The sequence below is a fragment of the Neoarius graeffei genome, chromosome 5 (genome assembly GCF_027579695.1).
Source record: "Neoarius graeffei isolate fNeoGra1 chromosome 5, fNeoGra1.pri, whole genome shotgun sequence".
In the NCBI taxonomy this organism is placed as follows: Eukaryota; Metazoa; Chordata; class Actinopteri; order Siluriformes; family Ariidae; genus Neoarius; species Neoarius graeffei.
This window is the reverse complement of record NC_083573.1, coordinates 91,375,084-91,444,934: the sequence shown is the minus strand read 5'-3', so window position 1 is coordinate 91,444,934 and position 69,851 is coordinate 91,375,084. Positions and strand designations below refer to the sequence as shown.

The 69,851-nt window shown below is 46.0% G+C and overlaps 23 non-coding genes across 23 annotated transcripts; all 23 read left to right on the top strand.

Annotated features, from left to right (window-relative positions):
• Positions 1-25,504: 25,504 nt before the first annotated feature.
• On the top strand, positions 25,505-25,577 carry trnar-ccu (transfer RNA arginine (anticodon CCU)). Its single transcript has one exon. It is a non-coding gene; the product is annotated as a tRNA-Arg (tRNA).
• Positions 25,578-26,897: 1,320 nt separating this feature from the next.
• Positions 26,898-26,970, top strand: trnar-ccu (transfer RNA arginine (anticodon CCU)). The gene has a single exon. It is a non-coding gene; the product is annotated as a tRNA-Arg (tRNA).
• Positions 26,971-28,290: 1,320 nt separating this feature from the next.
• On the top strand, positions 28,291-28,363 carry trnar-ccu (transfer RNA arginine (anticodon CCU)). The gene has a single exon. It is a non-coding gene; the product is annotated as a tRNA-Arg (tRNA).
• A 1,320-nt stretch (positions 28,364-29,683) lies between these two features.
• trnar-ccu (transfer RNA arginine (anticodon CCU)) lies at positions 29,684-29,756 on the top strand. The gene has a single exon. It is a non-coding gene; the product is annotated as a tRNA-Arg (tRNA).
• A 1,320-nt stretch (positions 29,757-31,076) lies between these two features.
• On the top strand, positions 31,077-31,149 carry trnar-ccu (transfer RNA arginine (anticodon CCU)). Its single transcript has one exon. It is a non-coding gene; the product is annotated as a tRNA-Arg (tRNA).
• A 2,713-nt stretch (positions 31,150-33,862) lies between these two features.
• trnar-ccu (transfer RNA arginine (anticodon CCU)) lies at positions 33,863-33,935 on the top strand. The gene has a single exon. It is a non-coding gene; the product is annotated as a tRNA-Arg (tRNA).
• A 1,320-nt stretch (positions 33,936-35,255) lies between these two features.
• On the top strand, positions 35,256-35,328 carry trnar-ccu (transfer RNA arginine (anticodon CCU)). The gene has a single exon. It is a non-coding gene; the product is annotated as a tRNA-Arg (tRNA).
• A 1,319-nt stretch (positions 35,329-36,647) lies between these two features.
• On the top strand, positions 36,648-36,720 carry trnar-ccu (transfer RNA arginine (anticodon CCU)). Its single transcript has one exon. It is a non-coding gene; the product is annotated as a tRNA-Arg (tRNA).
• A 1,320-nt stretch (positions 36,721-38,040) lies between these two features.
• trnar-ccu (transfer RNA arginine (anticodon CCU)) lies at positions 38,041-38,113 on the top strand. Its single transcript has one exon. It is a non-coding gene; the product is annotated as a tRNA-Arg (tRNA).
• A 1,320-nt stretch (positions 38,114-39,433) lies between these two features.
• Positions 39,434-39,506, top strand: trnar-ccu (transfer RNA arginine (anticodon CCU)). Its single transcript has one exon. It is a non-coding gene; the product is annotated as a tRNA-Arg (tRNA).
• A 1,320-nt stretch (positions 39,507-40,826) lies between these two features.
• trnar-ccu (transfer RNA arginine (anticodon CCU)) lies at positions 40,827-40,899 on the top strand. The gene has a single exon. It is a non-coding gene; the product is annotated as a tRNA-Arg (tRNA).
• A 1,320-nt stretch (positions 40,900-42,219) lies between these two features.
• trnar-ccu (transfer RNA arginine (anticodon CCU)) lies at positions 42,220-42,292 on the top strand. Its single transcript has one exon. It is a non-coding gene; the product is annotated as a tRNA-Arg (tRNA).
• A 1,320-nt stretch (positions 42,293-43,612) lies between these two features.
• Positions 43,613-43,685, top strand: trnar-ccu (transfer RNA arginine (anticodon CCU)). The gene has a single exon. It is a non-coding gene; the product is annotated as a tRNA-Arg (tRNA).
• A 1,320-nt stretch (positions 43,686-45,005) lies between these two features.
• trnar-ccu (transfer RNA arginine (anticodon CCU)) lies at positions 45,006-45,078 on the top strand. The gene has a single exon. It is a non-coding gene; the product is annotated as a tRNA-Arg (tRNA).
• A 1,357-nt stretch (positions 45,079-46,435) lies between these two features.
• On the top strand, positions 46,436-46,508 carry trnar-ccu (transfer RNA arginine (anticodon CCU)). Its single transcript has one exon. It is a non-coding gene; the product is annotated as a tRNA-Arg (tRNA).
• Positions 46,509-47,828: 1,320 nt separating this feature from the next.
• On the top strand, positions 47,829-47,901 carry trnar-ccu (transfer RNA arginine (anticodon CCU)). The gene has a single exon. It is a non-coding gene; the product is annotated as a tRNA-Arg (tRNA).
• Positions 47,902-49,184: 1,283 nt separating this feature from the next.
• Positions 49,185-49,257, top strand: trnar-ccu (transfer RNA arginine (anticodon CCU)). The gene has a single exon. It is a non-coding gene; the product is annotated as a tRNA-Arg (tRNA).
• Positions 49,258-50,577: 1,320 nt separating this feature from the next.
• Positions 50,578-50,650, top strand: trnar-ccu (transfer RNA arginine (anticodon CCU)). Its single transcript has one exon. It is a non-coding gene; the product is annotated as a tRNA-Arg (tRNA).
• Positions 50,651-51,970: 1,320 nt separating this feature from the next.
• trnar-ccu (transfer RNA arginine (anticodon CCU)) lies at positions 51,971-52,043 on the top strand. The gene has a single exon. It is a non-coding gene; the product is annotated as a tRNA-Arg (tRNA).
• Positions 52,044-53,363: 1,320 nt separating this feature from the next.
• On the top strand, positions 53,364-53,436 carry trnar-ccu (transfer RNA arginine (anticodon CCU)). The gene has a single exon. It is a non-coding gene; the product is annotated as a tRNA-Arg (tRNA).
• Positions 53,437-54,756: 1,320 nt separating this feature from the next.
• trnar-ccu (transfer RNA arginine (anticodon CCU)) lies at positions 54,757-54,829 on the top strand. Its single transcript has one exon. It is a non-coding gene; the product is annotated as a tRNA-Arg (tRNA).
• Positions 54,830-56,149: 1,320 nt separating this feature from the next.
• trnar-ccu (transfer RNA arginine (anticodon CCU)) lies at positions 56,150-56,222 on the top strand. The gene has a single exon. It is a non-coding gene; the product is annotated as a tRNA-Arg (tRNA).
• A 1,320-nt stretch (positions 56,223-57,542) lies between these two features.
• On the top strand, positions 57,543-57,616 carry trnar-ccu (transfer RNA arginine (anticodon CCU)). Its single transcript has one exon. It is a non-coding gene; the product is annotated as a tRNA-Arg (tRNA).
• The last annotated feature ends 12,235 nt before the right edge of the window (positions 57,617-69,851 follow it).

Here is a 69,851-nt window from a genome sequence, read left to right as displayed (position 1 = left end):
GTGCCCCAAAACGATATTTTTTGAAGTCGTCTGGATGAGTAGAATGGATTTGTTTACGATGACGTCACAACCACATGACTAGAACAAGCAGCACTCTCGCGCGCATCATTCGTAACAACAACAGCAACAATGGCAGACCCCAGGAGTAACTCGCAGGAGTAACTCCACCTCGTCATCGGTCCAGACAAGAGAGTCAGTTTTTCCTCACGTAGTCACAGCCATCTTCTTCTTCTTGTTGTGTGTTTGTTCCTGTGAGTGCTTCACGCCGGGTAGAAGAAGGGGTTTATGCGCATGCGTCCTACTTCTTCTATTGTTCTGGTGTCTCTGATGGGACCGTCTTACAGCCCACGTAGAGGTGTGGCATGTGTATTGCATCGTTTTCAGCAAGCATTGCGTTGCCATATGTACCTGATATTTTACTGATCCGTTGCCCATGTGGACGCGATATTTTTTTTACCCGCTAAAAAAAAAATCTCGTTGCCGTTGTCGTGTGGATGTAGCCTCAGACCACCTCTTCTGTTCAGTGATGGTTGTTCCAGGTTGACGAAGATGGCTTCTTTTACTTGTCTTTCAAACCATCAGTCTTCTCTGGCTAAAATGTGTACATAGCAGTCCTAAAACGAGTGTCCTTTGTTATTAAGATGACAATGGACTGCAGAGTCCTGGCCTGAGGAACTGGCTCTCCTGTGTTGAGCCATGCACTTGTGAAGCAGTTGTTTCATTTCCCCAATGTACAGGTCTGTGCATTCCTCACTGCATTGAATTGTGTACACTACGTTGTCCTGTTTGTGTCTGGGTACTCTGCCTCAGAGTATTACTGGGTCTGAAATGTACAGGAATGTTGTGTTTGTAGAAGATCCTCCTGAGTTTCTCAGATAGTCCAGAAATATAGGGAATGACAATGTTCTTGTGTTTGTTGCTGTTTTCTTCCCTGTCCATTATGTTTCTTTTTCTGGTCTTGACAAAAGCCCAGTTGGGATACCTGCACTTCTGAAGTGCTTCCTTGATGTGTTTTTTCTCCTTCTCCTTTCCCTCTACCATTGTAGGAATGTTCTGAGCCCTGTGATGTAAGGTCCCAATGACCCCCACTTTGTGTTCCAATGGGTGGTGAGAGTCAAACAGTAGGTACTGGTCGGTGTTTGGGGGTTTCTGGTAGACCTCGATGCTAAGGCTTGTTTGATGTGCATGCCGCAGTCCAAAAAGGCTAGGTTGTTTCCACTGACGTCCTCCCAAGTGAACTTGATGTTTACTATGAAGGCTGATGTTTACAGTTTACAATGATCTGGATGACTGAGAACCTTCACAGACATATACCCACTGTTCAGGGTGTTTTATCAGAGAGAAGAAATTTGTATTAAAGATACCAGCCTGAGTAAATTATATTTCTCTTATGAGCTGTTTTAAGGGTTTTAACAGACATCACTTTCAGATAGCAGTTTCAGAGCTTGAGATTCTCTACAGAAGATGGAAAATAGTGGATGTGATGAAGGAAAATAGATTGTTTACACTTTATTTTAGCAATTTTATTATTTACAATTTTCATGTACTTTGAGCTGTATTACTCTGATTTAAATAATAAATATCACAACGTTTGATCAAACCATTTCCAGGTATGCAATCAGACACATCTCCCAGCCAACCAATAAGCATATGCCTGACACACAGCCCCAAAAAGATACTCGTGGGAGGACTGCACACTATCACGTCTCTGCATGCTGTGTTTACCCATGATCCCCCTCTCTGCATTGTGTTGCAAAGATGCAAAAATAAAAAAGATGTGTTAATGCACAAGTATAAATCAGCCTTCAGTGTCTGTTCTGTAACTCACGCCACCTACAGGGTTTGTTTTATTAATTGTTTCCCTCTTGATACTGTTGTCATTGGTTTCTATGAAGACAGAAAGCATAGAAATTTACATATAAAGGAGAGTGTTTTAAGAGGCTGTATTGCAGTCTCAGTCTGTGTCCGAGACCTCAAAGTCCGACTGATCTTGCGTACCTGTTGGCTGCACAGTGAAATGGAAAGATGAGCGAAAGTGAAAACCATCTCGTTTTATTTAACCCTGCTTACCTGATGCGATAGGAGGCCTGCCTGTGTGACAATGATAACTGAGAGCTGAGCATGACATATAGCTTGACAAAAGGCGTGTGTGTGTGTGTGTGTTCATTCAGGTGTGTATGCACTCCTGTTTTTGTGAAGATAAGACCCATCAGTCTTTTGAGAGATGGAAAGCAGATAAAAAGAGACAGTCTTCACATTTTCCCTGTGTGACTGTTCCTGCTAAAGACTTAAAGACGTCCTCTTTTTCTGGCTACTAGAACTCACTTTGGTCATTAATTATAGATGCTTAGCTTTGCAGGCTAATTTTTTTTCCCATCCCATTTAGCATTTCAAAGCCTAAATCATTCCAGTATCTTATGAGGCATTTCAAATTGCACATGCACTCTTTAAAGGTTTAGCGGCAGCCTTAAAAGTGTGTTTAGCAGCGATAAAATTATAAGGATTATGACAGGTAATCGGTCGAAATATCACAATCATGACACAGTCGAAATATCACAATCATGACCTCACTGATGTCATCTACCGCACCGTACAAGGCCTAATTGTACCTTTGTACTTTGCAAACACCTTCAAGAAAAAGAGCTATCATCTATCATTAATCATTTTTCACAGTATGCTTGGTACATTAGCACATAAAATATTAGAGATCAAAGCTGATGCATCCGCAACGGAACCGAACCACGTCATCTGAGCTATTATTTATAATATCAACATTTTAAAGTCATTAGCTTTCATCAGAGTGGATCTAAACTCTGAATTCCTAAACCTTCATCTTTCTGTGACTGTTCTGCTGTAGTTACTGCTTTCTGAATTTCAAAATGTAGTCAGAACGTACAAATACTTTTCACTTTAATTTCCTTCTTTTGACTGAGATTAAAGGACACAGCACTACATCTTTATCACCTTCCAGGTTATGCAATAATTTAGCTATGAATTAAAACACATTCCACACAGGACAAATGACATCGTAAAAAAAGATATCTTAAATAAAGGAAAAGAAGGTTCTAAACTTTATCTAATATTTATTATTATGAGATTATTATATAACAAATATAAGATAATTAAACTTATTTCTTGACATTTACTAGGGATAACATGAAACCACTTTTTCTTTTCTGATATCAACACCTATCTGATATTGTTTTCTTTACAAACTATTGAATTTGAAAATATTTTTAACTGACCATCTTAAGAAAGGGGAAAAAACAAACACAAAATGACAGCTTTTACATAAAAAATCACTCACATTGCAAATATATTAAAGTATAAACTATAAATATAAAAAGACAATCTTAACCAAAAAAAAATACAATTAGTTATTTTTGAGGTAAACATTCACAGTTAAAATTTATTCAGATGCCAAATCCAATCATTTCCATTTGTTCTGGTCAGATTTTTTGTTTTCTTTCTGTGATATCTGATCCACCATTGTTCCTGGTTTTGACCCAATATTGATCTTGGGTATCAGATAAGAGCCATTTAGAAGATTTACTCTTTTCTTATTTGATTGTCAGATATCTTTGTCCTTTCCAGAAATAAATGTTTGAAAGAAGCACTGAAATTTAATAAAATAAATTTTAAGTTTGATATGGTTATGAGTAAAAAATATCTAGACCTAGACTTAGTCATCTTATATTTGTTTTAAAATAATCAAATTGCAAGAAATATTAGTTGAATTTGCCTAGATTCATGTTATTTCTACTTGTTCAGATATATCTTCATTATTATTATTATTATTATTATTATTATTATTATTATTATTATTAAAAGTTTTTCATTAAGACTCAAAACTCCCATTCTGATAAACATTAACAGGATCTATGTTTTATTAAGTTCAGAATTTAGACATTGTCTCATCTCATCTCATTGTACTGCAAAAAAAAAATTTTAATAAAAATAAATAAATAAATAAATAAATAAATAAGTCTGAGTAAGTATGCTTATTATCTTGAATAAATATTAGAATTGATATTATAATATTAATTATTTTACTTTAATAAGCTAAATATATAATCATTAAATACATTTGTAGACATATATATATATATATATATATATATATATATATATATATATATATATATATATATATATATATAATTTTAACTGTATTGGCATAAAATTTAATTTTTTTCTAGAAATAAATGCTATAAATTAGCAAAAATATGTTTGATTATATATTTGGTTTATTGTATTTTCATAACAGGAAACACTCAATATATGTGGCCATATTCAACATATTTTCACTGAATGCATTTTTTTTTTCTTGCAGCATGAGTACTGACTTCATTGTAATCATAACACTGCTATGTTTGGTGTAAGGTTTTAACTTAGAAATCTTCCAGTTGCACCGTACTCACACAAGGCTGCTTATTTTCTTTCACTCTATTGCAGGATTGTCAGATTATTAAACCTGTGATGCTTCCTGAAACAGACTGGATTTTTGATGTTATTCCCATTGAAGCCATTTTTAATTTAACCTGACATTCTGGCGAAATAAAAAAGGCACCATTCCTTCTCTCTTATCAGTTTCTCAAAAAAAACCCTTTCCTCAATCCATCATTTTTAACTCCTTTCCTTTGCCGCTGCCTGTTGCTAAGGCTTCAAGGCAGTTTTACTTGAATCTGTCATTCTTTGCTTAATTCTATTTTCTGATGTTTCATCTCTCTCTCTCTCTCTCTCTCTCTCTCTCTCTCTGGATCTTTAGGAAGCAGTTGATTACAACTGTAAATTACTCATTTTTAGAAATGCCTTGAGCGACTGAACTGTTTTTTCTTCCTTCTTTATCACTGTCTTCTGTCTTGCTGATTCTCTTCCAGGAGTGTGTCTGATGCTGAGATGCCATGATTAGATCTCTGTGGTCTTTTAGCTCCTGCAACAGTTACCAAAATGGAAAAAAAGAAAAAGAAAAGGGGGGGAAGGGTTCTTTGTACAGTAGAAATCTGCATCTGCATCATTCACCAAATAAGTAAAACTGGCTATCCAAAGATGAGCGTCCATTGCAGGTAATGGTCAAAGCCGGCGTGCTTCCTCTAATGTATAATCTATTTGTTTGTGCTGTTCAGCATCAGATTTATGGAACTATTTTTCTGCATTATGAGTGTCTTGACTTAACCTTTTTCCCCACACAAACAATTATAAATGAAATTCACACTCAATAACGCCCCCAGAGTGAATTTGATTAAGCTTTACACAATCCCTGGTGCTTTTTAATTATTGTGGAATTTAGCCTTTTATTTCCACATATGTGAGAGATTAAATGTTTTATTGCCTCTTCTACAAGTAAGTTAGTGCAGTTCCCAATGAAATTTCTACTGAGTGCCCCCTTAATAACCAAAACACTTACATTGAAAATAATATTGAAAAGGAATTTAAAATAGTGTTTCATTTGAATTTCAGGATACAAATAATTGTCACTCCATCCTCATGAAGAACATTTCAGCACTCAAAATCTACAGTTTTCTGATCACTGGCTCTGCCCCTCATCTCCTGTTTCAGGTTCACGAGTAATCAAGGACTCGGTATAAAACACAGTTGCTTGACCTTTTGTAATTTCACCCTGTATTTCTCACTGCCTATTGATTGTTTGTGTTCGAGTTCATTTTAGTGTTTAGATTTGTTTGTTTGAATTTATTTGGACTGGTCCTGGTTCCTATATGCTTTCCCAGCCCATTTCCTGGTTTTCACATGACTGCCTGTTCACTGTTTATTATTAAAGTCACCATTTGCATTCATATCCTGTGTGCTCTTATCACAACTAGTTCAGATGTACAATTCATATATCTAATTCATCATACAAACCCCATTTCCAGAAAAGTTGGGATATTTTCCCAAATGCAATAAAAACAAAAACATGTGATTTGTTAATTCACACAAACCTTTATTTCACTGACAAAAGTACAAAGAAAAGATTTTCAATAGTTTTACTGAAAAACTTAATTGTGTTTTATAAATTTAAACAAAGTTAGAATTTGATGCCTGATGTACATATACTATACCAGGGGTTCTCAACCTTTTCTGCTTTGAGGCCTACCTATTCATATTTGCAATGAGTTGGGGCTCATTAAAAAAAGATCCCCAACTATTTTGGCTCATCTATTTTATTAGAATCTAATAATCTATTGTAATATGTATTAATGGGATGCAAAATCACTCCCTGTTACAGATGGGAGCCCAGGAAGTAAATAAATGCAATAAAAACAAGCTGGCTTTAATTGTAGATATTGTATTTAAAACTGTATGGATGTGCCAGAAACCAAACCATGTATGCAGGGCATTCTCAGTCAAAAAGGCATTAATGATCCAAAAGTGGAGTCTGGTCCATTAACACAAGAACTTGTTGACATGTTTGTGTACAGCAAGCAAGCAAGTTATTAAAACCAAGAAGTACGGTATACTCAAGAGAAGTGGAGATAGAAACCACTTGGTGGCATTAGAGCCTTACACGCTAACAAAGAAGGATTTTTCCTATAAAAGAAAAATGTATTAGCTAAATTTGACATTAGTAGAATAAATTTTGATCCTATTGTAGCTGGAACTAAATACAAAGACAATAGTTATGCATAATATTAATTAACTTAATATGAAGATAATTAACAGATAATCAACAGATTTAAAGGTTTTTTTTAAGATAGTGTTTATTTTTAGTCTTTTGTATTTGTAATTATTTGTATATGTACAAGCATGACCCCACCATCTTTGCTGATCAACTTATTGTGTTTAAATAAAGTCATTCATTCATTATGAGTTGGAAAATTTTCCATCCATTGAGTTCCCTGACGTCTCAAACTACCTGGTGCTGCAGACATCGTTCTACACGGACAAAGAGATGAAAACCTGGAAAAGCATAGAGGAGTACAACTTTTTATACGTGGCTGGGGTTAAAGATCTGGGGATCAAAACACTACAAGATAAATCCTGTATTGTTTTTGCCCAGGTAAGAAGGAACTTCTGGGTTTTGTACATGTCTTTGCAATGGTTGCTAGGATGCTAGAAGTTTTAGTATTGGGTGTAAACAAACCACAGCCACTCGATTATCAATCCTCCCTGCTCTTCTCTTCCAGCAGATCCATAAAATGTACCCACAAAGGTATTTATTCATTCTGTCCACTACACGTGCGTGCTTTGTGTGTGTGTGTGTGTGTGTGTGTGTGCATGCATGTGTGCAAAGAAGGAACATGGCAATAATAAAGACTTGTTCTTCTTAATTTACCCACAAATGTATTTATTCCACTTGAAAGCTGTACGTCAAACCAGCTACCGGATTTGGGACCCTACTACGACATCCTGAACTATTTAGTATTTGGCTTCAAGCTTGAAAAAATTATTCACGGCCCACTAGATGGCGCTTCTGCTCTACAGTGTAGAAAATAATCAAAATACAGAAAAAACTATGAATGAGTAGGGGTGTACAAATTTTTGACTGGTAATGTGTATTGGGGAGTTTAGGTGCTTTATTTGTTTTCAATTTGAGGTTTATTTTGGTGAATATTTTGGTAAGAAACCAACAGGCTGGGTTAGATATTTGTCTTATTGTCATCAATTTAAATTTAAATAGTCCAGCTGACAGAAGTTGCTGAGCTTATATCCAGCCTTCTACTTTCCTTAATGTTTATTTCATTTGTCCCTCTTGGGAAACTCTGAAATGTTCTAAATGGAACAACAGGTTCTTCATTCAACAGCTAGAATTGTTAACCACCCAAAGAATGTTTGAGAAACTCTGTTTTGTGTGGTCCAAATACACAACATGAGTTATAAGCCAGGCAGAGGACATGACATGCGGATAATATGTAATCAATATATAGGCAAACATTAAAAAAATAAAAATGTAACTTTGGAAAATCGTAAATCACAATACTTAGGAACACCTGAAAAACAAATCAGGAGACAACATAGTACATGTGAACACATTCACTGAAACAAATTAGTGATGTCATGGGGTGGAGACAAGACCAATACAGGAAGTAATTTAAAAAAAAAAACAGCACTTGCTGGATAGAGTCATGAAGTGATACAGGCAGTACTAGATCATGACAAATTAAAAGATAAGTCTAAGTGCAGAACTGGCCTCATACTTTTAAAATATGTCAGCAGGAAGGATTACATTATCCACTCAGATTAATGATTCTTATGAAACAGGGTCACCAGCTGGATTTCATGAGAGTCATTTTATTTCAATAAAAGATGGTAACTAGTGACAGCCTAAAAGAGTGCCATAGCAATCACACAGAGGAAAACTAAGCTCATACTGTTGTTTAATGACTGCTGATGACCAGCCGGCTGTTTAATTCTCTGAGTCTTTGATTTTGCAATGAGTAAATATTTAAAGTGATTATAGTAGGCTGTGGCTAACTTTAGAAACTAGCCTCAAAAGTTAACTAATGACTGACTAATGTAGAGTATTTTGCAGACAGAATGGCTTTGTTTAGTTTTGTCAGGTTCCCATATTTTATGGTTGCAGAAAACATTTGAAGAAGGTTTGTATGTAACATAGATACAAATATCTACTCATTCATGCAGTTATCCCATCAGTCAATCATATGGCAGCAGCAATCTTGTTGATCTTGCAGATACAGGTCAAGAGTTTCATGTAAAAATGTAACATGCATAAAGGAAACAATTTACAATCATTAATTCAGTATATAAATCTTAAGAATTATTTCTGTCTCATTCTTTCCATATGGTTTATTGCAATACAACCTGCATCACGGAAGTCTCATTATTCATTATTATACCAACTTTATGGCTCATACAGTCATGCTGTGTACCTTGGGACCCACTTCAGCACGTCTCTCAGAGTGTGTGCATAAAATGCCATAACCATACAGAGGAAATGCTATTTATATGAACTGTCGATGTATCTCAAATAGACTTTTGGGGTAGCCTGGGACTTGAGCGGAAATAGAATATACTCTTGACTCTACCAAAATGCTGAAAGGTTACAGTTATGTTGACTGACATCAAAGCAAATTGCTAATGTGCCACCTGACAATTCACAAAATCACAAAAAATAGCACAAGGAAATAATGCAGTGGGGTACCACTGGAGTCCTGACAGCTCGCTGATGCTAAGAATAAATAGCATTGCTATTAATGTACAGTAGCATGAAGGATCACAATATTCTGTAGAAATAAATGTTCGGGGGAATGGCATGGTGGTGTAGTGGTTAGCACTGTTGCCTCATGGCAAGAAGGTCCTGGATTCGAGCCTAGCTGTTGACAAGGGCCTTACTGTGTGGAGTTTGCATGTTCTCCCTGTGTCTGTGTGGGGATCCTCTGCTTTCCCCCACAGTCCAAAGACATGCAGGTTAGGTTAATTGGTGGCTCTAAATTGAATGTGAATGGTTGTCTGTCTCTATGTGTCAGCCCTGTGATGACCTGGCGACTTGTCCAGGGTGTACCCCGCCTCTCACCCATAGTCAGCTGGGATAGGCTCCAGCTTGCCTGCTACCCTACACAGGATAAGGAGCTACAGATAATGGATGGAAGGATAAATGTTCTGGTAAGTTATTTACATTGGAGAGATAGATACTGAAGATGCATTGTTATCCTTACCTTTTTTGGTAAAATATCTGAAAGACTTACAACAAACAGTAAATTTTGCAGTATATATATATATATATATATATATATATATGGGGCGGCACGGTGGTGTAGTGGTTAGCGCTGTCGCCTCACAGCAAGAAGGTCTGGGTTCGAGCCCCGTGGCTGGCGAGGGCCTTCCTGTGCAGAGTTTGCATGTTCTCCCCGTGTCCGTGTGGGTTTCCTCCAGGTGCTCCAGTTTCCCTCACATTCCAAAGACATGCAGGTTAGGTTAACTGGTGACTCTAAATTAACCGTAGGTGTGAATGGTTGTCTGTGTCTACAGTATGTGTCAGCCCTGTGATGACCTGGCAACTTGTCCAGGGTGTACCCCGCCTTTTGCCTGTAGTCAGCTGGGATAGGCTCCAGCTTGCCTGCAACCCTGTAGAACAGGATAAAGTGGCTACAGATGATGAGATTATATCTATCTATCTATCTATATATATATATATATATATATACAGTGGGGCAAAAAAGTATTTAGTCAGTCACCAATTGTGCAAGTTCTCCCACTTAAAAAGATGAGAGAGGCCTGTAATTTTCATCATAGGTACACTTCAACTATGAGAGACAGAATGGGGGGAAAGAATCCAGAAAATCACATTGTCTGATTTTTAAAGAATTTATTTGCAAATTATGGTGGATAATAAGTATTTGGTCAATAACAAAAGTTCATTTCAATACTTTGTTATATACCCTTTGTTGGCAATGACAGAGGTCAAACGTTTTCTGTAAGTCTTCACAAGGTTTTCACACACTGTTGCTGGTATTTTGGCCCATTCCTCCATGCAGATCTCCTCTAGAGCAGTGATGCTTTGGGGCTGTCGCTGGGCAACACGGACTTTCAACTCCCTCCAAAGATTTTCTATGGGGTTGAGATCTGGAGACTGGCTAGGCCACTCCAGGACCTTGAAATGCTTCTTATGAAGCCACTCCTTCGTTGCCCGGGTGGTGTGTTTGGGATCATTGTCATGCTGAAAGACCCAGCCATGTTTCATCTTCAATGCCCTTGCTGATGGAAGGAGGTTTTCACTCAAAATCTCACGATACATGGCCCCGTTCATTCTTTCCTTTACACGGATCAGTCGTCCTGGTCCCTTTGCAGAAAAACAGCCCCAAAGCATGATGTTTACACCCCTATGCTTCACAGTAGGTATGGTGTTCTTTGGATGCAACTCAGCATTTTTTCTCCTCCAAACACGACAAGTTGAGTTTTTACCAAAAAGTTCTATTTTGGTTTCATCTGATCATATGACATTCTCCCAATCCTCTTCTGGATCATCCAAATGCTCTCTAGCAAACTTCAGACGGGCCTGGACATGTACTGGCTTAAGCAGGGGGACACGTCTGGCACTGCAGGATTTGAGTCTCTGGCGGCGTAGTGTGTTACTGATGGTAGCCTTTGTTACTTTGGTCCCAGCTCTCTGCAGGTCATTCACTAGGTTCCAGGATTTTTGCTCACCGTTCTTGTGATCATTTTGACCCCACGGGGTGAGATCTTGTGTGGAGCCCCAGATCGAAGGAGATTATCAGTGGTCTTGTATGTCTTCCATTTTCTAATAATTGCTCCCACAGTTGATTTCTTCACACCAAGCTGCTTACCTATTGCAGATTCAGTCTTCCCAGCCTGGTGCAGGTCTACAATTTTGTTTCTGGTTTCCTTTTACAGCTCTTTGGTCTTGGCCATAATGGAGTTTGGACTGTGACTGTTTGAGGTTGTGGACAGGTGTCTTTGATACTGATAACGAGTTCAAACAGGTGCCATTAATACAGGTAACGAGTGGAGGACAGAGGAGCCTCTTAAAGAAGTTGTTACAGGTCTGTGAGAGCCAGAAATCTTGCTTGTTTGTCGGTGACCAAATACTTATTTTACTGAGGAATTTACCAATTAATTCATTAAAAATCCTACAATGTGATTTCCTGGATTCTTTCCCCCCATTCTGTCTCTCATAGTTGAAGTGTACCTATGATGAAAATTACAGGCCTCACTCATCTTTTTAAGTGGGAGAACTTGCACAATTGGTGGCTGACTAAATACTTTTTTGCCCCACTGTATAGTGAAGCAGTCAGTGGTGGGGTAAAGTAAAACTACACCAGATGAAGATTTGGGTCATCTACATCTCCTCAACCATTCAGCACTGACAGTACAATAAATCTGGTGATCCACAATAATTTGCGAACAGATATTAGGCCTTTTTTTTCTTTTTTATGAGAAGGTTATTTTTTTCCTTTTCCTCTGGGCAGAAATGTGAGTCTCTAGATATCTTATGTCAAATATTTATATTAACTATCTTGCTTTTTAACATTATGCTAGAAATATTGGTTGAAAAATCTAGATGAATATACACCGCTAGTCAAAAGCTTTTACAATGTTGTCAATACCTGCTGTATTACATTAGAGTTTACTTACTGTTAGCAATTAAAAGCTTTGACAGTGTTTGTTCGGGTTTTACTGTGTTTCTAGTCAGTACTGTTTGTTTGCTTGTTTTAGAAGCACAGACTGATTTTTTTACTCACATGAGAATTATCTGATTGTGCTGGGCATTTACACACTGGGAAGAGTGAAGAGGCATTTGTGGTGTCTATCTTTAATCTTTAATCAAAATACTCCTAAAATAGTGAATACTATACTAGGAGAACTATATGACAAAGATTTATACACATACACACATACAGTATATATATAGAGAGAGGGAGGGTGGGCAGGCAGGCAGATGGACGGACGGCACGGTGGTGTAGTGGTTAGCGCTGTCGTCTCACAGCAAGAAGGTCCAGGTTCAAGCCCCATGGCTGGAGAGGGCCTTTCTGTGTGGAGTTTGCATGTTTTGCCTGTGTGGGTTTCCTCCGGGTGCTCTGGTTTCCCCCACAGTCCAAAGACATGCAGGTTAGGTTAGCTGGTGACTCTAAATTGACTGTAGGTGTGAGTGTGAATGGTTGTCTGTGTCTATGTGTCAGCCCTGTGATGACCTGGTGACTTGATCAGGGTGTACCCCGCCTTTCGCCTGTAGTCAGCCGAGATAGGCTCTAGCTTGCCTGCGACCCTGTAAAACAGGATAAAGTGGCTAGAGATGATGAGATGACTAGTTGATATTAGACACTTTTAAAGTTGATATGTTTTGTGCAACAAGTGTTTAATCTAGTGATCTAGATTTGTCTTTTCCAGTTTCATGTACAGTGCCTTGCAAAAGTATTCATCCCCCTTAGTGTTTGTCCTGTTTTGTTGCATTACAAGCTGGAATTAAAATGGGTTTTTGGAGGGTTAGCACCATTTGATTTACACCACATGCCTACCACTTTGAAGGTGCACATTTTTTTTTTATTGTGACACAAACAATAATTAAGATGAAAAAACAGAAATCTGGAGTGTGCATAGGTATTCACCCCCCTCAAATTCAATACTTTGTAGAGCCACCTTTTGCTACAATTACAGCTGCAAGTCTCTTGGGATATGTCTCTATTAGCTTCGTACATCTAGCCACTGGGATTTTTGCCCATTCCTCAAGGCAAAACTGCTCCAACTCCTTCAAGTTAGATGGGTTGTGTTGGTGTACAGCAATCTTCAAGTTATGCCACAGATTCTCAGTTGGATTGAGGTTTAGGCTTTGATTAGGCCATTCCAAGACATTTAAATCTTTGCCTTTAAACCACTCCAGTGTCACACTTGCAGTATGTTTAGGGTCATTGTTCTGCTGGAATGTGAACCTTCATCCCAGTCTGAAACCTCTGGCTGACTCAAACAGGTTTTTCTCCAGAATTGCCCTGCATTTAGTGCCATCCATCTATCTTTCCTTCAGTCCTGACCAGCTTTCCTGTCCCTGCAGATGAAAAACATCCCCACAGCATGATGCTGCCACCACCATGCTTCATTGTAGGGATGGTGTTCTCAGGGTCTTGGGTTTGCGCCACAAGTGACTAAAAAGTTCAATTTTTGTCTCATTTGACCAGAGAATCTTCTTCCATGTGTTTGGGGAGTCTGTCACATGCTGTTGGGCAAACTCCAAACATGTTTTCTTCAGCAATTACTTTTTTTTGGCCACTTTTCCATAAAGCCCCACTCTGTCAGGTGTACAGCTTAAAGTGGTCCTATGGACAAATACTCCCATCTCCACTGTGGATCTCTGCAGCTCCTTCAGTGTTATCTTTGATGTCCTTGTTGCATCTCTGATTAACACCCTCTTTGCCTGGTCTGTGAGTTTTGGTGGGTGGCCTTTTCTTGTCAGGTTTGTAGTGGTGCCATGTTCTTTCCATTTTGCTATAATGGATTTAATGGTGCTCCCTAGGATATTCAAAGTTTGGGATAATTTTTATAACTCAACCCTGAGCTATACTTCTCCACAATTTTGTCTCTGGCCAGTTTGGAGTGCTCCTTGGTTCTCATGTTGCTTGCTTAGTAGTATTGCAGAGTCAGGGTCCTTCCAGACCAGGTTGCTTTACACATACATCATGTGACACTTCGATTGCACACAGGTGGATCTTAGTCAACTAATTCTGTGACTTATGAAGTGAATTGATTGGACTAGCTCTTATTTAGGGGTTTCATATGAAAGGGGATGAATACCTATGCACACTCCAGATTTCTGTTTTTTTCATCTTAATTATTGTTTGTGTCACAATTTAAAAAAAAAAGCAATGTGCACCTTTAAAGTAGTAGGCATGTTGTGTAAATCAAATGGTGCTAACCCCCCAAAAATCCATTTTAATTCCAGCTTGTAATGCGACAAAACAGGACAAACACCAAGGGGGATGAATACTTTTGCAAGGCACTGTATATCCCTCCATCCATCCAGGTCACAGGGAGCCAATACCTGCTGACTTCAGGTTGGCAACCTGGGCAGTTTGCCAATCTATTTCAGGGTTATAGATGAACAACCATTCACACCTCTGGGCAATTTAGAGTAGTCAATTAACCTAATTTCGTATGTCTTTGGACTATAAGAGTAAACCACAGCAGGCATGGCGAGTTTGCCTTATGCAACCTCAACACAGAAAAGCCCCAGTCACCCATGAGGTTTGAACCCAAAACTTTCTTGCTGTGAGGTGACAGTGCGAATCATTACCGATTTTTTTCACAATTAATAAAAATATACACTTTTTTCAGTTTGCTTATACCCATTTCTTACTTATATTCTCTAATTCTAGCAAGTTTCCCTTTGATTTCACTTTATTTTTAATTTGCAGTTTAATGAGAAGGGAAAATAAAAAATATCAAAGGGAAAATAAACTGCATGAAATTAATCTACATTAAATCCCAGTTTTCCTCACAGGGACAAAAATGTGCATTGATCTATCTTAGTATAAATTTATTAGCTGAAGGTAGCTTGTTGGACAAGAGACTAACTACAGAGCTACAGACTTTATATCTGATAAGGGAGAATTTTCAGACACTTTCCTTTTTTTAAATAGTATTTATCCTCTATGGTAAAAAGTAGTTATGTAAAGTGTTATATATATATATATATATATATATATATATATATATGCGGCACGGTGGTGTAGTGGTTAGCGCTGTCGCCTCACAGCAAGAAGGTCCGGGTTCGAGCCCCATGGCCGGCAAGGGTCTTTCTGTGTGGAGTTTGCATGTTCTCCCCGTGTCCGCGTGGGTTTCCTCCGGGTGCTCCGGTTTCCCCCACAGTCCAAAGACATGCAGGTTAGGTTAACTGGCGACTCTAAATTGACCGTAGGTGTGAGTGTGAATGGTTGTCTGTGTCTATGTGTCAGCCCTGTGATGACCTGGCGACTTGTCTAGGGTGTACCCCGCCTTTCGCCCGTAGTCAGCTGGGATAGGCTCCAGCTTGCCTGCGACCCTGTAGAAGGATAAAGCGGCTAGAGATAATGAGATGAGATGAGATATATATATATATATATATATACAGAGGTGGAAAGTAACGAATTACATTACTCGCGTTACTGTACTTGAGTAGCTTTTTTGTGTACTTATACTTTTTCAAGTAATTTTTAAAGAGTGTACTTTTACTTTTACTTAAGTATGTTTTCTTTTAAGTAGTGTACTTCGGTACATTTTACATCACAACCGTTACTGAGTAAAAAAAAATAAAAATAAATAAAAAATAAAAAAAAGGCTAAAACGGAGAAGGGGAAATGCATGGGCGTCGCCACCATTGAATGTGAAGGGGGCGTGTCCCCCTCACATTTCATAATTCTTCGTTTGGACCCCCCCACATTTAACATAAAATATTAGTTCACCCAGCGCCGTTTCTATTGCTTCGTGAAAGAATCCATTCCACTTGATCGATAAGAGAATACACAGAGCACTGAAAATCCACTCCGGGTTTTCCGGGCGCTCCCTACAACAGCTCACCGCGCGCGAGTGAAGTCAGCGCGAGCACAGAAATGTTGGTGCAGCTGCTGGAAAGTGGAGGAGGTGACGTCATCCCCATTGCAACCTCACAATGTCTAGCTTTTGCTAAAACCTTATTCTTTTGTTATGTGCCCTCAAAATTAACCGTTAAATTAATATTCAACTAAACAGTGAAATAAGCTTAGCCTAATGGGGTATTCTTGATTGATGATGAATTGTTTGCAGTATTTGCTCCTCCCCAGACACAATGGACATAAGGACATTATTTACAAAGCAGCGGAAAGTCAGTCAAAATTTCCCCACAGGACAGGGTTTTTTTGTCCCAATGGAAATGTTAGTGCAGTTAGCTGGCTAGTCAATGTTAGGAGATGTATCAGCTAGCTTAACGTTAGCTATCATTTAATTCAAACCCAGTAGGCCTGCCTTACTGTAATGCCAAGAATGAGGTCAAGTCTGCTCTGATGATATTTATTGATTCCTTGTTTTGTCTGGTCTTTGGCAGTTTTCTGGAAAGTAAGATGGGAAATCAGTGTATGGGGAAGGAATAGTAGAGAGGAAAGCGATGGAGAGAGATGGATGTTATTCCAGGTGGATTGTGAAGGAAAGGGGGATAAAAGTTATGAAGTGGTAGAAATTGTGGTGGCACCAATATAAGAAGGAGTTATATCTATAAATCTATTTGTTATACTAATCTGTAAATGCTACTGTAGTACCACCATTGCATGTAGGTTGACAAAACTGCACTTGTTCATTGTGTGAAGTTCTCTTTTATTTGTCATTGCTTGACACAGTGTGATTTTGTGTTATGAAGACTGCATGATGCCATGCCATTTTTGTTATGAGTATCGCTAAATCGGAAAAAAGTAAAATGCACCCACTAAAGTCACTGTTGGTGGTGAACAAAATTGCACCTGTTCATTGTGTGAAGTTATTTTTTATGTGTCACTGTTGCTTGACACAGTGTGATTTTGTGTTATGAAGTTTGCATGATGCCATGTCATGCCTGTTCATTGTGTGAGATTATGAATATTCTTATTTTTAAACATACAGTTGAGTGTCACTATTGCTTGGCCCAGTGGCATGTTGTGTTACATCTAAAACTAAATAGAAAACACAAAATAAAAAGTAAAATGCACCCATAAAGTCATTGTTGGTGATAAATTGTGTCACATTCATCTCATTATCTTAGGTGTAGCGGTGGGTTTAAAAACAGGCTGATGAATATATGGACTAGTTGAATGAGGACTTCTCATCTCATCTCATTATCTCTAGCCGCTTTATCCTTCTACAGGGTCGCAGGCAAGCTGGAGCCTATCCCAGCTGACTACGGGCGAAAGGCGGGGTACACCCTGGACAAGTCGCCAGGTCATCACAGGGCTGACACATAGACACAGACAACCATTCACACTCACATTCACACCTACGGTCAATTTAGAGTCACCAGTTAACCTAACCTGCATGTCTTTGGACTGTGGGGGAAACCGGAGCACCCGGAGGAAACCCACGCGGACATGGGGAGAACATGCAAACTCCACACAGAAAGGCCCTCGCCGGCCCCAGGGCTCGAACCCAGGACCTTCTTGCTGTGAGGCGACAGCGCTAACCACTACACCACCGTGCCGCCTTGAATGAGGACTTATTGTTGAAAATTAATTAAAATTTTTCTGGCGGAGGACCCCCCCGCCAGTGTGTCCCCCCCACATTAAAAATGCTTCTGACGCCCCTGGGGAAATGCGTTCTGGAAATGAATCACGGGAAGGACAGTTGTCGCGCGCGCGAGTCTCACACAGACGATGGCGGACATGCACCGGCGCTTTAAGGGGGGGGGGGGGCTTCGGGGGGCTCAAGCCCCTGGGCCACAGCCAATCAGGGGCCTTGTAATATTAATAAAATAATAAACTGTCGGAATCGTGGGCCTACATTAATGTACGGATAGAAATAAGGTTAGAAATAAATGAGCGCACAGTAGCCTGCTGTAAGAGACATGGTGGATGTGGTTCGCGAAACGAACACCCACAACTGTACCAGAATAAAATGTAACAAAATGTAACGTCATGCACGAAAGCGCGCCAAAGACTGCAGACTACTGAGACACAAATTTAGAGACTTTGAAAGATGACGCGTTCACATGTTAGCGGGGCGCATAAAAGGAAAAAAGAGAGAGATGCAGGTAATGATAGAATCGTTGCCTAAAGTCACAGACTTTTTTAAGGTAAGGATCACCAATCTGTTCAGAATATCAGCTACTTATCAGTTATCAGCCTACCAGCAGCTAGGCTATGTGCAGCTAGGCTAGATATGCTATGATCTGTCCAACAGTAAAATAAATCAGTTGTGATTTGAATATGTGTCGTGTGATTTGAGTTATAATCCTGTTAGTATAATAGCATATTTTGATGGGGATAATAAAATGTCTAAAACGGCATCTACTGAAGAAATTGATGAAAAGATTGTAGCCTATAATGTTCACAGTTCGGGCAGCAGACAGTGTAAGCATACTGAGGGGAATAGCAATACAAAGCTAGCGCATATCCACATTTCTCGCTAGCTGTGTTGGGTGTGTTGTTAACCCGTGTGGATTTAAGTGAAATACTTGAGAAGTTCTGTGGTCAAGACAATGTTTTAAGGTAAGGACACTTGATTATTAATGTTTGCCCGCTGTGGCTTGTTGTTGATGAAAGGCCCACACGATGTTGCCTTATGCAGCTACTGCTAGCATCATGCTTTGAACTAGGTTAAGTTCATTTGCGCTAAAGGATGGGTTTATTGAAGGACTTTGATGTAGCTAGTTTCTTTTTAAAAAATTGTATGCTCAAAACAATATGCCCGTGTTCATCATGTTTAACTTTTTTCTTGATGGAGTGCGTGAAATATTGTTGCAAGTGGTATTTCGATGCAGTCATGTCAAAAAGGCAGTTGAATGCACGGTCTTATTCAAGGAGAAGGAAGACTTGCATGATGCTTGAACATAGATCGGTAAAATAGACCCTAGTAGGACTTGGTTTCGTGTATTTCGGTCTGTAGAGTTATGAGTTTGGCCGCTGTCCATGGTGTTTACGTTTCATGTGGCCGCCGAGCCAAGTACCTTCATCATCATCATCATGTTCCCCTGTCAAAAGTTAAACTCTCTAGGGGTGCTTCTGCTGTAGCAGTTGCAGCAGTTGCTCAAAGTTTGATTTGTCCATCATCATACGTCTTATCTGTTGGGTGTCTATGCCCAGCAGATTTTCCCATTTCGTCCATTTGTAACCATTTTTGTCAAACAGGAGCTGCTTTTGCACTTGGTTATTGCCCATCCGGCAAACGTGAGCAATATATTTTAGTTGTTGTACGTAGCAGGATAGTTTTATATCCTGGGTTCCTGTCAGTTTCCGGAGGTCAGCATTGGACATCTTGTAGCTCTAGTCTATATCTTCATTTGTAGTGTTCTTTTGGTCAGGGGCATTCTTTCGTTTATATCCACCTTTAATCATTTTCCTTAGGAAGCCGTGCCACACTACCTCAGTTTTGTGAATTTCACTGGATGATAGTTGCCATGCCTGTGTGCTGTACAGGAGACGAGATCGAACGCATGCCACTAGGAACTTTATACGGGTTTTTAGTAGTATTCGGTGGTTGGTTAGAACGTGTTTCAGTTCATTCCATTTCATGAATGCAGCACTTATCCTAGCATGCAGGAAGTGTGAGGATTCATCACAGTTGCTGACATTATAACCAAGATATTTAAAGGTGCAGACGTTTTTAATATTAGTGCCGCCAAGGGAAATGATACTTGGTTTACATTTGATATCCTCATTGACGTTAAAAGCCATTGTTTCTGTTTTGACATATGATATTTGTAAACCAAAGCGGGTGTAGGTCTTATCATACAACTGAAGAATATTCTGAAGCTCCTCGATGGATCCAGCGAGTATGGCCTGATCATGCGTATAGAATCTCTGTTATGCAACCCTCTCCTGATGCTCGTGCTTTCGTACGCATTTCTCTTGTGGATACCTCATTTGGAATGCAATATCTGAACTTGAAGCCTGTATCTGGGTACAGTTTTGATATCTCATGCTGTGCAATCCTGACAACAAAGTCCATATGGATATTTAAAAACTGATGGTGATTCTAGGGCACCTTGTCTTGCAGTGAATGTTTGTTTTCATGCCGCCGAGCTATTTTTATGTATTTTATTTTTTAAAAGGACTTGTCTGTAGGTGTGTGTTTTATGTTTACAACACATAGGTCTACATTAGCGCATGCACGCTTGTGTGGTTATCTCTGGCCATGCCCCTGCGTGAAAGTTACGCAGTATCACTGTCCTGTCCGTGGTAATAATCAGAACTGGCTCTGTAATGATAATGCGCGCGTTCTTCTCTCCCTCTGTGGTCGGATGTGTTGAGCGATGTGAGCGTGGGCCTTGCGCAGCTACGCTGAGCCAAACGTAACCTATCGTAGGCTTCTAGGCTAATTACGCGCTTACACTGTAAATGCTTGACATGTATTACAAATAAAATAAGAGTGTTTTCCTGGCCAACGGTAAGGGTAGGGTTGACAGGTAGCCTATGAGGGGCCTAGCCCCTGGGCCACGGGTGTTGATAAAGCGCCCCTGCAGACATGGAGGAGACCGAGGAACCTGTGGTGGACGACCCTGCAGAAAACGCAATTTCTTCCAGTAATGAAGTGCACCCCTGGCCCTACATACGTGATCACTTCAGCTTTGTAGAGAAAAGGGGTGACAGTTTCATTATGCAATGCAGATTGTGTGCCCAAGAAGACAACCATTGCGGCATACAAAATTCGACGTCTAATCTGCGCAAGCATGTTGAGGTAAGTATTGTCATTGGCATCATAATCACGGGTGCAGATAGAGGGGGGGATGGGTGGGATTCGTCCCACCCAGATTTAAATTCACCTCGTTCGGTCCCCCCACTTATAGGGAGGAAAAAACGTCTATGCTGTCTTTCTTTGCATAAGGCAAACCTCACGGAAAAATCAAAAGACTAATTGCCATTCGGTTTATTGAGGTGCACAGCAGTACATACATAGTTGCAACAACTCACATAAAACAAAACAAAGACTGATATTTGGTTGGTTGAGCTGCGCAGACTGCACAGGTTTCGAGCTCGAGCTTGGTTGCTATGGTTACCCACAACAAGTTTGACAGGCATATCGGGGTTGGGGTTGGTTTGCCGGCAGCTTTGTCCCCCCCAGTTTTTTGTCCCCCCCAGTTTAAAAAACGTATCTGCGCCCCTGATCATAATGTTTCCTTTCCATAGTAAAACCGACAATAGGCTGGTTATATTCCAAAAATAGTGGATGGCATTGCTAATGTTGAAGTAGCAACCTGTTGGTACTGTAACATAACGGTAACTAGTCTGTTATTCGGTTGGCTAATCATGCAAGCAAGTTAGCTCGCCCACCTGACGTGATCAGTCCTCCTACCATTCTACATCCAACAGGCCAGAAAGGAATACTAAGCAAAACAAATAATGTTTGAATTGAATTGTTCAATAACACACAGTGCACACAGGCAAGCTACGAGATTTCGGTGCAACATTTCACTTTCATATTTCGTGTACAATGCTTTGTGTGTGGTCAGGGCGATGTAAACGACATGACTGTGTGTATTGACCTTTTTTGTTTGTCTCAGTTTTAATGCAGCATTATCCTAAGCATTCAATTTGATACACTTCCTTTAAATAAAACATCTGGGTTGAGATGTACATATATCCTTGTTTCCTCTTCTTTTTCATTTTTGCACAACACAATGGAGGCAGAAAACACCCATTGTTAAAAGTAACGTTTTACTTTTACTCAAAGTACATTTTAAATGATCTACTTTTTACTTTTACTTGAGTAGATTTTTTGTCTGGTAACTTTACTTGTACTTAAGTAAAATTTCATCAGAGTAACAGTACTTGTACTTGAGTATAATATTTTAGTACTCTTTCCACCTCTGTCTGAAATAGACATGGCATATGTTTAGAAAATCAGCAATTTAACCACCATAACCCTTTGAAAAACTCTCTAAATATCAGCTAAAACTATCAAAGTTCTTAAATAATATTTAGGATGGCTATTGTTTTGCTGTTTTGTGGATTTTAGCATACATTTCTGTGGCTTGTGGCAATAATATAGAATTGTACATGATCAAAGTTGATTTTAGCTTGGGTTTTACATTATAAGAAAGAAAGACTGACAGTGACATATTAGGTTGGTTACAAATTGGTTCAACTTATTCACATCTGTAAAATACAGGCCTAGGTGATATCTCTGGGAGTGGTTTTGATGCATTACATGTTGCTTTATTTTTGCATGGTGAGATTGACATTTACATGGAATTGCCCATATATATAATCAGTTCAATTTATATCGTGCACAATTAAGGAAAAAATAAGAAAGACAGAGTCCACCAAGAGAGGGTCAGGATGTAATTCCAATGGCATAGCTACCATAGTTGCACCAAGTGTATGAAGATAAATCCCACATTGCCTGCACAACCTCCACGACACTGCTGGGCAACATCGCTCGGAACACCGCACCATGGATCCACAAAGTGAGCACAGAAGCACCACCACACAGAACACTGGTACATCCCAAACCTCCTGCACAGTCAACATGACACCACTGGGCAATATCATTCGGAACACCGCACCAAGCACAAAAGTACCGCTGCACAAAGCACTGGACAACCATGATGTTAAAAAGAGCAATGAGCTCATTGCAGTCCATAGTGAGGAGCACAGGCATCACCCACTCCACACCAAGGTCTGAAGGAAACTGATGACAAAACTGGGTCCAGATCTACGCCACAAGTGACAGACAAAACACTCAAACAGAAAACAAACATCAAACTACACAAACACAAAAAAGAAAAACAAAAGGAAAAAATATGCAAGGCTCTGGTGAGAAGCAGCAGCCAGAACATGCATGGGGTAGTCTCAACCAGATATACAGTATATTTATATGAAACACACACACACATATATATATATATATATATATATATATATATATATATATATATATATATATATATATATATATATAGTGAATGTGTGTGTGTGTGTGTGTGTGTATGCCACTTCTGACTTTCTTATTCAAAGCGATGAACTAATTACTAATGGTTCAGAATTAAAAGGTAACTTTGGTCTCCAACTTGAACTTTTTAGATTCCTTTAACAAATTCTCATTTTGTACAAGAATACTAGAATAGTAAGCAATAAATTACTTCATAGGCTGGTTACTGATGGTCACCTGACAGGTTGTTAACAGTCTATAAATGGTTTGTTGACTCTTTCTACAATGTCTATAAAGTTCTCACATATTTTATTGGTAAATGTCAATCATAATGTTTCATCATACAGTCATGCTAAACTAAGCATTTACCTGCAGTACTTTCTGTCTATTTAGATGCTCTTTCTCAGTTTTCTGTTCTCTTTTTCTGTCTTGGGATCTGAGCAGTGTTCCTGGATAATAATCGCTGACACACCAAACTCAACATTGCACACAGGGCCTTTTAATAGTTTTCATTTTTCTTCCTTACAGGCTGGCCTCAGCACTGCTATTATGAATGATCAGCTCATGGTCACAACTGAAGTCTCTCTCTCTCTCTTTCTCTCTCTCCCCCATGCCTCAGTGACCATTATCTCTCCCTGTGTCTCCCCCTCTTCCCATTTATTCCATCTCCCCACACAGACGATTTATATGAAAGACTTTCCCCCAGCTTTCATCAGAGCTCAGGTAGCAAAGCCCATTTCATGACATTAATTCGCCCCCTTTGCTGACCCCACCACATCAATTCAGCACTTTACAAACTATTTCAGGAATCCGATTTATCAGGCCTGACAGAACTTTTGGGCCCGATATAAGCAGTGCTGGCCTGGCCCGTGCTCCGATTTATCATGATCTTATTTGGAAAGCCTAAAAATTCCTTGACATTATTAATAGTAAGATGAATCGTTGGAAACCGAGCAAATATGTGATCAGTGAGGCTGAAATAATCCATTTGGGACAGGAATTTGTGTCTGAGTGGAATTGTATTCCCTCTTGGCGAGCTTTACTGTCATTTCTGTCTCCATATGCATGGGTGGCGATGTACTGAGGCATACACTGCTAAAAGATTATGACACTTATCCCACTAGGCCACTCTACCAGCTCAATACTAAGCAGGAACAAGCGGACAAATTACATCTTGGCTCCAACAGTGGGAATTTAGGGTTTTCAATGTGCCCCCATTTGATATGAATTAACTCATTTAACCGTTTAAATACCATTAGTTCTGTACATACAGTGTCCTCCACGATTATTGGCATCCCTTGCAAATATTAGGGATCTCTCATCTCATCTCATTATCTCTAGCTGCTTTATCCTGTTCTACAGGGTCGCAGGCAAGCTGGAGCCTATCCCAGCTGACTACGGGCGAGAGGCGGGGTACACCCTGGACAAGTCGCCAGGTCATCACAGGGCTGACACATAGACACAGACAACTATTCACACTCACGGTCAATTTAGAGTCACCAGTTAAACTAACCTGCATGTCTTTTGACTGTGGGGGAAACCGGAGCACCCGGAGAAAACCCACGCGGACACGGGGAGAACATGGAAACTCCACACAGAAAGGCCCTCGCCGGCCACGGGGCTCGAACCCGGACCTTCTTGCTGTGAGGCGACAGCGCTAACCACTACACCACCGTGCCGACTTTAAATAAATTTATTCGGCAAAAAAAAAAAAATTTCTCCATCCATCGGGTGATGGTGGCAGCAGGCTAAGCAAGGTATTCCAGGTGTCCCTCAGCCCAGCAATGCTTTCCAGTGCATCCTGGGAGATACCAAGGTACTGCCAGGCCAGATGAGGTATATAATTTCTCCAGTAAATTCTGGGTCTACCCCAAGGTCTCCTCACAGTTGGATGTGGACAGAAAATCTCCAAAGGAAGACATAAAATGTAATTTATAAAGTGCCCTGAATTGTACATATTTAGTCATGCATTTTCTGTACCCAAGAGAGATCTCAGGGGTAACCCAGACACATTCACACCTCTGGGCTATTCAGAGTTTTCGCTTGACCTTCTCTAGCTCTAGGGACTGGGGCAGGAACCCAGAGCACCCGGTGCAAAGCCTCACAGGCACGAAGAGGACATGCATGCTCCAGACATAAAGGCTGCCGGTCGGCCACTAGGCTCAAGCCCAGACCCTGCTCGGTGTGAGTTGACACTGCTAACCACCGCAATATGATGCGGCGTATGTAAATTCAGTACAAAGCTGTGCTTTCCAGTGTAAAATCGCCTGGCTACGAGTGGCAGCGTACGTGCTTCCAAAGAAAAGTCTACTTACTTAAGTCGGGGTAAAATGCCTTGTAAGCAATTTGTGACGGGAATGAGGACGTGCTGACATTAAAGCCGGACGCTGCAAGCGTTTGACTTTGGTGCACACCCAGCAAATTGTTTCAAGCTGAGCAAACACAAAAGAAGTTTCTGTCGCAGAGGTGAGAGACGGCTGAGGAACGAACCTAGCTCTTTTTGAGTGGCTGCCCTTTTTCGCCCTGTCGCGGCAGAGCCCCAGTGGCCTAATGGATAAGGCACTGGCCTCCTAAGCCAGGGACTGTGGGTTCGAGTCCCATCTGGGGTGTGAGGTCAGCAGAGTGGCGCAGCGGGAGCGTGCTGGGCCCATAACCCAGAGGCCGATGGATCGAGACCATCCTCTGCTAGCTGGAGCTCTTTTTACTCCAACGTTTTCCAGAAGACAGCTATTGCAGGCTCCAGACCCACAGAAAGTGAGAGGTCAGCAGCGGGAGCGTGCCGGGCCCGGAGGTCGATGGATCGAAACCATCTTCTGCCGAGTCTGCCAACTTTTACTCCAACGTTTTCCGTGACCCGGTGATTGCGGGTTCGAGACCCGTGTGGGGTGTGCAGAGTGGCGCACCGGAAGCGCGCTTGGCCCACAGCCCAGACGCCGAAACAGTCCGCTGCTCTTTCGAGCCACTTTTCTTCCCAAAATTCCCAGCAGAGGCAATAAACGTCATCTATCTGTCTTACTAGAAATGTGGTGGCTGGCCTCGAAAATTGTCCATCAGGAGGCCTGATTTTCAGTGCTCTGTCACTAGTTTGCCATTGGTCAGTGCTTTGTATCACGCAGACAGGCACATAGGCGTTATGGGAGTGAAATAAGGCCCACCTCATCTACCAATTGTTGTCACAGTACGTTACCCATGTCTACGACTCACAGATCAGAGCTCTTTGGGCAGTAAAGATCCTGGTCAGTGAATCAGGAAAAATCAGAGGGATTTCATGGTTTTCTAACTTTTGTCCACATGTTCTTCTTAAGCACAAGACATAACACGTAATTAATCAGGTGCCCCGAATTGTACACGTACAGTCGTTCATTTTCTGTACCCATGAGCTATGTCAGGGGTAACCCAGACACATTCACACCTCTGGGCTATTCAGAGTTTTCGCTTGACCTTCTCTAGGTCTAGGGACTGGGGCAGGAACCCAGAGCACCCGGTGCAAAGCCTCACAGGCACGAAGAGGACATGCATGCTCCAGACATAAAGGCTGCCGGTCGGCCACTAGGCTCAAGCCCAGACCCTGCTCGGTGTGAGTTGACACTGCTAACCACCGCCATATGATGCGGCCTATGTAAATTCAGTACAAAGCTGTGCTTTCCAGTGTAAAATCGCCTGGCTACGAGTGGCAGCGTACGTGCTTCCAAAGAAAAGTCTACTTACTTAAGTCGGGGTAAAATGCCTTGTAAGCAATTTGTGACGGGAATGAGGACGTGCTGACATTAAAGCCGGACGCTGCAAGCGTTTGACTTTGGTGCACACGCAGCAAATTGTTTCAAGCTGAGCAAACACAAAAGAAGTTTCTGTCGCGGAGATGAGAGACGGCTGAGCAACGAGCCTAGCTCTTTTTGAGTGGCTGCCCTTTTTCGCCCTGTCGCGGCAGAGCCCCAGTGGCCTAATGGATAAGGCACTGGCCTCCTAAGCCAGGGACTGTGGGTTCGAGTCCCATCTGGGGTGTGAGGTCAGCAGAGTGGCGCAGCGGGAGCGTGCTGGGCCCATAACCCAGAGGCCGATTGATCGAAACCATCCTCTGCTAGCTGGAGCTCTTTTTACTCCAACGTTTTCCAGAAGACAGCTATTGCAGGCTCCAGACCCACAGAAAGTGAGAGGTCAGCAGCGGGAGCGTGCCGGGCCCGGAGGTCGATGGATCGAAACCATCTTCTGCCGAGTCTGCCAACTTTTACTCCAACGTTTTCCGTGACCCGGTGATTGCGGGTTCGAGACCCGTGTGGGGTGTGCAGAGTGGCGCACCGGAAGCGCGCTTGGCCCACAGCCCAGACGCCGAAACAGTCCGCTGCTCTTTCGAGCCACTTTTCTTCCCAAAATTCCCAGCAGAGGCAATAAACGTCATCTATCTGTCTTACTAGAAATGTGGTGGCTGGCCTCGAAAATTGTCCATCAGGAGGCCTGATTTTCAGTGCTCTGTCACTAGTTTGCCATTGGTCAGTGCTTTGTATCACGCAGACAGGCACATAGGCGTTATGGGAGTGAAATAAGGCCCACCTCATCTACCAGTTGTTGTCACAGTACGTTACCCATGTCTATGACTCACAGATCAGAGCTCTTTGGGCAGTAAAGATCCTGGTCAGTGAATCAGGAAAAATCAGAGGGATTTCATGGTTTTCTAACTTTTGTCCACATGTTCTTCTTAAGCACAAGACATAAAACGTAATTAATCAGGTGCCCCGAATTGTACACGTACAGTCGTTCATTTTCTGTACCCATGAGCTATGTCAGGGGTAACCCAGACACATTCACACCTCTGGGCTATTCAGAGTTTTCGCTTGACCTTCTCTAGGTCTAGGGACTGGGGCAGGAACCCAGAGCACCCGGTGCAAAGCCTCACAGGCACGAAGAGGACATGCATGCTCCAGACATAAAGGCTGCCGGTCGGCCACTAGGCTCAAGCCCAGACCCTGCTCGGTGTGAGTTGACACTGCTAACCACCGCCATATGATGCGGCCTATGTAAATTCAGTACAAAGCTGTGCTTTCCAGTGTAAAATCGCCTGGCTACGAGTGGCAGCGTACGTGCTTCCAAAGAAAAGTCTACTTACTTAAGTCTGGGTAAAATGCCTTGTAAGCAATTTGTGACGGGAATGAGGACGTGCTGACATTAAAGCCGGACGCTGCAAGCGTTTGACTTTGGTGCACACCCAGCAAATTGTTTCAAGCTGAGCAAACACAAAAGAAGTTTCTGTCCCGGAGATGAGAGACGGCTGAGCAACGAGCCTAGCTCTTTTTGAGTGGCTGCCCTTTTTCGCCCTGTCGCGGCAGAGCCCCAGTGGCCTAATGGATAAGGCACTGGCCTCCTAAGCCAGGGACTGTGGGTTCGAGTCCCATCTGGGGTGTGAGGTCAGCAGAGTGGCGCAGCGGGAGCGTGCTGGGCCCATAACCCAGAGGCCGATGGATCGAAACCATCCTCTGCTAGCTGGAGCTCTTTTTACTCCAACGTTTTCCAGAAGACAGCTATTGCAGGCTCCAGACCCACAGAAAGTGAGAGGTCAGCAGCGGGAGCGTGCCGGGCCCGGAGGTCGATGGATCGAAACCATCTTCTGCCGAGTCTGCCAACTTTTACTCCAACGTTTTCCGTGACCCGGTGATTGCGGGTTCGAGACCCGTGTGGGGTGTGCAGAGTGGCGCACCGGAAGCGCGCTTGGCCCACAGCCCAGACGCCGAAACAGTCCGCTGCTCTTTCGAGCCACTTTTCTTCCCAAAATTCCCAGCAGAGGCAATAAACGTCATCTATCTGTCTTACTAGAAATGTGGTGGCTGGCCTCGAAAATTGTCCATCAGGAGGCCTGATTTTCAGTGCTCTGTCACTAGTTTGCCATTGGTCAGTGCTTTGTATCACGCAGACAGGCACATAGGCGTTATGGGAGTGAAATAAGGCCCACCTCATCTACCAATTGTTGTCACAGTACGTTACCCATGTCTACGACTCACAGATCAGAGCTCTTTGGGCAGTAAAGATCCTGGTCAGTGAATCAGGAAAAATCAGAGGGATTTCATGGTTTTCTAACTTTTGTCCACATGTTCTTCTTAAGCACAAGACATAAAACGTAATTAATCAGGTGCCCCGAATTGTACACGTACAGTCGTTCATTTTCTGTACCCATGAGCTATGTCAGGGGTAACCCAGACACATTCACACCTCTGGGCTATTCAGAGTTTTCGCTTGACCTTCTCTAGGTCTAGGGACTGGGGCAGGAACCCAGAGCACCCGGTGCAAAGCCTCACAGGCACGAAGAGGACATGCATGCTCCAGACATAAAGGCTGCCGGTCGGCCACTAGGCTCAAGCCCAGACCCTGCTCGGTGTGAGTTGACACTGCTAACCACCGCCATATGATGCGGCCTATGTAAATTCAGTACAAAGCTGTGCTTTCCAGTGTAAAATCGCCTGGCTACAAGTGGCAGCGTACGTGCTTCCAAAGAAAAGTCTACTTACTTAAGTCTGGGTAAAATGCCTTGTAAGCAATTTGTGACGGGAATGAGGACGTGCTGACATTAAAGCCGGACGCTGCAAGCGTTTGACTTTGGTGCACACCCAGCAAATTGTTTCAAGCTGAGCAAACACAAAAGAAGTTTCTGTCGCGGAGATAAGAGACGGCTGAGCAACGAGCCTAGCTCTTTTTGAGTGGCTGCCCTTTTTCGCCCTGTCGCGGCAGAGCCCCAGTGGCCTAATGGATAAGGCACTGGCCTCCTAAGCCAGGGACTGTGGGTTCGAGTCCCATCTGGGGTGTGAGGTCAGCAGAGTGGCGCAGCGGGAGCGTGCTGGGCCCATAACCCAGAGGCCGATGGATCGAAACCATCCTCTGCTAGCTGAAGCTCTTTTTACTCCAACGTTTTCCAGAAGACAGCTATTGCAGGTTCCAGACCCACAGAAAGTGAGAGGTCAGCAGCGGGAGCGTGCCGGGCCCGGAGGTCGATGGATCGAAACCATCTTCTGCCGAGTCTGCCAACTTTTACTCCAACGTTTTCCGTGACCCGGTGATTGCGGGTTCGAGACCCGTGTGGGGTGTGCAGAGTGGCGCACCGGAAGCGCGCTTGGCCCACAGCCCAGACGCCGAAACAGTCCGCTGCTCTTTCGAGCCACTTTTCTTCCCAAAATTCCCAGCAGAGGCAATAAACGTCATCTATCTGTCTTACTAGAAATGTGGTGGCTGGCCTCGAAAATTGTCCATCAGGAGGCCTGATTTTCAGTGCTCTGTCACTAGTTTGCCATTGGTCAGTGCTTTGTATCACGCAGACAGGCACATAGGCGTTATGGGAGTGAAATAAGGCCCACCTCATCTACCAATTGTTGTCACAGTACGTTACCCATGTCTACGACTCACAGATCAGAGCTCTTTGGGCAGTAAAGATCCTGGTCAGTGAATCAGGAAAAATCAGAGGGATTTCATGGTTTTCTAACTTTTGTCCACATGTTCTTCTTAAGCACAAGACATAAAACGTAATTAATCAGGTGCCCCGAATTGTACACGTACAGTCGTTCATTTTCTGTACCCATGAGCTATGTCAGGGGTAACCCAGACACATTCACACCTCTGTGCTATTCAGAGTTTTCGCTTGACCTTCTCTAGGTCTAGGGACTGGGGCAGGAACCCAGAGCACCCGGTGCAAAGCCTCACAGGCACGAAGAGGACATGCATGCTCCAGACATAAAGGCTGCCTGTCGGCCACTAGGCTCAAGCCCAGACCCTGCTCGGTGTGAGTTGACACTGCTAACCACCGCCATATGATGCGGCCTATGTAAATTCAGTACAAAGCTGTGCTTTCCAGTGTAAAATCGCCTGGCTACGAGTGGCAGCGTACGTGCTTCCAAAGAAAAGTCTACTTACTTAAGTCTGGGTAAAATGCCTTGTAAGCAATTTGTGACGGGAATGAGGACGTGCTGACATTAAAGCCGGACGCTGCAAGCGTTTGACTTTGGTGCACACCCAGCAAATTGTTTCAAGCTGAGCAAACACAAAAGAAGTTTCTGTCGCGGAGATGAGAGACGGCTGAGCAACGAGCATAGCTCTTTTTGAGTGGCTGCCCTTTTTCGCCCTGTGGCGGCAGAGCCCCAGTGGCCTAATGGATAAGGTACTGGCCTCCTAAGCCAGGGACTGTGGGTTGGAGTCCCATCTGGGGTGTGAGGTCAGCAGAGTGGCGCAGCGGGAGCGTGCTGGGCCCATAACCCAGAGGCTGATGGATCGAAACCATCCTCTGCTAGCTGGAGCTCTTTTTACTCCAACATTTTCCAGAAGACAGCTATTGCAGGCTCCAGACCCACAGAAAGTGAGAGGTCAGCAGCGGGAGCGTGCCGGGCCCGGAGGTCGATGGATCGAAACCATCTTCTGCCGAGTCTGCCAACTTTTACTCCAACGTTTTCCGTGACCCGGTGATTGCGGGTTCGAGACCCGTGTGGGGTGTGCAGAGTGGCGCACCGGAAGCGCGCTTGGCCCACAGCCCAGACGCCGAAACAGTCCGCTGCTCTTTCGAGCCACTTTTCTTCCCAAAATTCCCAGCAGAGGCAATAAACGTCATCTATCTGTCTTACTAGAAATGTGGTGGCTGGCCTCGAAAATTGTCCATCAGGAGGCCTGATTTTCAGTGCTCTGTCACTAGTTTGCCATTGGTCAGTGCTTTGTATCACGCAGACAGGCACATAGGCGTTATGGGAGTGAAATAAGGCCCACCTCATCTACCAATTGTTGTCACAGTACGTTACCCATGTCTACGACTCACAGATCAGAGCTCTTTGGGCAGTAAAGATCCTGGTCAGTGAATCAGGAAAAATCAGAGGGATTTCATGGTTTTCTAACTTTTGTCCACATGTTCTTCTTAAGCACAAGACATAAAACGTAATTAATCAAGTGCCCCGAATTGTACACGTACAGTCGTTCATTTTCTGTACCCATGAGCTATGTCAGGGGTAACCCAGACACATTCACACCTCTGTGCTATTCAGAGTTTTCGCTTGACCTTCTCTAGGTCTAGGGACTGGGGCAGGAACCCAGAGCACCCGGTGCAAAGCCTCACAGGCACGAAGAGGACATGCATGCTCCAGACATAAAGGCTGCCGGTCGGCCACTAGGCTCAAGCCCAGACCCTGCTCGGTGTGAGTTGACACTGCTAACCACCGCAATATGATGCGGCCTATGTAAATTCAGTACAAAGCTGTGCTTTCCAGTGTAAAATCGCCTGGCTACGAGTGGCAGCGTACGTGCTTCCAAAGAAAAGTCTACTTACTTAAGTCTGGGTAAAATGCCTTGTAAGCAATTTGTGACGGGAATGAGGACGTGCTGACATTAAAGCCGGACGCTGCAAGCGTTTGACTTTGGTGCACACCCAGCAAATTGTTTCAAGCTGAGCAAACACAAAAGAAGTTTCTGTCGCGGAGATGAGAGACGGCTGAGCAACGAGCCTAGCTCTTTTTGAGTGGCTGCCCTTTTTCGCCCTGTCGCGGCAGAGCCCCAGTGGCCTAATGGATAAGGTACTGCCCTCCTAAGCCCGGGACTGTGGGTTTGAGCCCCATCTGGGGTGTGAGGTCAGCAGAGTGGCGAAGTGGGAGCGTGCTGGGCCCATAACCCAGAGGCCGATGGATTGAAACCATCCTCTGCTAGCTGGAGCTCGTTTTACTCCAACGTTTTCCAGAAGACAGCTATTGCAGGCTCCAGACCCACAGAAAGTGAGAGGTCAGCAGCGGGAGCGTGCCGGGCCCGGAGGTCGATGGATCGACACCATCTTCTGCCGAGTCTGCCAACTTTTACTCCAACGTTTTCCGTGACCCGGTGATTGCGGGTTCGAGACCCGTGTGGGGTGTGCAGAGTGGCACACCGGAAGCGCGCTTGGCCCACAGCCCAGACGCCGAAACAGTCCGCTGCTCTTGCGAGCCACTTTTCTTCCCAAAATTCCCAGCAGAGGCAATAAACGTCATCTATCTGTCTTACTAGAAATGTGGTGGCTGGCCTCGAAAATTGTCCATCAGGAGGCCTGATTTTCAGTGCTCTGTCACTAGTTTGCCATTGGTCAGTGCTTTGTATCACGCAGACAGGCACATAGGCGTTATGGGAGTGAAATAAGGCCCACCTCATCTACCAATTGTTGTCACAGTACGTTACCCATGTCTACGACTCACAGATCAGAGCTCTTTGGGCAGTAAAGATCCTGGTCAGTGAATCAGGAAAAATCAGAGGGATTTCATGGTTTTCTAACTTTTGTCCACATGTTCTTCTTAAGCACAAGACATAAAACGTAATTAATCAGGTGCCCCGAATTGTACACGTACAGTCGTTCATTTTCTGTACCCATGAGCTATGTCAGGGGTAACCCAGACACATTCACACCTCTGGGCTATTCAGAGTTTTCGCTTGACCTTCTCTAGGTCTAGGGAGTGGGGAAGGAACCCAGAGCACCCGGTGCAAAGCCTCACAGGCACGAAGAGGACATGCATGCTCCAGACATAAAGGCTGCCGGTCGGCCACTAGGCTCAAGCCCAGACCCTGCTCGGTGTGAGTTGACACTGCTAACCACCGCAATATGATGCGGCCTATGTAAATTCAGTACAAAGCTGTGCTTTCCAGTGTAAAATCGCCTGGCTACGAGTGGCAGCGTACGTGCTTCCAAAGAAAAGTCTACTTACTTAAGTCGGGGTAAAATGCCTTGTAAGCAATTGGTGATGGGAATGAGGACGTGCTGACATTAAAGCCGGACGCTGCAAGCGTTTGACTTTGGTGCACACCCAGCAAATTGTTTCAAGCTGAGCAAACACAAAAGAAGTTTCTGTCGCGGAGATGAGAGACGGCTGAGGAACGAGCCTAGCTCTTTTTGAGTGGCTGCCCTTTTTCGCCCTGTCGCGGCAGAGCCCCAGTGGCCTAATGGATAAGGCACTGGCCTCCTAAGCCAGGGACTGTGGGTTCGAGTCCCATCTGGGGTGTGAGGTCAGCAGAGTGGCTCAGCGGGAGCGTGCTGGGCCCATAACCCAGAGGCCGATGGATCGAAACCATCCTCTGCTAGCTGGAGCTCTTTTTACTCCAACGTTTTCCAGAAGACAGCTATTGCAGGTTCCAGACCCACAGAAAGTGAGAGGTCAGCAGCGGGAGCGTGCCGGGCCCGGAGGTCGATGGATCGAAACCATCTTCTGTCGAGTCTGCCAACTTTTACTCCAACATTTTCCGTGACCCGGTGATTGCGGGTTCGAGACCCCTGTGGGGTGTGCAGAGTGGCGCACCGGAAGCGCGCTTGGCCCACAGCCCAGACGCCGAAACAGTCCGCTTCTCTTTCGAGCCACTTTTCTTCCCAAAATTCCCAGCAGAGGCAATAAACGTCATCTATCTGTCTTACTAGAAATGTGGTGGCTGGCCTCGAAAATTGTCCATCAGGAGGCCTGATTTTCAGTGCTCTGTCACTAGTTTGCCATTGGTCAGTGCTTTGTATCACGCAGACAGGCACATAGGCATTATGGGAGTGAAATAAGGCCCACCTCATCTACCAATTGTTGTCACAGTACGTTACCCATGTCTACGACTCACAGATCAGAGCTCTTTGGGCAGTAAAGATCCTGGTCAGTGAATCAGGAAAAATCAGAGGGATTTCATGGTTTTCTAACTTTTGTCCACATGTTCTTCTTAAGCACAAGACATAAAACGTAATTAATCAAGTGCCCCGAATTGTACACGTACAGTCGTTCATTTTCTGTACCCATGAGCTATGTCAGGGGTAACCCAGACACATTCACACCTCTGGGCTATTCAGAGTTTTCGCTTGACCTTCTCTAGGTCTAGGGACTGGGGAAGGAACCCAGAGCACCCGGTGCAAAGCCTCACAGGCACGAAGAGGACATGCATGCTCCAGACATAAAGGCTGCCGGTCGGCCACTAGGCTCAAGCCCAGACCCTGCTCGGTGTGAGTTGACACTGCTAACCACCGCAATATGATGCGGCCTATGTAAATTCAGTACAAAGCTGTGCTTTCCAGTGTAAAATCGCCTGGCTACGAGTGGCAGCGTACGTGCTTCCAAAGAAAAGTCTACTTACTTAAGTCGGGGTAAAATGCCTTGTAAGCAATTGGTGACGGGAATGAGGACGTGCTGACATTAAAGCCGGACGCTGCAAGCGTTTGACTTTGGTGCACACCCAGAAAATTGTTTCAAGCTGAGCAAACACAAAAGAAGTTTCTGTCGCGGAGATGAGAGACGGCTGAGGAACGAGCCTAGCTCTTTTTGAGTGGCTGCCCTTTTTCGCCCTGTCGCGGCAGAGCCCCAGTGGCCTAATGGATAAGGCACTGGCCTCCTAAGCCAGGGACTGTGGGTTCGAGTCCCATCTGGGGTGTGAGGACAGCAGAGTGGCTCAGCGGGAGCGTGCTGGGCCCATAACCCAGAGGCCGATGGATCGAAACCATCCTCTGCTAGCTGGAGCTCTTTTTACTCCAACGTTTTCCAGAAGACAGCTATTGCAGGTTCCAGACCCACAGAAAGTGAGAGGTCAGCAGCGGGAGCGTGCCGGGCCCGGAGGTCGATGGATCGAAACCATCTTCTGTCGAGTCTGCCAACTTTTACTCCAACGTTTTCCGTGACCCGGTGATTGCGGGTTCGAGACCCCTGTGGGGTGTGCAGAGTGGCGCACCGGAAGCGCGCTTGGCCCACAGCCCAGACGCCGAAACAGTCCGCTGCTCTTTCGAGCCACTTTTCTTCCCAAAATTCCCAGCAGAGGCAATAAACGTCATCTATCTGTCTTACTAGAAATGTGGTGGCTGGCCTCGAAAATTGTCCATCAGGAGGCCTGATTTTCAGTGCTCTGTCACTAGTTTGCCATTGGTCAGTGCTTTGTATCACGCAGACAGGCACATAGGCGTTATGGGAGTGAAATAAGGCCCACCTCATCTACCAATTGTTGTCACAGTACGTTACCCATGTCTACGACTCACAGATCAGAGCTCTTTGGGCAGTAAAGATCCTGGTCAGTGAATCAGGAAAAATCAGAGGGATTTCATGGTTTTCTAACTTTTGTCCACATGTTCTTCTTAAGCACAAGACATAAAACGTAATTAATCAGGTGCCCCGAATTGTACACGTACAGTCGTTCATTTTCTGTACCCATGAGCTATGTCAGGGGTAACCCAGACACATTCACACCTCTGTGCTATTCAGAGTTTTCGCTTGACCTTCTCTAGGTCTAGGGACTGGGGCAGGAACCCAGAGCACCCGGTGCAAAGCCTCACAGGCACGAAGAGGACATGCATGCTCCAGACATAAAGGCTGCCGGTCGGCCACTAGGCTCAAGCCCAGACCCTGCTCGGTGTGAGTTGACACTGCTAACCACCGCAATATGATGCGGCCTATGTAAATTCAGTACAACCTGTGCTTTCCAGTGTAAAATCGCCTGGCTACGAGTGGCAGCGTACGTGCTTCCAAAGAAAAGTCTACTTACTTAAGTCTGGGTAAAATGCCTTGTAAGCAATTTGTGACGGGAATGAGGACGTGCTGACATTAAAGCCGGACGCTGCAAGCGTTTGACTTTGGTGCACACCCAGCAAATTGTTTCAAGCTGAGCAAACACAAAAGAAGTTTCTGTCGCGGAGATGAGAGACGGCTGAGCAACGAGCCTAGCTCTTTTTGAGTGGCTGCCCTTTTTCACCCTGTGGCGGCAGAGCCCCAGTGGCCTAATGGATAAGGCACTGGCCTCCTAAGCCAGGGACTGTGGGTTCGAGTCCCATCTGGGGTGTGAGGTCAGCAGAGTGGCTCAGCGGGAGCGTGCTGGGCCCATAACCCAGAGGCCGAAGGATCGAAACCATCCTCTGCTAGCTGGAGCTCTTTTTACTCCAACGTTTTCCAGAAGACAGCTATTGCAGGCTCCTGACCCACAGAAAGTGAGAGGTCAGCAGCGGGAGTGTGCCGGGCCCGGAGGTCGATGGATCGAAACCATCTTCTGCCGAGTCTGCCAACTTTTACTCCAACGTTTTCCGTGACCCGGTGATTGCGGGTTCGAGACCCGTGTGGGGTGTGCAGAGTGGCGCACCGGAAGCGCGCTTGGCCCACAGCCCAGACGCCGAAACAGTCCGCTGCTCTTTCGAGCCACTTTTCTTCCCAAAATTCCCAGCAGAGGCAATAAACGTCATCTATCTGTCTTACTAGAAATGTGGTGGCTGGCCTCGAAAATTGTCCATCAGGAGGCCTGATTTTCAGTGCTCTGTCACTAGTTTGCCATTGGTCAGTGCTTTGTATCACGCAGACAGGCACATAGGCGTTATGGGAGTGAAATAAGGCCCACCTCATCTACCAATTGTTGTCACAGTGCGTTACCCATGTCTACGACTCACAGATCAGAGCTCTTTGGGCAGTAAAGATCCTGGTCAGTGAATCAGGAAAAATCAGAGGGATTTCATGGTTTTCTAACTTTTGTCCACATGTTCTTCTTAAGCACAAGACATAAAACGTAATTAATCAGGTGCCCCGAATTGTACACGTACAGTCGTTCATTTTCTGTACCCATGAGCTATGTCAGGGGTAACCCAGACACATTCACACCTCTGTGCTATTCAGAGTTTTCGCTTGACCTTCTCTAGGTCTAGGGACTGGGGCAGGAACCCAGAGCACCCGGTGCAAAGCCTCACAGGCACGAAGAGGCCATGCATGCTCCAGACATAAAGGCTGCCGGTCGGCCACTAGGCTCAAGCCCAGACCGTGCTCGGTGTGAGTTGACACTGCTAACCACCGCAATATGATGCGGCCTATGTAAATTCAGTACAAAGCTGTGCTTTCCAGTGTAAAATCGCCTGGCTACGAGTGGCAGCGTACGTGCTTCCAAAGAAAAGTCTACTTACTTAAGTCGGGGTAAAATGCCTTGTAAGCAATTGGTGACGGGAATGAGGACGTGCTGACATTAAAGCCGGACGCTGCAAGCGTTTGACTTTGGTGCACACCCAGCAAATTGTTTCAAGCTGAGCAAACACAAAAGAAGTTTCTGTCGCGGAGATGAGAGACGGCTGAGGAACGAGCCTAGCTCTTTTTGAGTGGCTGCCCTTTTTCGCCCTGTGGCGGCAGAGCCCCAGTGGCCTAATGGATAAGGCACTGGCCTCCTAAGCCAGGGACTGTGGGTTCAAGTCCCATCTGGGGTGTGTGGTCAGCAGAGTGGCGCAGCGGGAGCGTGCTGGGCCCATAACCCAGAGGCCGATGGATCGAAACCATCCTCTGCTAGCTGGAGCTCTTTTTACTCCAACGTTTTCCAGAAGACAGCTATTGCAGGCTCCTGACCCACAGAAAGTGAGAGGTCAGCAGCGGGAGCGTGCCGGGCCCGGAGGTCGATGGATCGAAACCATCTTCTGCCGAGTCTGCCAACTTTAACTCCAACTTTTTCTGTGACCCGGTGATTGCGGGTTCGAGACCCCTGTGGGGTGTGCAGAGTGGCGCACCAGAAGCGCGCTTGGCCCACAGCCCAGACGCCGAAACAGTCCGCTGCTCTTTCGAGCCACTTTTCTTCCCAAAATTCCCAGCAGAGGCAATAAACGTCATCTATCTGTCTTACTAGAAATGTGGTGGCTGGCCTCGAAAATTGTCCATCAGGAGGCCTGATTTTCAGTGCTCTGTCACTAGTTTGCCATTGGTCAGTGCTTTGTATCACGCAGACAGGCACATAGGCATTATGGGAGTGAAATAAGGCCCACCTCATCTACCAATTGTTGTCACAGTACGTTACCCATGTCTACGACTCACAGATCAGAGCTCTTTGGGCAGTAAAGATCCTGGTCAGTGAATCAGGAAAAATCAGAGGGATTTCATGGTTTTCTAACTTTTGTCCACATGTTCTTCTTAAGCACAAGACATAAAACGTAATTAATCAAGTGCCCCGAATTGTACACGTACAGTCGTTCATTTTCTGTACCCATGAGCTATGTCAGGGGTAACCCAGACACATTCACACCTCTGTGCTATTCAGAGTTTTCGCTTGACCTTCTCTAGGTCTAGGGACTGGGGCAGGAACCCAGAGCACCCGGTGCAAAGCCTCACAGGCACGAAGAGGACATGCATGCTCCAGACATAAAGGCTGCCGGTCGGCCACTAGGCTCAAGCCCAGACCCTGCTCGGTGTGAGTTGACACTGCTAACCACCGCCATATGATGCGGCCTATGTAAATTCAGTACAAAGCTGTGCTTTCCAGTGTAAAATCGCCTGGCTACGAGTGGCAGCGTACGTGCTTCCAAAGAAAAGTCTACTTACTTAAGTCGGGGTAAAATGCCTTGTAAGCAATTGGTGACGGGAATGAGGACGTGCTGACATTAAAGCCGGACGCTGCAAGCGTTTGACTTTGGTGCACACCCAGCAAATTGTTTCAAGCTGAGCAAACACAAAAGAAGTTTCTGTCGCGGAGATGAGAGACGGCTGAGCAACGAGCCTAGCTCTTTTTGAGTGGCTGCCCTTTTTCGCCCTGTTGCGGCAGAGCCCCAGTGGCCTAATGGATAAGGCACTGGCCTCCTAAGCCAGGGACTGTGGGTTCGAGTCCCATCTGGGGTGTGAGGTCAGCAGAGTGGCTCAGCGGGAGCGTGCTGGGCCCATAACCCAGAGGCCGATGGATCGAAACCGTCCTCTGCTAGCTGGAGCTCTTTTTACTCCAACGTTTTCCAGAAGACAGCTATTGCAGGCTCCTGACCCACAGAAAGTGAGAGGTCAGCAGCGGGAGTGTGCCGGGCCCGGAGGTCGATGGATCGAAACCATCTTCTGCCGAGTCTGCCAACTTTTACTCCAACTTTTTCCGTGACCCGGTGATTGCGGGTTCGAGACACCTGTGGGGTGTGCAGAGTGGCGCACCGGAAGCGCGCTTGGCCCACAGCCCAGACGCCGAAACAGTCCGCTGCTCTTTCGAGCCACTTTTCTTCCCAAAATTCCCAGCAGAGGCAATAAACGTCATCTATCTGTCTTACTAGAAATGTGGTGGCTGGCCTCGAAAATTGTCCATCAGGAGGCCTGATTTTCAGTGCTCTGTCACTAGTTTGCCATTGGTCAGTGCTTTGTATCACGCAGACAGGCACATAGGCGTTATGGGAGTGAAATAAGGCCCACCTCATCTACCAATTGTTGTCACAGTACGTTACCCATGTCTACGACTCACAGATCAGAGCTCTTTGGGCAGTAAAGATCCTGGTCAGTGAATCAGGAAAAATCAGAGGGATTTCATGGTTTTCTAACTTTTGTCCACATGTTCTTCTTAAGCACAAGACATAAAACGTAATTAATCAGGTGCCCCGAATTGTACATGTACAGTCGTTCATTTTCTGTACCCATGAGCTATGTCAGGGGTAACCCAGACACATTCACACCTCTGTGCTATTCAGAGTTTTCGCTTGACCTTCTCTAGGTCTAGGGACTGGGGCAGCAACCCAGAGCACCCGGTGCAAAGCCTCACAGGCACGAAGAGGACATGCATGCTCCAGACATAAAGGCTGCCGGTCGGCCACTAGGCTCAAGCCCAGACCCTGCTCGGTGTGAGTTGACACTGCTAACCACCGCAATATGATGCGGCCTATGTAAATTCAGTACAAAGCTGTGCTTTCCAGTGTAAAATCGCCTGGCTACGAGTGGCAGCGTACGTGCTTCCAAAGAAAAGTCTACTTACTTAAGTCGGGGTAAAATGCCTTGTAAGCAATTGGTGACGGGAATGAGGACGTGCTGACATTAAAGCCGGACGCTGCAAGCGTTTGACTTTGGTGCACACCCAGCAAATTGTTTCAAGCTGAGCAAACACAAAAGAAGTTTCTGTCGCGGAGATGAGAGACGGCTGAGGAACGAGCCTAGCTCTTTTTGAGTGGCTGCCCTTTTTCGCCCTGTCGCGGCAGAGCCCCAGTGGCCTAATGGATAAGGCACTGGCCTCCTAAGCCAGGGACTGTGGGTTCGAGTCCCATCTGGGGTGTGAGGTCAGCAGAGTGGTGCAGCGGGAGCGTGCTGGGCCCATAACCCAGAGGCCGATGGATCGAAACCATCCTCTGCTAGCTGGAGCTCTTTTTACTCCAACGTTTTCCAGAAGACAGCTATTGCAGGCTCCAGACCCACAGAAAGTGAGAGGTCAGCAGCGGGAGCGTGCCGGGCCCGGAGGTCGATGGATCGAAACCATCTTCTGTCGAGTCTGCCAACTTTTACTCCAACGTTTTCCGTGACCCGGTGATTGCGGGTTCGAGACCCCTGTGGGGTGTGCAGAGTGGCGCACCGGAAGCGCGCTTGGCCCACAGCCCAGACGCCGAAACAGTCCGCTGCTCTTTCGAGCCACTTTTCTTCCCAAAATTCCCAGCAGAGGCAATAAACGTCATCTATCTGTCTTACTAGAAATGTGGTGGCTGGCCTCGAAAATTGTCCATCAGGAGGCCTGATTTTCAGTGCTCTGTCACTAGTTTGCCATTGGTCAGTGCTTTGTATCACGCAGACAGGCACATAGGCGTTATGGGAGTGAAATAAGGCCCACCTCATCTACCAATTGTTGTCACAGTGCGTTACCCATGTCTACGACTCACAGATCAGAGCTCTTTGGGCAGTAAAGATCCTGGTCAGTGAATCAGGAAAAATCAGAGGGATTTCATGGTTTTCTAACTTTTGTCCACATGTTCTTCTTAAGCACAAGACATAAAACGTAATTAATCAGGTGCCCCGAATTGTACACGTACAGTCGTTCATTTTCTGTACCCATGAGCTATGTCAGGGGTAACCCAGACACATTCACACCTCTGGGCTATTCAGAGTTTTCGCTTGACCTTCTCTAGGTCTAGGGACTGGGGAAGGAACCCAGAGCACCCGGTGCAAAGCCTCACAGGCACGAAGAGGACATGCATGCTCCAGACATAAAGGCTGCCGGTCGGCCACTAGGCTCAAGCCCAGACCCTGCTCGGTGTGAGTTGACACTGCTAACCACCGCAATATGATGCGGCCTATGTAAATTCAGTACAAAGCTGTGCTTTCCAGTGTAAAATCGCCTGGCTACGAGTGGCAGCGTACGTGCTTCCAAAGAAAAGTCTACTTACTTAAGTCGGGGTAAAATGCCTTGTAAGCAATTTGTGACGGGAATGAGGACGTGCTGACATTAAAGCCGGACGCTGCAAGCGTTTGACTTTGGTGCACACCCAGCAAATTGTTTCAAGCTGAGCAAACACAAAAGAAGTTTCTGTCGCGGAGATGAGAGACGGCTGAGCAACGAGCCTAGCTCTTTTTGAGTGGCTGCCCTTTTTCGCCCTGTGGCGGCAGAGCCTCAGTGGCCTAATGGATAAGGCACTGGCCTCCTAAGCCAGGGACTGTGGGTTCGAGTCCCATCTGGGGTGTGAGGTCAGCAGAGTGGCGCAGCGGGAGCGTGCTGGGCCCATAACCCAGAGGCCGATGGATCGAAACCATCCTCTGCTAGCTGGAGCTCTTTTTACTCCAACGTTTTCCAGAAGACAGCTATTGCAGGCTCCTGACCCACAGAAAGTGAGAGGTCAGCAGCGGGAGCGTGCCGGGCCCGGAGGTCGATGGATCGAAACCATCTTCTGCCGAGTCTGCCAACTTTTACTCCAACTTTTTCCGTGACCCGGTGATTGCGGGTTCGAGACCCGTGTGGGGTGTGCAGAGTGGCGCACCGGAAGCGCGCTTGGCCCACAGCCCAGACGCCGAAACAGTCCGCTGCTCTTTCGAGCCACTTTTCTTCCCAAAATTCCCAGCAGAGGCAATAAACGTCATCTATCTGTCTTACTAGAAATGTGGTGGCTGGCCTCGAAAATTGTCCATCAGGAGGCCTGATTTTCAGTGCTCTGTCACTAGTTTGCCATTGGTCAGTGCTTTGTATCACGCAGACAGGCACATAGGCGTTATGCGAGTGAAATAAGGCCCACCTCATCTACCAATTGTTGTCACAGTACGTTACCCATGTCTACGACTCACAGATCAGAGCTCTTTGGGCAGTAAAGATCCTGGTCAGTGAATCAGGAAAAATCAGAGGGATTTCATGGTTTTCTAACTTTTGTCCACATGTTCTTCTTAAGCACAAGACATAAAACGTAATTAATCAAGTGCCCCGAATTGTACACGTACAGTCGTTCATTTTCTGTACCCATGAGCTATGTCAGGGGTAACCCAGACACATTCACACCTCTGTGCTATTCAGAGTTTTCGCTTGACCTTCTCTAGGTCTAGGGACTGGGGCAGGAACCCAGAGCACCCGGTGCAAAGCCTCACAGGCACGACGAGGACATGCATGCTCCAGACATAAAGGCTGCCTGTCGGCCACTAGGCTCAAGCCCAGACCCTGCTCGGTGTGAGTTGACACTGCTAACCACCGCAATATGATGCGGCCTATGTAAATTCAGTACAAAGCTGTGCTTTCCAGTGTAAAATCGCCTGGCTACGAGTGGCAGCGTACGTGCTTCCAAAGAAAAGTCTACTTACTTAAGTCGGGGTAAAATGCCTTGTAAGCAATTTGTGACGGGAATGAGGACGTGCTGACATTAAAGCCGGACGCTGCAAGCGTTTGACTTTGGTGCACACCCAGCAAATTGTTTCAAGCTGAGCAAACACAAAAGAAGTTTCTGTCGCGGAGATGAGAGACGGCTGAGCAACGAGCCTGGCTCTTTTTGAGTGGCTGCCCTTTTTCGCCCTGTCGCGGCAGAGCCCCAGTGGCCTAATGGATAAGGCACTGGCCTCCTAAGCCAGGGACTGTGGGTTCGAGTCCCATCTGGGGTGTGAGGTCAGCAGAGTGGCGCAGCGGGAGCGTGCTGGGCCCATAACCCAGAGGCCGATGGATCGAAACCATCCTCTGCTAGCTGGAGCTCTTTTTACTCCAACGTTTTCCAGAAGACAGCTATTGCAGGCTCCAGACCCACAGAAAGTGAGAGGTCAGCAGCGGGAGCGTGCCGGGCCCGGAGGTCGATGGATCGAAACCATCTTCTGCCGAGTCTGCCAACTTTTACTCCAACGTTTTCCGTGACCCGGTGATTGCGGGTTCGAGACCCGTGTGGGGTGTGCAGAGTGGCGCACCGGAAGCGCGCTTGGCCCACAGCCCAGACGCCGAAACAGTCCGCTGCTCTTTCGAGCCACTTTTCTTCCCAAAATTCCCAGCAGAGGCAATAAACGTCATCTATCTGTCTTACTAGAAATGTGGTGGCTGGCCTCGAAAATTGTCCATCAGGAGGCCTGATTTTCAGTGCTCTGTCACTAGTTTGCCATTGGTCAGTGCTTTGTATCACGCAGACAGGCACATAGGCGTTATGGGAGTGAAATAAGGCCCACCTCATCTACCAATTGTTGTCACAGTACGTTACCCATGTCTACGACTCAAAGATCAGAGCTCTTTGGACAGTAAAGATCCTGGTCAGTGAATCAGGAAAAATCAGAGGGATTTCATGGTTTTCTAACTTTTGTCCACATGTTCTTCTTAAGCACAAGACATAAAACGTAATTAATCAGGTGCCCCGAATTGTACACGTACAGTCGTTCATTTTCTGTACCCATGAGCTATGTCAGGGGTAACCCAGACACATTCACACCTCTGTGCTATTCAGAGTTTTCGCTTGACCTTCTCTAGGTCTAGGGACTGGGGCAGGAACCCAGAGCACCCGGTGCAAAGCCTCACAGGCACGAAGAGGACATGCATGCTCCAGACATAAAGGCTGCCGGTCGGCCACTAGGCTCAAGCCCAGACCCTGCTCGGTGTGAGTTGACACTGCTAACCACCGCCATATGATGCGGCCTATGTAAATTCAGTACAAAGCTGTGCTTTCCAGTGTAAAATCGCCTGGCTACGAGTGGCAGCGTACGTGCTTCCAAAGAAAAGTCTACTTACTTAAGTCGGGGTAAAATGCCTTGTAAGCAATTGGTGACGGGAATGAGGACGTGCTGACATTAAAGCCGGACGCTGCAAGCGTTTGACTTTGGTGCACACCCAGCAAATTGTTTCAAGCTGAGCAAACACAAAAGAAGTTTCTGTCGCGGAGATGAGAGACGGCTGAGCAACGAGCCTAGCTCTTTTTGAGTGGCTGCCCTTTTTCGCCCTGTGGCGGCAGAGCCTCAGTGGCCTAATGGATAAGGCACTGGCCTCCTAAGCCAGGGACTGTGGGTTCGAGTCCCATCTGGGGTATGAGGTCAGCAGAGTGGTGCAGCGGGAGCGTGCTGGGCCCATAACCCAGAGGCCGATGGATCGAAACCATCCTCTGCTAGCTGGAGCTCTTTTTACTCCAACGTTTTCCAGAAGACAGCTATTGCAGGCTCCTGACCCACAGAAAGTGAGAGGTCAGCAGCGGGAGCGTGCCGGGCCCGGAGGTCGATGGATCGAAACCATCTTCTGCCGAGTCTGCCAACTTTTACTCCAACTTTTTCCGTGACCCGGTGATTGCGGGTTCGGAGACCCGTGTGGGGTGTGTGCCCCCAGACAGTCAGCAGAAGAAACAAAAATAGCAACAACGAGATGCCACCGACGCGCTTGGCCCACAGCCCAGACGCCGAAACAGTCCGCTGCTCTTTCGAGCCACTTTTCTTCCCAAAATTCCCAGCAGAGGCAATAAACGTCATCTATCTGTCTTACTAGAAATGTGGTGGCTGGCCTCGAAAATTGTCCATCAGGAGGCCTGATTTTCAGTGCTCTGTCACTAGTTTGCCATTGGTCAGTGCTTTGTATCACGCAGACAGGCACATAGGCGTTATGCGAGTGAAATAAGGCCCACCTCATCTACCAATTGTTGTCACAGTACGTTACCCATGTCTACGACTCACAGATCAGAGCTCTTTGGGCAGTAAAGATCCTGGTCAGTGAATCAGGAAAAATCAGAGGGATTTCATGGTTTTCTAACTTTTGTCCACATGTTCTTCTTAAGCACAAGACATAAAACGTAATTAATCAAGTGCCCCGAATTGTACACGTACAGTCGTTCATTTTCTGTACCCATGAGCTATGTCAGGGGTAACCCAGACACATTCACACCTCTGTGCTATTCAGAGTTTTCGCTTGACCTTCTCTAGGTCTAGGGACTGGGGCAGGAACCCAGAGCACCCGGTGCAAAGCCTCACAGGCACGACGAGGACATGCATGCTCCAGACATAAAGGCTGCCTGTCGGCCACTAGGCTCAAGCCCAGACCCTGCTCGGTGTGAGTTGACACTGCTAACCACCGCAATATGATGCGGCCTATGTAAATTCAGTACAAAGCTGTGCTTTCCAGTGTAAAATCGCCTGGCTACGAGTGGCAGCGTACGTGCTTCCAAAGAAAAGTCTACTTACTTAAGTCGGGGTAAAATGCCTTGTAAGCAATTTGTGACGGGAATGAGGACGTGCTGACATTAAAGCCGGACGCTGCAAGCGTTTGACTTTGGTGCACACCCAGCAAATTGTTTCAAGCTGAGCAAACACAAAAGAAGTTTCTGTCGCGGAGATGAGAGACGGCTGAGCAACGAGCCTGGCTCTTTTTGAGTGGCTGCCCTTTTTCGCCCTGTCGCGGCAGAGCCCCAGTGGCCTAATGGATAAGGCACTGGCCTCCTAAGCCAGGGACTGTGGGTTCGAGTCCCATCTGGGGTGTGAGGTCAGCAGAGTGGCGCAGCGGGAGCGTGCTGGGCCCATAACCCAGAGGCCGATGGATCGAAACCATCCTCTGCTAGCTGGAGCTCTTTTTACTCCAACGTTTTCCAGAAGACAGCTATTGCAGGCTCCAGACCCACAGAAAGTGAGAGGTCAGCAGCGGGAGCGTGCCGGGCCCGGAGGTCGATGGATCGAAACCATCTTCTGCCGAGTCTGCCAACTTTTACTCCAACGTTTTCCGTGACCCGGTGATTGCGGGTTCGAGACCCGTGTGGGGTGTGCAGAGTGGCGCACCGGAAGCGCGCTTGGCCCACAGCCCAGACGCCGAAACAGTCCGCTGCTCTTTCGAGCCACTTTTCTTCCCAAAATTCCCAGCAGAGGCAATAAACGTCATCTATCTGTCTTACTAGAAATGTGGTGGCTGGCCTCGAAAATTGTCCATCAGGAGGCCTGATTTTCAGTGCTCTGTCACTAGTTTGCCATTGGTCAGTGCTTTGTATCACGCAGACAGGCACATAGGCGTTATGGGAGTGAAATAAGGCCCACCTCATCTACCAATTGTTGTCACAGTACGTTACCCATGTCTACGACTCAAAGATCAGAGCTCTTTGGACAGTAAAGATCCTGGTCAGTGAATCAGGAAAAATCAGAGGGATTTCATGGTTTTCTAACTTTTGTCCACATGTTCTTCTTAAGCACAAGACATAAAACGTAATTAATCAGGTGCCCCGAATTGTACACGTACAGTCGTTCATTTTCTGTACCCATGAGCTATGTCAGGGGTAACCCAGACACATTCACACCTCTGTGCTATTCAGAGTTTTCGCTTGACCTTCTCTAGGTCTAGGGACTGGGGCAGGAACCCAGAGCACCCGGTGCAAAGCCTCACAGGCACGAAGAGGACATGCATGCTCCAGACATAAAGGCTGCCGGTCGGCCACTAGGCTCAAGCCCAGACCCTGCTCGGTGTGAGTTGACACTGCTAACCACCGCCATATGATGCGGCCTATGTAAATTCAGTACAAAGCTGTGCTTTCCAGTGTAAAATCGCCTGGCTACGAGTGGCAGCGTACGTGCTTCCAAAGAAAAGTCTACTTACTTAAGTCGGGGTAAAATGCCTTGTAAGCAATTGGTGACGGGAATGAGGACGTGCTGACATTAAAGCCGGACGCTGCAAGCGTTTGACTTTGGTGCACACCCAGCAAATTGTTTCAAGCTGAGCAAACACAAAAGAAGTTTCTGTCGCGGAGATGAGAGACGGCTGAGCAAGGAGCCTAGCTCTTTTTGAGTGGCTGCCCTTTTTCGCCCTGTTGCGGCAGAGCCCCAGTGGCCTAATGGATAAGGCACTGGCCTCCTAAGCCAGGGACTGTGGGTTCGAGTCCCATCTGGGGTGTGAGGTCAGCAGAGTGGCGCAGCGGGAGCGTGCTGAGCCCATAACCCAGAGGCCGACGGATCGAAACCATCCTCTGCTAGCTGGAGCTCCTTTTACTCCAACGTTTTCCAGAAGACAGCTATTGCAGGCACCAGACCCACAGAAAGTGAGAGGTCAGCAGCGGGAGCGTGCCGGGCCCGGAGGTCGATGGATCGAAACCATCTTCTGCCGAGTCTGCCAACTTTTACTCCAACGTTTTCCGTGACCCGGTGATTGCGGGTTCGAGACCCCTGTGGGGTGTGCAGAGTGGCGCACCGGAAGCGCGCTTGGCCCACAGCCCAGACGCCGAAACAGTCCGCTGCTCTTTCGAGCCACTTTTCTTCCCAAAATTCCCAGCAGAGGCAATAAACGTCATCTATCTGTCTTACTAGAAATGTGGTGGCTGGCCTCGAAAATTGTCCATCAGGAGGCCTGATTTTCAGTGCTCTGTCACTAGTTTGCCATTGGTCAGTGCTTTGTATCACGCAGACAGGCACATAGGCGTTATGGGAGTGAAATAAGGCCCACCTCATCTACCAATTGTTGTCACAGTGCGTTACCCATGTCTACGACTCACAGATCAGAGCTCTTTGGGCAGTAAAGATCCTGGTCAGTGAATCAGGAAAAATCAGAGGGATTTCATGGTTTTCTAACTTTTGTCCACATGTTCTTCTTAAGCACAAGACATAAAACGTAATTAATCAGGTGCCCCGAATTGTACACGTACAGTCGTTCATTTTCTGTACCCATGAGCTATGTCAGGGGTAACCCAGACACATTCACACCTCTGGGCTATTCAGAGTTTTCGCTTGACCTTCTCTAGGTCTAGGGACTGGGGAAGGAACCCAGAGCACCCGGTGCAAAGCCTCACAGGCACGAAGAGGACATGCATGCTCCAGACATAAAGGCTGCCGGTCGGCCACTAGGCTCAAGCCCAGACCCTGCTCGGTGTGAGTTGACACTGCTAACCACCGCAATATTCCAGTGTAAAATCGCCTGGCTACGAGTGGCAGCGTACGTGCTTCCAAAGAAAAGTCTACTTACTTAAGTCGGGGTAAAATGCCTTGTAAGCAATTTGTGACGGGAATGAGGACGTGCTGACATTAAAGCCGGACGCTGCAAGCGTTTGACTTTGGTGCACACCCAGCAAATTGTTTCAAGCTGAGCAAACACAAAAGAAGTTTCTGTCGCGGAGATGAGAGACGGCTGAGCAACGAGCCTAGCTCTTTTTGAGTGGCTGCCCTTTTTCGCCCTGTGGCGGCAGAGCCTCAGTGGCCTAATGGATAAGGCACTGGCCTCCTAAGCCAGGGACTGTGGGTTCGAGTCCCATCTGGGGTGTGAGGTCAGCAGAGTGGCGCAGCGGGAGCGTGCTGGGCCCATAACCCAGAGGCCGATGGATCGAAACCATCCTCTGCTAGCTGGAGCTCTTTTTACTCCAACGTTTTCCAGAAGACAGCTATTGCAGGCTCCTGACCCACAGAAAGTGAGAGGTCAGCAGCGGGAGCGTGCCGGGCCCGGAGGTCGATGGATCGAAACCATCTTCTGCCGAGTCTGCCAACTTTTACTCCAACTTTTTCCGTGACCCGGTGATTGCGGGTTCGAGACCCGTGTGGGGTGTGCAGAGTGGCGCACCGGAAGCGCGCTTGGCCCACAGCCCAGACGCCGAAACAGTCCGCTGCTCTTTCGAGCCACTTTTCTTCCCAAAATTCCCAGCAGAGGCAATAAACGTCATCTATCTGTCTTACTAGAAATGTGGTGGCTGGCCTCGAAAATTGTCCATCAGGAGGCCTGATTTTCAGTGCTCTGTCACTAGTTTGCCATTGGTCAGTGCTTTGTATCACGCAGACAGGCACATAGGCGTTATGCGAGTGAAATAAGGCCCACCTCATCTACCAATTGTTGTCACAGTACGTTACCCATGTCTACGACTCACAGATCAGAGCTCTTTGGGCAGTAAAGATCCTGGTCAGTGAATCAGGAAAAATCAGAGGGATTTCATGGTTTTCTAACTTTTGTCCACATGTTCTTCTTAAGCACAAGACATAAAACGTAATTAATCAAGTGCCCCGAATTGTACACGTACAGTCGTTCATTTTCTGTACCCATGAGCTATGTCAGGGGTAACCCAGACACATTCACACCTCTGTGCTATTCAGAGTTTTCGCTTGACCTTCTCTAGGTCTAGGGACTGGGGCAGGAACCCAGAGCACCCGGTGCAAAGCCTCACAGGCACGACGAGGACATGCATGCTCCAGACATAAAGGCTGCCTGTCGGCCACTAGGCTCAAGCCCAGACCCTGCTCGGTGTGAGTTGACACTGCTAACCACCGCAATATGATGCGGCCTATGTAAATTCAGTACAAAGCTGTGCTTTCCAGTGTAAAATCGCCTGGCTACGAGTGGCAGCGTACGTGCTTCCAAAGAAAAGTCTACTTACTTAAGTCGGGGTAAAATGCCTTGTAAGCAATTTGTGACGGGAATGAGGACGTGCTGACATTAAAGCCGGACGCTGCAAGCGTTTGACTTTGGTGCACACCCAGCAAATTGTTTCAAGCTGAGCAAACACAAAAGAAGTTTCTGTCGCGGAGATGAGAGACGGCTGAGCAACGAGCCTGGCTCTTTTTGAGTGGCTGCCCTTTTTCGCCCTGTCGCGGCAGAGCCCCAGTGGCCTAATGGATAAGGCACTGGCCTCCTAAGCCAGGGACTGTGGGTTCGAGTCCCATCTGGGGTGTGAGGTCAGCAGAGTGGCGCAGCGGGAGCGTGCTGGGCCCATAACCCAGAGGCCGATGGATCGAAACCATCCTCTGCTAGCTGGAGCTCTTTTTACTCCAACGTTTTCCAGAAGACAGCTATTGCAGGCTCCAGACCCACAGAAAGTGAGAGGTCAGCAGCGGGAGCGTGCCGGGCCCGGAGGTCGATGGATCGAAACCATCTTCTGCCGAGTCTGCCAACTTTTACTCCAACGTTTTCCGTGACCCGGTGATTGCGGGTTCGAGACCCGTGTGGGGTGTGCAGAGTGGCGCACCGGAAGCGCGCTTGGCCCACAGCCCAGACGCCGAAACAGTCCGCTGCTCTTTCGAGCCACTTTTCTTCCCAAAATTCCCAGCAGAGGCAATAAACGTCATCTATCTGTCTTACTAGAAATGTGGTGGCTGGCCTCGAAAATTGTCCATCAGGAGGCCTGATTTTCAGTGCTCTGTCACTAGTTTGCCATTGGTCAGTGCTTTGTATCACGCAGACAGGCACATAGGCGTTATGGGAGTGAAATAAGGCCCACCTCATCTACCAATTGTTGTCACAGTACGTTACCCATGTCTACGACTCAAAGATCAGAGCTCTTTGGACAGTAAAGATCCTGGTCAGTGAATCAGGAAAAATCAGAGGGATTTCATGGTTTTCTAACTTTTGTCCACATGTTCTTCTTAAGCACAAGACATAAAACGTAATTAATCAGGTGCCCCGAATTGTACACGTACAGTCGTTCATTTTCTGTACCCATGAGCTATGTCAGGGGTAACCCAGACACATTCACACCTCTGTGCTATTCAGAGTTTTCGCTTGACCTTCTCTAGGTCTAGGGACTGGGGCAGGAACCCAGAGCACCCGGTGCAAAGCCTCACAGGCACGAAGAGGACATGCATGCTCCAGACATAAAGGCTGCCGGTCGGCCACTAGGCTCAAGCCCAGACCCTGCTCGGTGTGAGTTGACACTGCTAACCACCGCCATATGATGCGGCCTATGTAAATTCAGTACAAAGCTGTGCTTTCCAGTGTAAAATCGCCTGGCTACGAGTGGCAGCGTACGTGCTTCCAAAGAAAAGTCTACTTACTTAAGTCGGGGTAAAATGCCTTGTAAGCAATTGGTGACGGGAATGAGGACGTGCTGACATTAAAGCCGGACGCTGCAAGCGTTTGACTTTGGTGCACACCCAGCAAATTGTTTCAAGCTGAGCAAACACAAAAGAAGTTTCTGTCGCGGAGATGAGAGACGGCTGAGCAACGAGCCTAGCTCTTTTTGAGTGGCTGCCCTTTTTCGCCCTGTGGCGGCAGAGCCTCAGTGGCCTAATGGATAAGGCACTGGCCTCCTAAGCCAGGGACTGTGGGTTCGAGTCCCATCTGGGGTATGAGGTCAGCAGAGTGGCGCAGCGGGAGCGTGCTGGGCCCATAACCCAGAGGCCGATGGATCGATACCATCCTCTGCTAGCTGGAGCTCTTTTTACTCCAACGTTTTCCAGAAGACAGCTATTGCAGGCTCCTGACCCACAGAAAGTGAGAGGTCAGCAGCGGGAGCGTGCCGGGCCCGGAGGTCGATGGATCGAAACCATCTTCTGCCGAGTCTGCCAACTTTTACTCCAACTTTTTCCGTGACCCGGTGATTGCGGGTTCGAGACCCGTGTGGGGTGTGCAGAGTGGCGCACCGGAAGCGCGCTTGGCCCACAGCCCAGACGCCGAAACAGTCCGCTGCTCTTTCGAGCCACTTTTCTTCCCAAAATTCCCAGCAGAGGCAATAAACGTCATCTATCTGTCTTACTAGAAATGTGGTGGCTGGCCTCGAAAATTGTCCATCAGGAGGCCTGATTTTCAGTGCTCTGTCACTAGTTTGCCATTGGTCAGTGCTTTGTATCACGCAGACAGGCACATAGGCGTTATGCGAGTGAAATAAGGCCCACCTCATCTACCAATTGTTGTCACAGTACGTTACCCATGTCTACGACTCACAGATCAGAGCTCTTTGGGCAGTAAAGATCCTGGTCAGTGAATCAGGAAAAATCAGAGGGATTTCATGGTTTTCTAACTTTTGTCCACATGTTCTTCTTAAGCACAAGACATAAAACGTAATTAATCAAGTGCCCCGAATTGTACACGTACAGTCGTTCATTTTCTGTACCCATGAGCTATGTCAGGGGTAACCCAGACACATTCACACCTCTGTGCTATTCAGAGTTTTCGCTTGACCTTCTCTAGGTCTAGGGACTGGGGCAGGAACCCAGAGCACCCGGTGCAAAGCCTCACAGGCACGACGAGGACATGCATGCTCCAGACATAAAGGCTGCCTGTCGGCCACTAGGCTCAAGCCCAGACCCTGCTCGGTGTGAGTTGACACTGCTAACCACCGCAATATGATGCGGCCTATGTAAATTCAGTACAAAGCTGTGCTTTCCAGTGTAAAATCGCCTGGCTACGAGTGGCAGCGTACGTGCTTCCAAAGAAAAGTCTACTTACTTAAGTCGGGGTAAAATGCCTTGTAAGCAATTTGTGACGGGAATGAGGACGTGCTGACATTAAAGCCGGACGCTGCAAGCGTTTGACTTTGGTGCACACCCAGCAAATTGTTTCAAGCTGAGCAAACACAAAAGAAGTTTCTGTCGCGGAGATGAGAGACGGCTGAGCAACGAGCCTGGCTCTTTTTGAGTGGCTGCCCTTTTTCGCCCTGTCGCGGCAGAGCCCCAGTGGCCTAATGGATAAGGCACTGGCCTCCTAAGCCAGGGACTGTGGGTTCGAGTCCCATCTGGGGTGTGAGGTCAGCAGAGTGGCGCAGCGGGAGCGTGCTGGGCCCATAACCCAGAGGCCGATGGATCGAAACCATCCTCTGCTAGCTGGAGCTCTTTTTACTCCAACGTTTTCCAGAAGACAGCTATTGCAGGCTCCAGACCCACAGAAAGTGAGAGGTCAGCAGCGGGAGCGTGCCGGGCCCGGAGGTCGATGGATCGAAACCATCTTCTGCCGAGTCTGCCAACTTTTACTCCAACGTTTTCCGTGACCCGGTGATTGCGGGTTCGAGACCCGTGTGGGGTGTGCAGAGTGGCGCACCGGAAGCGCGCTTGGCCCACAGCCCAGACGCCGAAACAGTCCGCTGCTCTTTCGAGCCACTTTTCTTCCCAAAATTCCCAGCAGAGGCAATAAACGTCATCTATCTGTCTTACTAGAAATGTGGTGGCTGGCCTCGAAAATTGTCCATCAGGAGGCCTGATTTTCAGTGCTCTGTCACTAGTTTGCCATTGGTCAGTGCTTTGTATCACGCAGACAGGCACATAGGCGTTATGGGAGTGAAATAAGGCCCACCTCATCTACCAATTGTTGTCACAGTACGTTACCCATGTCTACGACTCAAAGATCAGAGCTCTTTGGACAGTAAAGATCCTGGTCAGTGAATCAGGAAAAATCAGAGGGATTTCATGGTTTTCTAACTTTTGTCCACATGTTCTTCTTAAGCACAAGACATAAAACGTAATTAATCAGGTGCCCCGAATTGTACACGTACAGTCGTTCATTTTCTGTACCCATGAGCTATGTCAGGGGTAACCCAGACACATTCACACCTCTGTGCTATTCAGAGTTTTCGCTTGACCTTCTCTAGGTCTAGGGACTGGGGCAGGAACCCAGAGCACCCGGTGCAAAGCCTCACAGGCACGAAGAGGACATGCATGCTCCAGACATAAAGGCTGCCGGTCGGCCACTAGGCTCAAGCCCAGACCCTGCTCGGTGTGAGTTGACACTGCTAACCACCGCCATATGATGCGGCCTATGTAAATTCAGTACAAAGCTGTGCTTTCCAGTGTAAAATCGCCTGGCTACGAGTGGCAGCGTACGTGCTTCCAAAGAAAAGTCTACTTACTTAAGTCGGGGTAAAATGCCTTGTAAGCAATTGGTGACGGGAATGAGGACGTGCTGACATTAAAGCCGGACGCTGCAAGCGTTTGACTTTGGTGCACACCCAGCAAATTGTTTCAAGCTGAGCAAACACAAAAGAAGTTTCTGTCGCGGAGATGAGAGACGGCTGAGCAAGGAGCCTAGCTCTTTTTGAGTGGCTGCCCTTTTTCGCCCTGTCGCGGCAGAGCCCCAGTGGCCTAATGGATAAGGCACTGGCCTCCTAAGCCAGGGACTGTGGGTTCGAGTCCCATCTGGGGTGTGAGGTCAGCAGAGTGGCGCAGCGGGAGCGTGCTGAGCCCATAACCCAGAGGCCGACGGATCGAAACCATCCTCTGCTAGCTGGAGCTCCTTTTACTCCAACGTTTTCCAGAAGACAGCTATTGCAGGCACCAGACCCACAGAAAGTGAGAGGTCAGCAGCGGGAGCGTGCCGGGCCCGGAGGTCGATGGATCGAAACCATCTTCTGCCGAGTCTGCCAACTTTTACTCCAACGTTTTCCGTGACCCGGTGATTGCGGGTTCGAGACCCGTGTGTGGTGTGCAGAGTGGCGCACCGGAAGCGCTCTTGGCCCACAGCCCAGACGCCGAAACAGTCCGCTGCTCTTTCGAGCCACTTTTCTTCCCAAAATTCCCAGCAGAGGCAATAAACGTCATCTATCTGTCTTACTAGAAATGTGGTGGCTGGCCTCGAAAATTGTCCATCAGGAGGCCTGATTTTCAGTGCTCTGTCACTAGTTTGCCATTGGTCAGTGCTTTGTATCACGCAGACAGGCACATAGGCGTTATGGGAGTGAAATAAGGCCCACCTCATCTACCAATTGTTGTCACAGTACGTTACCCATGTCTACGACTCACAGATCAGAGCTCTTTGGGCAGTAAAGATCCTGGTCAGTGAATCAGGAAAAATCAGAGGGATTTCATGGTTTTCTAACTTTTGTCCACATGTTCTTCTTAAGCACAAGACATAAAACGTAATTAATCAAGTGCCCCGAATTGTACACGTACAGTCGTTCATTTTCTGTACCCATGAGCTATGTCAGGGGTAACCCAGACACATTCACACCTCTGTGCTATTCAGAGTTTTCGCTTGACCTTCTCTAGGTCTAGGGACTGGGGCAGGAACCCAGAGCACCCGGTGCAAAGCCTCACAGGCACGACGAGGACATGCATGCTCCAGACATAAAGGCTGCCAGTCGGTCACTTGGCTCAAGCCCAGACCCTGCTCGGTGTGAGTTGACACTGCTAACCACCGCAATATGATGCGGCCTATGTAAATTCAGTACAAAGCTGTGCTTTCCAGTGTAAAATCGCCTGGCTACGAGTGGCAGCGTACGTGCTTCCAAAGAAAAGTCTACTTACTTAAGTCGGGGTAAAATGCCTTGTAAGCAATTTGTGACGGGAATGAGGACGTGCTGACATTAAAGCCGGACGCTGCAAGCGTTTGACTTTGGTGCACACCCAGCAAATTGTTTCAAGCTGAGCAAACACAAAAGAAGTTTCTGTCGCGGAGATGAGAGACGGCTGAGCAACGAGCCTGGCTCTTTTTGAGTGGCTGCCCTTTTTCGTCCTGTCGCGGCAGAGCCCCAGTGGCCTAATGGATAAGGCACTGGCCTCCTAAGCCAGGGACTGTGGGTTCGAGTCCCATCTGGGGTGTGAGGTCAGCAGAGTGGCGCAGCGGGAGCGTGCTGGGCCCATAACCCAGAGGCCGATGGATCGAAACCATCCTCTGCTAGCTGGAGCTCTTTTTACTCCAACGTTTTCCAGAAGACAGCTATTGCAGGCTCCAGACCCACAGAAAGTGAGAGGTCAGCAGCGGGAGCGTGCCGGGCCCGGAGGTCGATGGATCGAAACCATCTTCTGCCGAGTCTGCCAACTTTTACTCCAACGTTTTCCGTGACCCGGTGATTGCGGGTTCGAGACCCCTGTGGGGTGTGCAGAGTGGCGCACCGGAAGCGCGCTTGGCCCACAGCCCAGACGCCGAAACAGTCCGCTGCTCTTTCGAGCCACTTTTCTTCCCAAAATTCCCAGCAGAGGCAATAAACGTCATCTATCTGTCTTACTAGAAATGTGGTGGCTGGCCTCGAAAATTGTCCATCAGGAGGCCTGATTTTCAGTGCTCTGTCACTAGTTTGCCATTGGTCAGTGCTTTGTATCACGCAGACAGGCACATAGGCGTTATGGGAGTGAAATAAGGCCCACCTCATCTACCAATTGTTGTCACAGTACGTTACCCATGTCTATGACTCACAGATCAGAGCTCTTTGGGCAGTAAAGATCCTGGTCAGTGAATCAGGAAAAATCAGAGGGATTTCATGGTTTTCTAACTTTTGTCCACATGTTCTTCTTAAGCACAAGACATAAAACGTAATTAATCAGGTGCCCCGAATTGTACACGTACAGTCGTTCATTTTCTGTACCCATGAGCTATGTCAGGGGTAACCCAGACACATTCACACCTCTGGGCTATTCAGAGTTTTCGCTTGACCTTCTCTAGGTCTAGGGACTGGGGCAGGAACCCAGAGCACCCGGTGCAAAGCCTCACAGGCACGAAGAGGACATGCATGCTCCAGACATAAAGGCTGCCGGTCGGCCACTAGGCTCAAGCCCAGACCCTGCTCGGTGTGAGTTGACACTGCTAACCACCGCAATATGATGCGGCCTATGTAAATTCAGTACAAAGCTGTGCTTTCCAGTGTAAAATCGCCTGGCTACGAGTGGCAGCGTACGTGCTTCCAAAGAAAAGTCTACTTACTTAAGTCGGGGTAAAATGCCTTGTAAGCAATTTGTGACGGGAATGAGGACGTGCTGACATTAAAGCCGGACGCTGCAAGCGTTTGACTTTGGTGCACACCCAGCAAATTGTTTCAAGCTGAGCAAACACAAAAGAAGTTTCTGTCGCGGAGATGAGAGACGGCTGAGGACCGAGCCTAGCTCTTTTTGAGTGGCTGCCCTTTTTCGCCCTGTCGCGGCAGAGCCCCAGTGGCCTAATGGATAAGGCACTGGCCTCCTAAGCCATGGGACTGTGGGTTCGAGTCCCATCTGGGGTGTGTGGTCAGCAGAGTGGTGCAGCGGGAGCGTGCTGGGCCCATAACCCAGAGGCCGATGGATCGAAGCCATCCTCTGCTAGCTGGAGCTCTTTTTACTCCACCGTTTTCCAGAAGACAGCTATTGCAGGCTCCAGACCCACAGAAAGTGAGAGGTCAGCAGCGGGAGCGTGCCGGGCCCGGAGGTCGATGGATCGAAACCATCTTCTGTCGAGTCTGCCAACTATTACTCCAACGTTTTCCGTGACCCGGTGATTACGGGTTCGAGACCCCTGTGTGGTGTGCAGAGTGGCGCACCGGAAGCGCGCTTGGCCCACAGCCCAGACGCCGAAACAGTCCGCTGCTCTTTCGAGCCACTTTTCTTCCCAAAATTCCCAGCAGAGGCAATAAACGTCATCTATCTGTCTTACTAGAAATGTGGTGGCTGGCCTCGAAAATTGTCCATCAGGAGGCCTGATTTTCAGTGCTCTGTCACTAGTTTGCCATTGGTCAGTGCTTTGTATCACGCAGACAGGCACATAGGCGTTATGGGAGTGAAATAAGGCCCACCTCATCTACCAATTGTTGTCACAGTACGTTACCCATGTCTACGACTCACAGATCAGAGCTCTTTGGGCAGTAAAGATCCTGGTCAGTGAATCAGGAAAAATCAGAGGGATTTCATGGTTTTCTAACTTTTGTCCACATGTTCTTCTTAAGCACAAGACATAAAACGTAATTAATCAGGTGCCCCGAAGTGTACACGTACAGTCGTTCATTTTCTGTACCCATGAGCTATGTCAGGGGTAACCCAGACACATTCACACCTCTGGGCTATTCAGAGTTTTCGCTTGACCTTCTCTAGGTCTAGGGACTGGGGCAGGAACCCAGAGCACCCGGTGCAAAGCCTCACAGGCACGAAGAGGACATGCATGCTCCAGACATAAAGGCTGCCGGTCGGCCACTAGGCTCAAGCCCAGACCCTGCTCGGTGTGAGTTGACACTGCTAACCACCGCAATATGATGCGGCCTATGTAAATTCAGTACAAAGCTGTGCTTTCCAGTGTAAACTCGCCTGGCTACGAGTGGCAGTTTACATGCACCTCATGCATGTCGGGAGCGTGGTGGGCCCGGAGGTTGATGGATCGAAACCATCTTCTGCCGAGTCTGCCAAAGTTTTCTGTGACCCGGTGATTGTGGGTTCGAGACCTGTGTGGGGTGTGCAGAGTGGTGCACTGGAAGCGCGCTTGTCCCAGAGCCCAGATGCCGAAACAGTCTGCTGCTCTTTCAAGCCACTTTTCTTCCCAAAATTCCCAGCAGAGGCAATAAACGTCATCTACCATAACAGCCATTGAATTTTTCATTGGTCTTTTCGACGTTTCCCTGACTGGCCCTCTGCAGGCCCTTGGCCGTCCCCTGACTGGTTCTTGACTGGTTCTTGACTGTCTCCCGATTGGCAGACACAATGACGTAGTCAATGCAGTCCTGACTGGTGACGCCCCTAAGCAGCTTGTGTGAAAACCAGCTGCTATCCCTCATTTTTCTACGGGGAGGAGCAGTGATTGTCCGTTTCACAAAGCAGGCTCATCAAATGCTGAGAACAGCTGATTTCAGTTAGTTAATTCAACCCGGAGGAGTTTCACCGTGAGTTACAAAGCCATAAGATTTTAATGCGCTCATACAGCGAGTTTGAATATGTTTTCTGAAAGAAGCGCAACACTGCTGCAGCTGCCAACCACACTGAGAAATCCTAATAGAAATGAAATTACTCATCGGTTACAGCACAATGTCAATATAATTAAAAATTAATTCAACAGCTCTGACAGGTGATTTATGTACGGTATGTGAAGGGAAAACGACAGGGACTATATGCGCCTTGGTAGCCCAGGGGTCACACTGCATGCCTCATGATAGTGCGGTACGTAGTTCGATTCCGACTCGACACCTACGGTACAGCCTACTGCAATTTACTCCCCTCTCAGGCTAGAAGACCATGCATGAAACTTTTTTTTTTTCTTCAATGGGTAAAAGCCGTTTCAGATCGAGGCACACTTTTCTGATCGGCCTGCATACTGTTGCCTACTCAAGCATCTCTAATATTGTATTAAAAAAAATCTCCCATAAGAAACGCGGTGCAACACACAATATCTGGTGGGATGTGAGAGCATTGATTCATTGATAAAAACCTGAGTTCCGTTTCACAAAGCAGGTTTAGTGAAAACTCTGAGTCTGTAAACCCTGAAATAATCAATGAACCTTGGGTTTTTCTCTGTCTCCACCCTCTTTCACAGACACACACACTGCTTGATCTCTTCATTCATTCAATCAGCAGAAAGAGTTTTAGCATAGTTCTGCCATCTGTCATTCAAATAAAATCATTCAAATAAAATCAGTAGTTAGTAGGCATTGGAAGTCCGTTAAGTAACTTTTTCATGAACATGGAATGTCCTTTTGATCACGATCCCGTTGATGAAGGTGCAGCAGTAAGCGCAGAGAATTAATTCTCCGGGAGATGATTATCAGACTGCGCATAGATGTTCCATCATTTCCAGACAGTTATCTTTTTGAGCAGTACTGTTTCACATCACAGTTCATAATACACAACCTAACTGTACTCACATTTGCAACAATATCGTAGTCTTGCTCTCACATCAGATATTGTGTGTTGCATCGCGTTTTTTATGAATTTATTTTTATGAATTTTATGATTTTTTATGAATTTATTTTATTTCGAACATGTATAAAAAATGTGTGTAACTATTTGTACATACAAAAGAAAGAAAACAAGAAAGTGACAAAAAAAGAATAAATAAAATAACATAAAGAGCTAAGACATTACAATACACCGCACATTGTTCGAAAAAGGAGTGGGAAGAAGTACACTTTTTTAAATTTCCCACCCCTTTTTAACTACCCCGAAATCCAAACTACATTAATACACCTATAAAAATATATACCATATATACACTTCATGAATATCTATATAAATATATAATTACAAAAATAAATATATACTACATACCATATATATTCACTTCATAAATATCTATATAAATATTTAATTACAAAATTAAATATATACTACATTCCATATATACACTTCATAAATATCTATATAAATATATAATTACAAAAATAAATATCTACTACATACCTGTCCCCTGGTGTAGTGGTTAGTGCTGTCGCCTCACAGCAAGAAGGTCCTGGGTTCAAGTCCCGGGGCTGGCGAGGGCCTTTCTGTGTGGAGTTTGCATGTTGTCTGCGTGGGTTTCCTCTGGGTGCAACGTTTTCCCCCACAGACATGCTCTGGCTTCCCCTACAGTCCAAAGACATGCAGATTAGGTTGACTGGTGACTCTAAATTGACTGTAGGTGTGAATGGTTGTCTATGTGTCAGCCCTGTGATGACCTGGCGACTTGTCCAGGGTGTACCCCGCCTTTCGCCCGTAGTCAGCTGGGATAGGCTTCAGCTTGCCTGTGACCCTGTAGAAGGATAAAGCGGCTAGAGATGATGAGATACCTATCCCCATAAATAAATATATACCATATACTAAGTTAGTTCTAATATAACTATCAACCCTATTCTATTTATCCCTCATCATCCTTTGTTGACATACTTCCTCTTCTATATACTTGTTTAAAAATATTTTTTGTACCTTTTTTAAACAGATTTATATTTGCACTTTGTTTTATTTCTGTCTCCAGTCTGTTCCATAAAGTCACCCCACAGCTCGATACGCACGTTTTTCATATTTGTTCGAACCTTTGTTTTTTTTAAATTTAGGTCTCCCCTTAGATTATATCCCCCCTCTCTCTTACTAAACATTCCTTGTATATTTTTTGGCAATAGATTATTTCTCGCTTTGTACATTATTTGTGCTGTTCTGAATTTGACCAGATCCATAAATTTCAACATGTGTGATTTTATGAATAGTGAGTTTGTGTGATTTCTGTATCCTGTTTTGTTGATTGTCCTTATTGCTCTTTTCTGTATTGTACATATCGGCTGCAGAGTGGTTTTGTAGGTTTTTCCCCAGACTTCGACACAGTAAGTCAGATATGGCAAAAATAATGAGTAATATAGAGTATGCAAAGATTTGCAATCAAGAATATGTTTTGTTTTCCACAGAATTGCCGAGCACTTTGCCAGTTTTGCTCGTATGTATCCTACATGAGGTTTCCAGCAGACTTTATGATCCAAAATCACCAAGAAATTTAATTTTCTGTACCATTTCTATCTTAGTATTGTCTATTATCAATTCTACATTACAATCTATTTTGTGTCTCCCAAACAACATGATCTTTGTTTTGCTTAGATTTAATGATAATTTATTTTTGTCAAACCATATCTTTAGTTTATTTATTTCAGTTGTGATTGTCTCCAAAGTCTGCTGCAAATTCTCACCAGAACAAAAAATATTGGTGTCATCTGCAAACAAAACAAATTTCAGTACTTGCGAAATTCTACATATGTCATTGATATATATTATGAATAATTTCGGACCTAATATTGACCCCTGTGGTACCCCGCATGTAATGTTCATGAAATCAGATTTATGGTCACCTATCTGCACAAACTGTTGCCTGTTTCTTAGATAGCTCAACAGTCAGCTCCACCCAACTCCCCTAACACCACACTTTTCTAGTTTACTTAATAATATACTATAATCAATGGTATCGAATGCTTTTTTTAGGTCCACAAATACTCCAATTGCTATTTTTTTATTGTCTATACAGTTTGTGATTTCCTCTATTAGTTCCATTAGTGCCATCGATGTTGATCTGTCCGTTCTGAATCCATATTGACTGTCTGTAAGGAGGTTGTGTTTTTCAATGAATTTGTCCAGTCTATCTGAAAAGAGTTTTTCGAGTATTTTGGAGAATTGGGGGAGTAAAGAAACAGGCCTGTAGTCTGTGAAATGGTGTCTATCTCTGGTTTTAAACTAGGGATGTGACTTTTGATCAAAAACACTATTCGAAATTCGCTAAAAAATATTCGAAATTCGATTCGAAAATCGACAGAACCCCGCCCGCCCCACCCAAACGCGCGCACACATGACAGACAGGGTGAAAGTGGTAACGGTTTAATGAGTCATCAAAAAACAAACTTCCATTCACCTCACATAGCCTACAGTATCAAACAATAATATAGGCTTCCAATTTTATTGTACATTTCTATGCAGCCACGACTATTTTCGTCTGTTAGAAGGAACCGCGGGTGAAACTGCCCGTTTAGGAAACGATAATGAAAGCATTCGAACAGTCAGAACAGAATAAACTTAAGACATATTTTTGTTCAAAAAAATTAACATGTCGACGTGGTCGGGATGGAGACGGGTACACAGCCTATTGACAGTTAGACCGGCTGCGGAGAACACACGCTCCGATGGCACGGACGTTGCAGGCACACACAGGTAGGCGCTGGCCAACTTTGCCAGGCGAGGGTATTGCTGTTGATTGTCTTTCCACCATGTCATCGGGTCAGTGTGGAGCGGTGGGCATGTATCCTGGCAGTACTGAGTCAATTCAGTCATGCATGTTGCCCTCTCTGTGCTGTAATCCTCGCCAAATATGACGGCAATTGCTGCTGTTAATGGGCCATCCTTTCGGGAATGTTTCGGTTCGCTGGGCCCTTCATGCGATTCCGCCGCCTCTCCGGCCTCTTCATCATCTGCCATGGACAGAAGGTTTCTCACCTTGGCCTGCACTGTGTTTCTCACCTCGTCAGTTGCGAACCTCAGGTGTTTGTGTCTGGGATCCAAAAATGAGGCAATGTATGCGACCTTGCGTGCGCTGCTGGCATTTTCAGGTGCAAGGCGCTCTTTCAATGAGGCAGACACCGCTTTTTTGAAATCGGTGACTTTGGAAGATTCTTCTGGGAGTTCTTTGAGATGTTTGGACAGTAGGTTTTGCAACCACTGGAAAAATCATAGAGAGCGACACATTCGACTCTACACATAACGCAGTGGTGGCGCATTTGAGTGAGTACAGCACAGGCAAAATTTCCTCCATCACACCCCAGCTATCATCGGCCAATTCCAGGGTGCGCGCATCCGATAATTTGGTGACATTTCTGTCTGACAAGACAGCGCACACAGCCCATCTCTGTTCTAACAAGCGCTCGAACATGTCATGTATCGAATTCCATCTCGTCCGGCAGCTTTGCACTAACTTGTGTGCAGGCACGTTTAGGAGCTGTTGCTTTTGCTTCAGAGCTTCTGTTGCCACCGTGCTATGATGGAAGTGAGACACCAGACGATTGGCAGCTTTTACGACGTGGTTTATGTTTTGCAGTTTGAAACCGTCGTTTGTAGCCAGTTGAAGAGTGTGTGCAAAACAAGGCTGCGAGTCCCACCCCAGCCCGGCGTCAGAATTGGCTAGAACCATGTTACTGGCGTTATCATGCACGCACGCGATGACTTTTCCAGTGAGACCCCAGTGGTCCCTCGCGTTAGACAGTACATTTGCGAGATTCTCAGCCGTATGTCTCTCGGGCATGGCTTTGGTCTGCAGAACAGCACTCTGCATCTCCCAGTCTAGCATGTAATGGCAGGTGATGGTAACATAGGATTCCGTTGTCAGCGCCGTCCACGAATCTGTAGTTATGGACACTTTATGGGCATTCGCTAATTTCCTTTGTAGGATGTTTGCATTTTCATCACGAAGTTTTTCCAGCCTGCTAGTGATTGTTTTTCGACATGGAACTCTGTATTCAGGCTCAACAAAGTTCATCAACTCTCGAAAGCCTTCTCCTTCCACAAAGCTAACAGGCAGCATATCTTTAGCTATCATCTTAGTGAGGAGAGTTGATATTTTTCCGGCACGGGCGGCATTCAACTTAGATGACCTCACCATGAAAGCGGCAACTGACTGCTGGCCCGAAGTCACTTCTAGTGGATGTCTCGCTTTCAGGTGGTTGTGCATGGTGGTGGTTGATCTGTGGTATGCCAGCTTTACCTGACAGATGTTGCATTCCACTTCATTTTCATTTATCAAAGTAAATGAGGACCATACGGAACTTTTGCTACCTCGCTGCATCTCTGCATCGCGCCGCATGTTGCAAATTGCAATTCTTCTTCTGTTATTTTGACTACCTTTACTGTACGATAGCGGCACCCTCTGGCCGAATTAATGCAACAGAGTATGTTAGGAGCAAGGAAACGCCTTTCCGCGCTCATTTTTTTTTTAGTGGAATGTAACATAAGCCAAAATGGCATTCGAAATTACTATTCATTATTCGAACTCGTCACGAATATTCGACTATTCGAAAATCATGTCCCATCCCTATTTTAAACAATGGTATCACTTTTGCAATTTCCATTTTGTCTGGAAATGTACCTGATTGAAAAGATAAATTGCAGATGTGGGTGAGTGGTTTCACAATTCCCTCAATAGCTGTCTTTACTGTTAACATGTCTATATCATTCCAGTCTGCGGAGGTTTTGTTTTTACATTTTCTTACAATTTGGATAATTTCTTCCTCATCAGTTGCAGTTAGAAAAAGTTGCAGTTTCTTATGGGAGTTTTTTTTTTTTTAACACAATGTCAGAGATGCTTGAGTGGGCAACAGTATGCAGGGTGGTCAGAAAAGTGTGCCTCGACCTGAAACGGCATTTACCCATCTTTAAAAAATAAATAAAATAAAAAATTACACATGGTCTTCTTGCCTGAGAGGGGAATAACCTGTAGGTCACAGGTCGGAATCGAACTATTATTAATGTAACAAGAAAGACAGTAGAAAGATGTTTGCCATTTGTGCATTTTTATTGAAGGTACAAACAGTAGTGCTATCACAAACAAACGAATACAAAAAAGTCACTAAAAGCCAAAGCGCTGTGACTCAGGGTGAACCTTTCGGGGGCTTCAGTCTCTCGTTGATCTGGCTGCAGATTTTTGACCACTGGTTTTGACTTTGGACTGAAAGAAAACATTATTTTAAAGTAAATTGAAAATTATAGTTCTGAACTGAATCATAAATTTAAGATATAGAAGACAACTTAATAAAATTGTAATTACAGCAATTTAATTTAATTCAGTTTTTCCACAGTTTATCCAAAGTATCATTTTTTTCAGTGTGTGTTCTGAAGGCCAATTTATGCTGACAACGCAGTCCTCGCAGACGGTGTCGCAGATAGTGTCTGCGTAGCCCTCCCACCTTCGCAGACGCTCTGCGCGCACCTCCCAAAAATTGTGACCACCGCAGAAGCCTTGCAGACAGCGTCGCAGACAAGAGGGCTCTGATTGGTCCACTCTACATCCGCTGTACACGCACTTCCGCTTCCCTACTTTCCTGGTTTGTTTTGTTTTCATGACCGCCATTTTTAAAAACACGAGCGAAGATGGAGCAGCACGAAGAGCGGTTGATCGAGGAAGTGAGGAAGTACGTACATCTATACGACTCCAGTTCTAGTCATTATAAGTAACTGGAGGATAAACACTCCACTAACCACACCCACCAACTACTCCTAGCGATTTTGCGACTTCGCGCCCCCTTGCATTGTAGCGGTGAATAACATCGCGCACGCCTATTACTCCCCGCTCAACGATAAATTACAACTGTCTGCGAAAAGCTATCTGCGAAAGCCTTGTTGCAAGAGCATGCAGAGGCCTTGAGTGTTTGCTCTTAGCAGTTTACAGGAGACATAAAAACAGGTTCTGAATGTTCTGGGGGATGGCGTTTGCATTGTTCAAAGACAGGTGAGAATGGTCCCTTTTCACTGAATGGGGGGTAGGGCAGCTTGTGCATTCCAGCCAAATGAGCTGTTACGCATTACAAAAGGTTAGACGCCATACTGTAGTTTACCCTGTAAGACCCATTGTTTCAATATTACAACATCACTTTTAGCGATTTTAACAAAAGGTCTGCAAACATGTTTTTTTTTTCTCAAGACCACATTTACACCGTAATGTAATCATATGAAAAATACCATTACAGACTAGTGGAGCAGCGTGCCAAAAATAATATGTATTTGGTCCAAGGTGTGGGTTTTTTTCATACGTCGCTGGCTCTTTTGCCAGTAGCGCATCACTTGCGCAGGTCTGGGGTTACCCTGCAATTTTCAGGTTGTTCTATTATTATTAGGCTACCGCATAAAAGCGGTCACATTGTGTGCTCAATAGACCCTTCCCGCATGACGTCATCGCGCCGCGAGATTTCGGTAGTCGCCATATTGGAAGACCAAGCACATGCACTCACAACACAAAACAAAGTACACACGAGAGTGAACTGACACGATGGATAATAATTTGGGTTATGTGAGTACATTACCAGCTGCAGAAAGGGCACGGTATGTGCAGAAACTCGCTGTGATTGATGGGTTTGATCCATATAATAAGACTCGCGGCAAGGGAGAATGGAAACATAAGGAGGACCGGACACCAATTCTGCCTGCTGTTTGCTACCCGGACATTGTAAACTATTTGTTGTTTACACCCAGTGCCTACACTGCTGATGACTTGAAAGCCAACAAAGGCCTACAGGCTTACAATTATGTTGTTAGTGGCTTGGTTCGTGATATTACAGCTGTTGTTAAGAAGAACCTACACATAGTTATGGCCAAGGTAATCTTGTTGATATTTATCTTTTAATAATATATCTTTTCAGTTGAAAAATTAATACTTTTTGTCACTATTAAGGTATCCATAATTTAGGTTAATTTATCCAAATTATACATATGTATTTATGATATATGCCTACACAATAACTATGCTTTATTTATATAATAGGAGGGAGAGCAAGCCCCAAACCATTCTAAATAATAATAATAATTATTATTATTATTATTATTATTATTATTATTATTATTATTATTAAATTGTAGAAGTCTGGGAGGCTTGCTCTTCATACAGTTATCAACCTGGGGCCTATTTAGCATGTTTTAAATCTGAATTTCTTGCGTTTGCTTACTTCAAAGTGTTTTCAAGTACATGTATTAAATTTGTATTTCACAATATTGCAATATTTACAGTTATTGATATATGAAATACCGTTTACCATTGTAGGTTTATGGTGAATCAAGTGCCTTGTGGGTTTAAATTTCGCGCGCTGCCGTTATTTCCCCCTGATCACGAGTTTGTTGGTCTTCCAATATGGCGCAGGATCTGTTTTCTTCCGGTTTCCGGTGACGTCAGTGGGAAGGGTCTATTGAGGTATTTCACCTGACGTCACAGGGTCACGTGACGCCCCGGTGTCCGCCATTTTGGACGGCAAGCTAGCTAATGTCAACATCATAGTACCTAGTGTGTTGCTGTAGCAACGTTTACGTTCAGTCATTTGGATGACTGTTAAAACCTTTCAGTCTCAAGTTTTTCCTTTACTGTATTTACTAGTTTACTGAGCGAGCCAGCCCCGGAGCGCTAGCTAGCCCCGACCAGCCCCGGAGCGCTAGCTAGCCCCGGCCAGCCCCGGAGCGCTAGCTAGTCCCGGCCAGCCCCGGAGCGCTAGCTAGCCCCGGCCAGCCCCGGACCGCTAGCTAGCCCCGGCCAGCCCCGGAGCGCTAGCTAGCCCCGGAGTGCTAGCTAGCGCCGGCCAGCCCCGGAGCGCTAGCTAGCACCGGCCAGTCCCGGAGCGCTAGCTAGCCCCGGAGCGCTAGCTAGCGCCGGCCAGCCCCGGAGCGCTAGCTAGCGCCGGCCAGCCCCGGAGCGCTAGCTAGCGCCGGCCAGCCCCGGAGTGCTAGCTAGCCCCGGCCAGCCCCAGAGCGCTAGCTAGCCCCGGCCAGCCCCGGAGCGCTAGCTAGCCCTGGCCAGCCCCGGAGCGCGCTCAGTAAACTAGTAAATACAGTAAAGGAAAAACTTATAACGGGCCATGTCTCAACAGACTAAGAAGTTATTTCAATGACATTTAATAACATTTTGTTTATCCTGAGGACCGAAAGTAAATGAAAATGTGAACAAATCTTAGCTGTCAGTGAACAGTCCTGGTGGAAGCAGGTAAACGTCGTTCTCTAAGCCTGCTAACCTCAATTTTTGCAAATACCTCTCCCTCTGCTTGCCCTGTAAATGCTCTACGTCGCTGGATAGTGAAGGTGTTTTCTGCATCTCGCTCCTTTTTCTTTTATGTTTTTCGTTTGTCGCCTTCCTCGCATTCAAACTGATTCGAGCCGTGCCGTCCAAAATGGCAGCATCACATGACTTAGTCACGTGAGTGAAATACCTCAATACCTGTATACAGTGCTGAAATAAACGTTTTGCAATTAATAAGAAGTGTTTTGAGTTAACAACATATTTTTAACACTAGAAGGCCCAAAGTGCAGACTTTAGTCTGCAATGAAATCCCAAATTTGTGAATAAGTCTAACGTACCATTACCTGCCTCCCATTGTTGTGTAAAGAAACCTAATTATTGTGTTACCTGAGAAATAGCCTCTTTGTTTCTAACCCTAGCCAGACTTCACAATGTCACAACCAAGGCAACCAAGAAGGATCAGTTCTAACCCTAACCCCAAATCCTGGATCTAACCCCAACCTGAGCTCACCCCTAACCCAACCCCTAGCCTTAGCCCCTAGCCCAAAACCTAGCCTCAAATAATAATGGAATAATAACCCAAATATAAGATGGGGGTACTGACCAGGCACTTGTGGAGCATTGAGGATGGGGCTTGGGAAGGACAGTGCACAACACGGCCTTGGCCTAGGCCAGGACGTGGATCTTTCTGGAAACCCTAACCCAAGTATGTGATTGAGCAGGACAGTTCAGACACAGAGGCCACATCAGATGAGGAAGAAGACACAATGCACATCAACCCCCCTTGTAATAAAAAAACAAAAAGTTGCAGATGTGAGCATAACACCTGGATCCACAGAGAAGGCGAAAGATGGCACTGTGTAGTTCCACCGCAAAGTTGGAGACTTTTCTGCTCATGAAACTCCACAGACAGCATTCAATGAATCTGGAGGGCCAACAGAGTTTGCAACACGCAAAATCACGAGTCGCCTTCAAAGCTTCCTGTATTTGTTGGATATCAGCATGTTGTTGGCCATCAGAGACTGCACAGTCCAGGAGGGCCATAGAACAAATCCCAGCTGGCAGATGAGTGTCTTCGAGCTGATGGCGTTCCTCGCAATCCTTTTTCGAAGGGCTGCCAAGGGCTACATTGGTGCCATGCAACTCATGTGGGCCAATAGATTCGGCAACCCAGATATCAAAGCCATAATGCCCCATAACCGCTTTCTTGAAATAAAGCGGTACCTTCGTTTTGACAACAAGGACACCCGCAAGGAGCGCTTACAAACGGACAAATTTGCAGCAATTTCAGACATCTG